Source organism: Vipera berus (genome assembly GCF_964194415.1).
Source record: "Vipera berus genome assembly, chromosome: Z".
NCBI lineage: Eukaryota > Metazoa > Chordata > Lepidosauria > Squamata > Viperidae > Vipera > Vipera berus.
Genome location: NC_138205.1, coordinates 17103151 through 17175239, shown reverse-complemented (window position 1 = coordinate 17175239; position 72089 = coordinate 17103151). Strand labels below are relative to the sequence as shown.

Sequence of the window (72089 nt, the reverse complement as noted above, 5' to 3'; positions counted from 1 at the left end):
GATCCCAGTTGAGCAGATCCAGCATGGGAAGACTGCTGAAGTCTCCTATAGGCATGACCCTAATCACTACAGAGGTGACAAAATAGCTGCCATCACAGGGATGCCAAAAGGTGGGTACGTATGCAAGATAGTGTGGACTACTTACTGTCAATTCTTCCACCATGGTCTTGGCAGATATTCAGAAATTCCCTCTACAAATACCACCTAGTGAAATATCTGGTGGGGCTGTGAGGCTGGGACCAGTTGCCACTGGCTGTTTTTTTCTTTTGAAATGATTTCTACAGCAGTCATCTCCTTATCTTTGTAACATTTATGCAACATAACCTTCCAATTTTCGTCATTCCTCTCCCTTCCAGATGCCCAGGGGTAGGCAACCTTGGCTCTTTTGTGACTCGTGGACTTCAATCCCCAGAATTCCATGGCTGGCTCAGGAATTCTGGGGATTGAAGTCCACGAGTCATAAAAGAGCCAAGGTTGCCTAGCCCAATGTAACGGTCTTCTCAGTTGTCTATGGAGCTTCTCAATCATCCAAGTCATGGTTGTCCCCCAGGTGCTTTTCAAAAGGCAACCTGATTTTGTTTTTTTCTTTGAAATCTGAACAGAACAGAAGAAACTTCTTGGATGAGAAGCGAACTGTTTTCAAAGAAATCCTGTTACCTTTTGAAAAGCACCTTGGGGATGGCTCTCTCAGCTGTAGCACCGATATCATGCAGTGGCTGTTCCAGGGAAACTTGCCTGTTCCCAGCTCTTACTAAATTTTAACGACAACCTTATTAACTCTTCTTATGCTGAAGTTTATTTATTCTTGCATTTGATGATTCTTTTTCTTTGGATGATTAATTAGCCATTAGTCAATGTTGTTCTTATGTACTGTATCAGTGAAAGTGAAGGAGATGTATAGATTCTGTTCTGTATGACAGTTATTTTTAACTATAAGATGACTTTGGGTGCATCTTTACTTAAGCAGTTATTCATAGCTTTAGCATTTCTTCCAGTCCTTTTTCATTACATTGAACCCACCATTTGTAATTCCCCAACTCCCATCAGTCACAGTGAAATCCTGCTCTTTTGAATTATTTATAGCACGTTTAGGGTAGTCTAATTTATGAATTTTAGGGATTTATTGCTTGCTTTTCAAGAAAACTTAAAATGGCAGCAAAACCCTCCCCCAAAAATGCAATGTAGGACAGCCGCCCAAAAAAGATTGGCAGAAACAAATACAAAACAGCATAAAATCAATCAGCAGAGAAAATAAAACACCATCTGCTTTAAAAGTCTGGGAAAATTACAGAAGAAAAAAAAATGCTGGTATCAAAATTACATTAAAATATAGGTGCGATTTGGTCATTGACAACCAGTATAGGTGCAAAACCCTTGCTTTTCCTAATTTTGGAGCAAAAAGAAATTTGTGTGTACGGAAATTTCTTTGTAAAATCTACAAGAGAAGCTAAATCATGCTCTCTTTTTTTTTGCTTTCCCCCCCCCAAAAAAAGACACCAGGATATATGCAGATGCAAACTGCTCCACTCTTTTTCTCAAATGCAAGCTCTATTTTTTGTGTGTGTGTGTGTGTTCTCGTGGAATCATTCATCGGATCATCTATATTCAGATAGGGAAAGGCTTAGGACTATTTCGGGAAAAGTCCAAGTAGCCAGGTACCTTGATCAAAACTTCAGGATTTTCTAGATCTCTTGCAGATACGCCGAGCGAAACTTTTCTCTTTCCTATCCTTTCCCAGAGCAGAGACAAGGGGGAGTCGGGGGGGGGGTTGTAGGTGGAAGAGCTTGAAACGTGGATATATTGGGTCTTCTTTGACTGACAGCTATCCCTGTCCAATCCTAGGCTTTTACATCTCTCTTCCTTTGCCCCATCTTCTGCTGGATGTTCACCCGTTTTGTTAATGAATGCTCTTCCCACTCACCCTCTCCACTCCTTTGGGACTTGAATGCAGTTCAGAGGAAGACACGCAGGTTTGAGTGAGGGGCTGCGGTTCCCGTCGAGCGCATTTCCTTCGCCAATCAAAACACCTCGTTTGCCTGCCAACCGTCCAATGGAATTCCTCGGGCATCTTCTCTAATTCATCCCTTGCATTTCCTTTCCAGAGTGAAATTTCATTTTTTTTATATAGAAAGCACCGACTTTGGATTTTCTTTCTTCCCCCCCCCCCCTTTAAAGTAAATGCTTCCGTCTTGAAAGGTGGAGAGAGGAACATCTAAAATTTCTGGTGCTTCCTCTTGAAATCAAACAGCACTCAGGGGCTGCAGAGGAAAAAAAACAACAACCCCTACACCACAGGAGAAGTATTTTGTATGGGATTCTTTTTTTAACAGATCAAGGTAAGGTTTGGGTTGCTATTTCCTAAGTACCAGGCAGCAATATCTTTGATAACCTGGGTTGGGTGTTTTGGGTGTGTCAGAACAGTCTTAAGAGAAGGAGACTCCAGAAAGTTAGCTATAGAGAGGTAATGTTGGGATGGTGTTACATATCAAGCGTGCCTTCAGATCTGACAGTGTATGCTTGTATATGTCAAAGTTACAAGCAGGTGTTTCCCCCAGACTTATGTGAGAAAATGCTATTTTTTTGCCTTTGATTTTACTATCTTTCTGATAAGCAATGTATTTACACAATCAGAAGAATGCGCTCTCTCGCTCCCTCTTTTTAAAGAAGAGAGTTTGGGAAGAGGAAGAGGAGTTATTCGGTCTGTGCTAAAAAAACCCAATGAGCTGAATGTTGCTTTCGGTACCCATTCTGATGCAACTGCACCCCAGTTTGGTATATAAGGCAGAATCGGTTGTGGGGGAATTCGAATCAGAGCTGTGACAGTGCTGTTGGGATGGTGTGATAGGATGGGGTTGTCATGCAGGGGATGTTAGCTTTGCATAGGGTTGTATCAGTATGTGGGGATTTGAGAGGAGGCTGATTGTGAAATTGGTATTTTTCTATTCACTTGTTTGTATTTAATTCTCAGTCTGGCCTAATTGTGTATGTTTGTTCTGCTTTTTTAGTGCAGCTGATCTAGGTAGGTCAATTATTAATCACTGTATGTACAAATGTGTGAGAGGCTTTTTGTTGCTGTTTGGGGCTTTTGTAAGGTTTGTGTGTGTGTGTGTGTGTGTGTGTGTGTGTGTGTGTAAGAGAGCATGTTGTATTGCTGCAGTTCTGGGCATGTGCCAGTTCCTTTGTGTGGGTATGCATATCAAATCATAAACTGTGCATTACACTTCCTGCTGCTTTGTATCCGTGGCAGCTTGTGTGTGTGACAGGTTGTGAATGTGTTACTTTGTATACGTGTGTGTGCGTACATGTGTGCGTGTTTGTGTGTCTTCCTAGATATATTTGAGAGTGTGAGGCATTTTCAAAAGATCAATGCCTGTCCTTTTCACCCATGAGAATTCCTGATTATTGTACAAATCTTCGTTACGCACAGTCACACTCACTTTTTCTCACAAATATGCTGAACGATGATATAAGCTGCTCTTATATTTCACAGGCTGGCAAAGCCGGCACAAATTAACCACAGCATTACTGTTTTATTCCTGCCTCCTCACTTCCCCCCACTTTGCAACTATCCAGCAGAAAATGGGTGCTAGAGATGAATTTGAAAGGCACGCATGAAAGCAACCATTCATGGCTATTGCTTAATAAGCTTTCATCTACTGAAGCCTGTTTCTTGGGTCTCTATTTCAAAAGGGTTGACTCTGCATATCATAGATTTTGTGTGTGTGTGTGTGTGTGTGTGTGTGTAGGTAGATAGATAGATAGATAGATAGATAGATAGATAGATAGATAGATAGATAGATAGATAGATAGATAGACATGTGTGTATGTGTATGTCTGGGTATATTTGTTCTTGAGGCACTAAGATTCCTAGATAATTGCTGTGGGACTATGGGATGGATTGCACAGGTGGGCGTTCAGGCATGTGTGAGAGTACAATGCACATGGCAGAGGTTTGTGCCGATCTCAGTGTTCAAAATGTTTCTGGAAGCATAACGGTATACCTGAGGGAAAAATACCCTCTTGATTCTGCTTGTTGAAGTAAAACTATTCGTGCATCTGGCTAAAAGCAGCTTCGTTGTCTGCGGGTGAACAAAAGAGCTGAAGTTAACCCAGGTCCCAGAAGCAGTGACCGATAGCAAATACAGGCCAGCCTTGTTCACAAATCAGTACCAAAAGATGGAGGTGTGTTGTAAGGAAAAGTTGTCAGGCGCCCCCCAGGTAATCTCTGGGCAAGAGGTATAAGAAGATTAAGGGAGTGTGGAGAGGGAAGCCAAAATAAGACGTATGAGGCAGGAAGACAGTGAGATAAAGTGATAATACGAAACAGATTTTGAAGGAAATAACTATATTAGCTTCCAATAGCTATGAAAGAAGATTTGGGGTTGGAGGGGTACGGGAGGGGTATGGGAGGAAGCAGCCCATCAAGCGGATGGTTTTCCTATGCTTTCTCACGGGATAAATATATATTCACCCCTCCCTGCTTTTTAAAGAGTGATGCAGAAGCCTCCTGCCTTTTGAAGTTCCCCTAATGGATTTATGGAGGAAGAGATTGCTGGAATTGCGAAGAAAAGATGGTGATAAGAGGGAGGAGAGAAAATGGACTCTTGCAGTTTCCATGGCAATGTTGCCATGGAAACAGCAAGGCTGCCTGGATCAGCCTCTTAGATGAATGAGGACCACTTATTGGGGAGAAGTAGGGAAGAAAATGGGGTGGTAAAAGAAAAGAATGAGTTATCCAGCTTTTAGAAATTTCTACAGGGAATTTTGCAGTGAGCTTCTTGGATTTCTGAAGTTTGGATCTAATTTCTGAGGTTCCATTGGTTGGTAGTGGGCTTGAGTGTGTACTGATGGAGTCAAACTTTTGACATGTCGCATATTTGGATATTAGCTGCCTTGACACTGGTAAAATATGGGTGAAAATAAGAATCCTAACTGCAGAACGTCCATCTAGGCACCAGACCCTAGTGGGTCATATGCATAGTGACCATTATCAAGGACAGTTCTTGATTTTCTTAGTTTTGCTCTTGAATTTTCCTCTGTAAAGCAAAGTTATAGACATAAACAACTTTTTTTTAATCTTTATGAACCTCTCTCAGATTTGGCTTCTTTTCAGGTTTGCCCTTCCCCCCCCCCAAGAAAATATGGTCACTGTAGACATTTGCCCAATATGATGTACAGCATTAGAACAGTTTGCATATCAATAATATTTCCAATATTATCCAATAGGAAATATTTCTGACTTGTTCCTCAACTATTGCCAGTTTACTTAAAATCATACAATATAACAAGATAAAGTTTTCCCAAAATATGTTTGAACTACAATTCCTAGAATTCCCAAGTGTATTCACTGGGGAGTCTGGGGCTCATTGCTACTCCAATACAACATCTAAGGTATCAAGACTGCCTTGGCATCTATTTTGGAGTAGGCTTATGAATAACCTTCTATACAGTTGTACTGACTGAGCTTACAACAGAGCTGTATGAGTAACTTGTACATTACATTCTTTTTGGCAAGAAAGGCGGAAGCAAAGATTTCTGGAAATTGCTTGTTCTGATAATAAATCATTTCTCTTTTGTAGCCCTAGCAGAAATAAATAGCTGGAGGTGTTTAATATGCTAATTTGATATATGAGGCAACGAATCTCAGTTGGTTTGATCTGTAGCTTAACTAAAGGTTGCTTGATGAATAAATGATAGCCATTGATATTAATCAAGGCTATCATTTCAGAATGCATTTTCATATTTTTTAAAGCTATGTTGGTTCTGGTGGGTTTTTCTTTCTTTTTTAATAAAATAGAATGAAAAAAAACATTTTTAAAATAATCTTTCTTTCTTAGAAATGATCAATGTTTCTTTAGTTTGAGTCCTCTTTCTTCAATATCTAAAAGTAAAATTATATCAAAATGTTAGTATAAGATTATGAGTAAAATATGCTTATATTAAATATTGGCAGATTATAGAGTAATTCAATATTGTATGTTTATTATGGGAACAACATATTATTGTTTTAGAAGATATAAGTAGCAATATTTAATGAGAAGCTATGAATTCAAAATCTAGACAATAACTTGCTAGCCTGGTGCATTCCAGGAAAATATTTTCTTGTGCTATAAGCCATTTAATTGAAGGAGTATAGCTCTCTTTTTACCTCTATGAATTTTTATAGTATACAATTTGAAACAGCCATCAAAACAAAATTTGCATGTGTGTCTTAAATTAAATTCAGTGCTGTTGGTTTATATATTTCTATATACCCCAAAATCAGCTGTACAGTCACATGCTGTAGAAAGCCATAATATGGTTTATTTGGTTTTGTGTCAACATGCTGTGTGAACTCAGGCACTGTGATTTTTAAACCCTGATTTCTAACTGTTATGTCTTATTCCAAAAACCATAGACAAATCATGACTTAACCAGTTGTAAGCCCACCCATTAACATGGATCTGAAGACTTGGGCCATGTCAAGAGCAGATGTATTAGAACTGTATTGACTGGAATAGGATTGTTGTTAGGGACATAATATACTGCATTGCATATCCTAATTATTTAACATGAAATCCTTTATTCTCTTAGTCACTGTATGGTGCTCTAAATCCAAATTTTCACCCCTAACATTTTAAGGGAAATATATAGAAATAGTAAGGATTCCAGTCTGCAAACGGGGCAGAGAATGTAGAAATAGTGGTAGTTACTCTTAATTAATTAGCATGAAATACCAGAGTATGCTATTGTGTACTGATGTGTCTGGTGAGAATCATTATTCTAAGGCAGAGAGAACTGTTCTATAAATGTGAAGTAGATGTCTCCAACTTTCACAATGGGGAGAAGCATTGATTTGAAAGGATGGAAAGAAAAGACCTAAGATTTAAACCCCATGATTGCATTATATATAGGCCTAATAGCTCTGTTCTGCAGTAGGCATTTATATGACTTCTTTCTCAGTGGAGCAATTTATCTAACTGCATTGAGTTTGCGAAGCTTTTACTATTATCAAATGCAGTTTTTGGACAGTTGATATTTATTGCCTGGTGTGAAGTCTGACAGCTCCTCATTGTGCCTGTGAATTTTTCATTTCTCACATTGCACCTGGCTAATGTGCCTTGGAAGTTGGAAGTGAGAATTAAATGTACTTTCCATGTAATAGCCACAAAAGTCTACTATGCACATTTTAACTGGATGGTGATAATTCCTCGTTTGTAATATGCCCATATATATATATGGAAAGGAATATATATATATATATATATATATATATATATATATATATATATATATATATATATATATATATATATATATATATATATATATATATATATGCAAATTATTCAAATTGCACAAATAATGAGCTGTCATAGTTGACTATATCCTGTGGATAAGCCTTGAAGATAGGCCAAAACAGGAATGAAAGAGTTAATTAGCAAGGTGCTTTCAAAAAAGCCTTGACAAATATATATATATATAAATATATATATATATAAAAGGAAAGGGACATTCTCCCTCTGCTTTTTAAGTTCTCATTTGAATAACTCTGACTTTCGACCAGATGGAGGGGGAAAGAGGCACCTGCTCTATCAAAGAAAAAGCACACAGTGAACTGCACAAAGGCAGACACATATTTCCACACACACACATACACACACAACACACACTCATACACCACACAACACATGGCTACATAGGGAAGGAAGTAAGAAAGGAAGTTAAATAAAGATCACATCATACATTAGAATGGACAGAAGGCTGATATATAAGACTGAATAGAAATTGCTGCAATTAGAAACTCCGGCACATCTATATCATTATGTTGACTTTTTTAAAAATCAAAAGCTATGCATGTTTGCAGAAAAATACAGGACGATGTAATGCCATTTTTACTTGATATATGTAAAAAAATCAATGTAAAGTAAAACGTAAAGGCATATATACCATTCACAGAGTTATAACAAATGCCCATTTTGTTTTCCTTCTTAAATGCCTACCAGAGTACAGATAAAAAAGAATATTTGTAGCTCAGAACTGTGTTGAATTGTGGGTCCTTGGTGCTCTCTGAGCTTGGTAGTTTTCTTGCAGACATTTCATTACCAAACTAGATAACATCATCAGTTCTCCCACTTCTATGAATACCATATATGGGCATCAAAGGCTTTAGAAAGCACAAAATGGGACAATAGATGATGTTACCCAGTTTGGTAATGAAATGTCTGCAAGAAAGCCACCAAGCTCAGAGAGCACCAAGGACCCACAGTCCACCAGAGTTTTACCCTCACAATCATTGAATAGGCCATTATAAACAGTCTCAGCTCTATGATTTGGAAATCAGTACTGCTATGCTCACACTGCAGAGACAAAATGCCAGCAACTGGGGGCAGAGGAATTAGTTATTTTAGCCAGAAACCTGAGAACACTGTGTTTTAAATCCCCATAATTGAAAGGGAAATAATCCAAATACTGTAAGAAGAGAATTCTTCTGTAGAAATTGGACTGAAGCTGATGCAAGATATACTGTATCTGTATGAAGAAACTATGTATTATATCCAAAAATGATCCAAAATGTTGGGCACCCTTATTTATGAATCTCTTAATGAATGAGAAATCGATGTTGGGCAGGATAAATAATTTTTAAAAAATATTCAATAGAAATCTCACTCTGAATAATTTAATTTAATTGTTTTATTTGTTTTAATTTTTTGTATTCATGGTTTTAACTGCCCTGTAAACCACCCTGAGTCCTACGGGAATAGGGCGGTATACAAATCCAATAAAATAAATAAATAAATAAATAATATCGCCACCCTTGTACTTATAGTTTTTGCGTTTCAAACCAAAGTACTACAAGAGCTTTACCTTAAATGTTACAACCTGCCCCTTCGTACAGTGTCACAAATGTGAGAATGAGATTCATTGTGAATAAATTTAAATAACAGAATTCAGCTTCGCAACATACATTCAAAACTACCGTGTTTTCTTTATTTTTAAGGACAACAGCAGTCACATTCTTGCTCATACAATACCTAGCAATGTTGATCTGACCTTAGTCACGCATGAAATCCATTAAGCATCAAAGTACATATTAGATCTAAGGGCCAACTGAGGAAAGATATGTCTTTACTTTTGCCTGGTGGAATCTTATTAAGAAAAGAATAATAAAAAATAGCAATAGAGCTTTGCTGCAGTAGATCTATGCCTCATACGTTAACATCTCCAAACAGGACTAAGAAAATCTGTTCAGCTCTAATTGAAATCTTGCAATTCCACAGCTAGTGTTGTTACCTAGGGTAGACTGACCAAGAATACGACTTGCTGTAAGATAAATTCTTATGTTCATACATGTGCTTGATGTTACTGGGTGTGCTTGATTCGAAAGTCACTGGGGTGAAATTACGATCTTTGGAACTATTGACACTCCACTAGACATAAGAATACAAAACTGCAAAAGTTTTTATTCCTTTTCTCCCTTATCAACATTATGCTAGGTTTAAGCTACAAATCCTGTTAGGTGTAAGCTCCATTAAAATGGTAGGATGTACTGCTCGGTAAACATAGAACAGAATATGGTCAGCTGATCAACCCATGTACAGGTAGTCCTTGACTTACAACAGTTCATTTAGTGACTGATCAAAGTTACAATCACACTGTAAAATGTGACTTAGGACCATTTTTCACAGTTACAACCTTCGTAGCATCCCCATGATCATGTGATCGAAATTCAGGCACTGGGCAACTGGTTCATATTTCTGACCGCTGCTGTGTCCCAAGGTCAAGTGATCACCTTTTGTGACTTTCTGACAAGCAAAGTCAGTGGGGAAACCAGAATTCACTTAACTATTGGGTTACTAACTTATCAACTTATCACTTAACAACTGTGGGAAGAAAAGTCATAAAATGGAGCAAATCTCACTTAACAAATGTCTCACTTAACAACAGAAATTTGGGGCTCTTTTGTGGATTGTAAGTCGAGGATTACCTGTACCAGGTTTACGCTGCAATCCTGTCAAGTGTAAGCTCCATTAAAATGGTAAGGCTTACTGCTCACATATACAATAAACATTAAACATATACAGTATATGTGATTAGCTGATCAACCTCGTAGACCGCATAGGTTTACTGAGCAGTAATAATAATTTGACCTACTCAAAGCATTTTGTGTTGTACCTAAGAGGTTATGATTATTTTTAGAGAAAACGTTTTTCATTTATTGACTACTTCAGCATTGCAGGAATGGGGGGAACATTAGGGGAGAAAGATGAGGTATGGGTAATGAAGTTGATCTGCTGGAGAGATAAACTACAATCAGTTATTGACTACATTTTGCTTTCCCCTGTTCATGCAGTAAAGGAGTGGATACATTATTGGAGAAAGTCTTCATGTGAGGTTGCCTTCATGTGAAGTCCAAACAGTCCAGTAGCATTCAAAATGGATGATGGGTTGGAGTTTCTAATCAAGGTGTGGGCAACTTTGGTCCCTTTATCAACTGTGGACTTCAACTTCCAGAATTCCTGAGTCAGCACAGCTGGTTCAGAAATTCTGGCTGGCTGAGGAATTCTGGGAGTTGAAATCCAAGATGGTAAAGGGACCACAGTTGCCCACCCCTGTTCTAATCCCTGAGGTATTAAACAATCTGTTCTGTTTGAAACAAATCAACAACCTAATATAGTATCACTGGGTATTCAGCTTCAGCAGACTATTTTTTAAAAAAAATGGAATGGATTTTTAGTTGACATTTGAGGTAGACTTCTTAAGAAAGGCTTGGTGCCCGCTTGACCTTCAAATGAATTACGTGTAAATCAAGCTAAAGATAGCAGGCCTTTGCAGGTGTTAAAATACAAACATGACCACATATATGTAAAGGAAGACTTATTTTAGAGGTTATAGCAGAAAACATCTTAACACTGCTCTTGTTAATCAAAACCAGAAAGTTATCACATATTCCACTGTCTCTGTCCACCCTCAATTCACACACACACACACACACACACACACCTCAGCTTCCTGAGTTTAAGAGTGTGAGAACATGATTCTTTTATCTGCTGGGTAGCCATTCTATAAGAGAAGAATTTCCACAAAGGATACTCTCCTTCAAGTTCCCACTCCTCACACCTCCCAGGGAATAGAAATTACCAGCAACTCTGCAGGCATGCCTTGGGTAAACCAATTCCGTTTGAAGTAAGCTGTCAGGCGCAAAAGACCAAGCCTACATGTGAAGGTCTAATTGAACTCATTTATTTCTAATCATGCCTGTGCACAGGAATCTTCTTAACTAATAATGAGCAGCATCTGTTTGGAGTTAGGTAAGGGTCAACAAAATTCAAGGGAGGTTGGTTCACTTGTGGCTATGTTGGGATTCTAGGCTGATTCCTGTTTTAACTCCATCCCCAAGTTCTCCTACATAAGTTATCTCAAAGGTAGCCAAGCCCCAACAGGTGATTGATTGCTGGTTTCTTGGACTGTACTCAGAATGCATATGTAACAAACCAAAGTGTTCCCCAGTGAACCTCTTAAGACTGCATCTGGGATTGCTTGGCACATTCAGTACTGATCATTTCAAAATTATATCCCAGCAATTATTACTGGCTGGTGCTGGACAGCCCTGAAATATCCTGAATCATGTCTCTGACAGATGTGGGTCTCTAAAAGCAGGAGATGGTGCTGCATCTATTCCCATCACCCACCCCCCTTGCACACACACAAACACACACACACACACACACACACACACACACACACACACACACACAGGCCAGAGGCCCTTCACAAGCCTGTTTCCTTGATAAAGGCAGTAAGACCACATGAGCTAGCTTTACTGCTGAGGAGTCACGTGGGAAGCTATATCAAGGAAGCTCCAGGGCTCAATAACGCTAGAGATGTTCATTGTGAAATGCAAGCTTGTGATGTCATAGAATGGAATGTGAGACTATCACTCCCTGGTCTTTTGTGCCAGTGGGATGGGGTTAAGTCAAACCTTGTAAGCATTGTTGTTGTTTTTCCCATTTTGATCCAGGATTTTTTTTTTTACTGAAACTCTGGGAAGATTGCTGCAAGATTTCTGTTCCCTCCATAAAAACCTGACCTTTTCTATAACGCCTTTGGCACAATCCTTTGGTTTTCAGCAGCTGCATCTAGAAGACAGTGTACAATGCTGGGTGCCTCATCTTGAAAAATGTATTGCAAAACTAGAAGAGGGGCAAACAAGGACAAAACCCGTCAAAACCAGGGGGGTGGGGATGGGGGTGGGGGAGAGCATGTTTCTGTTGAGGAAAGGTTGAAATATACAAGATTTTCTGGTGGAAATACGTATGTGCATCTTTGATGTAATTTTAGAAATTATTCCCGTGTGTTGCTGGTGTGACAAACCATGGGGCTCTTTTTTCCCCTTTGTTTGTTTGCTGTGGTGGAAAATATATTCTGAAAAACTGGTTTCTCTGATTTCACTGAGTAGGATGGGTGTAATACATTTAGGACGAATATATTACAACTTCGCATTTCATAGCTGCAGACTTTTAAGAGGTGGGAGCAGTCAAACTAAATTTGATTGAAATTCCCTTACATCTCAGTCTGATTAAAATTAAATACCATCAATAGTAACCACCACTTGGAACTGTAATTAATAATTTCCCCCTTCCATCACATTAAAATTCACAACTGCTTAACTTGGGAGTTTCATCTATTTTTTTTTATGGCCACATGTGGTTGTGATCCTCTGGGAATGTCCCTGTGCCAGAGATGTTCATTGTACAATGCAAGATTGTGATGGCATAAAATGAAACGCGAGATTATCACTCCTGAGTCTTTTATGAGAGTGGGATGGGGGTAGGTCAAACCGTATAACCACTGTATTAGCACTAACCCAGGGATAGGCAACCTTGGCTCTTTTATGACTCGTGGACTTCAACTCCCAGAATTCCTGAGCCAGCATGGCTCAGCTTGGAAACCTCTCCCTTTCCCCTCAGTATGGCTGGCTCAGGAATTATGGGAGTTGAAGTCCACGACTCATAAAAGAGCCAGGGTTGCCTACCCCTGCACTAACCGATAGCCAGAAATAGGTGACCCAGGGGAGAATAAAAGGACTACTACTTGCATGTGCTCTGTGTAAGCTGCTGATGAAAAAAAAACCCTCTCCTTTATAAGCAAACTTGAAAATACTGTTGACCGCCACCATCATGGAGGGGAAAAAAGGAGAACCAGTTTGGTGTAGTAATTAAGGCACTAGACTAGAAAGCAGGGGACTGTGAGCTCTAGTCCCGCCTTAGGCATTAAAGCCAACTGGGTGACTTTGGGTCAGTCACCAAGAGACCTGAGTTCTAGAATCATAGGTTGGAAGGGACCTTGGAGGTCTACTAGTCCAACTCCCCTCACCTATACCATCCCAGTCAAATGGTTGACCAGCCTAGTCTTGAAAACCTCCAGTGATGGAGCACCCACAACCCCAGCAGGCAAACTGTTCCACTGATTAATTGCTCTTATTGTCAGAAAATTTCTCCTTCTAAGTTGGATCTCTCTGTGACGAACGTCCACTCATTGCTTCTTGTCCTGCCCTCTGGTGCCTTAGAGAATAAGTCAATCTTTTCTTCCTTGTGACAGCCCCTCAAGTACAGCCTCCAGGCACTTTGTCATCTTTGTTGTTCATTCTAGTCCCACCTTAGTCATGAAAGCCAGCTGGGGCCCTTTGGACTAGTCCAGGGGTAGGCAACCTTGGCTCTTTTATGACTCATGGACTTCAACTCCCAGAATTCCTGAGCCAGCATGGCTCAGCTTGGAAACCTCTCCCTTTCCCCTCAGCATGGCTGGCTCAGGCATTCTGGGAGTTGAAGTCCACGAGTCATAAAAGAGCCAAGGTTGCCTACCCCTGGCTAGTCACTCCCTCTCAGCCCAACTTACCTCACAAGGTTATTATTGTGGGGAACATAGAAGGAGGAAGGGAGGAGTATTAGATATGTTCACCACCTTGAGTTATTTGTAAAAATAATAAAGGTGGAATACAAATAAATAAATAAATAAAGATTTTGCAGCTTCCATCTTTTTTGGGGGGGAGAGTCAGTTACTATACTTATGACCACCCTCACAAATGCTAAATGAGCCAGGCACAAAACATCCCTTTGCCTTGAAAACTTGAAAAAATGTCCCACTGAAGAGGATACTCAGAGGTGCAAACTTCCTTTGTAACACAGATGCTTTCCCTTTTGAAAATTAATATTTATTTTTGCTTATTTGATTTTTTTTAGGTCACCAATCTCAAACATATGATTCTGGGTCCCTAACAGAGGATTAAAAAATATATTAAAAAATAAGTATTTTAAAATGATAAGTATCAGTTCTGTGTGCAGCTTGGTGGAGCCAAGGAAAAATTGGTATCTCCACATTTGGGGATCTCAGATTTTTTTTTGCAATTCTTCTGACAACCTACTTTTTGGAAAAGCAGTCATTTGAGGCAAGTAACTTGCTCTTTTTGGTTGGTAGGCTGCCTGTGAAGAAGAGAGTTCCCATTTTCCTTAGCCATAAAAAAACTAAACTTAATCAGTTGGCAGCACAATCCCCAAACATCCCGAACACCAGTTGAACACCACCAGCATTGACCAAATCAATTGCAAAAGGCAGCTTTACTTGGAACAGCTTACATCCAGCAAACATATCTGTAACATCATAAAATAACAACATCTACCTATCCTAGGTTCTTGAAAAGGACTTGATATGTGGACAAAAATGCCATATCCAGTCTAAACAACTTAAAAATTCTTAACTGTTGTCGGGGAGTAATCAGTTTGAGAAAAGAGCTTGAGCAGCCTTTCCTTTGAAGAAAGGAATGATATTAGGAAATTTTTGTGCTGGGGGGGAGGGAAAGGGGGCAAGTTAAGAATCAGCATTTTAGCAATGTGAGTATCACTATTGGAGACAGTGTTCAATGGAAATCAGATACACATAGATGTCAAGATTTTTATAAGTTTTTATGGTAGTGTATCTAGAGGGCATCAAGCTGGGGAAAGGCAGATTGTGACAGGATTAGCTATTGGATATAAGCATTCACCTAGATATTCAATTGCTGAAACCAATGAAAATAGTACATTGTCATTTACAAAGCTAGCAGCCTATATTGGCTGTTATATAACACACACACACACACACACACACACACATATGTATGCATCATGTAAAATTAATATGTGTGTGTGTTTATGTATATGTATATATATACGTATATATACAGTATATATGTATATATATATATATATATATATATATATATATATATATATATATATATATATAATGTTAAATGTTTGTTAAGCATTCAGAATACACTTGCTTAGTCCCAGACACGGGACAAATCTTATTTCCTGTTTCAGCCTAGCCCAAGGCCATCCACAGGCAGTAGCCACAGCAGTGGCAGCTCATATTAGTGTAAATTTTTTTGGCTTGCTAACAAAGAATAAAGGGAGACCGATATGATCATTTCAAACTTATTTGTTCTCATCTCTCATACATATATACAGATACACATGTTTGTATATACACATTTGTATGCAACAAATACTTTCCAGCAACATTTTCGAAATTGGCACCTGTTCAGCAAACAGTGTGCTTATTTTTGCGTGGGTACAACTGAGATTGGATGTGTGTGTTAAATTTAACATCAGAGATAGATTATGCTTGCCAATTGCGCAACTGTTTACTAACAGGAGGTTGAAAGAAGATCGTTTTGGAGTTAATAGAGGGATTTCTGCAGACATTCCTTTGCTGTGGCACTGTCAGTTTGGGGCTTGCTTTCATACTGTACCAAGTATGAGTTGCTGAAGGCCACAGGGGAAGTCAGCAATTGCTTTTCAGTCCTACCTACTCTATGGACTTCTTGGAGGTGGTTGACTATTGCCCTCTGTAAGAAATTGATAGGATAGTTTTGAGTAGGTTGTTCCCTCCTTTATGGCTTTGTTAGTTACTGATAGGTAAAATAGCTACAAACATTTGGATGACTTTTAGGTGGTCACAAAGTGGTCAAGAAAACTACTTCTTATGGCCATTTAATGGTCATCCTGATTGTTGCTGTCCAATGTGAGAAACCCTAGTCTTTTCCATGTGTTATTGATATGCTTGGCCAGAAAGAAGTAAAATAACCTTTCCTTTTGTGACATCTAAACTGTGGAAGTCCATGACTTTTCCTTTGATATTATGATGTGCCCCAAAACATTTTCTATTTTGGCAGCTTATACTGCTGAATAACCAACTTTTCTGGTCTTTGATATTAACCCCAGCTCTTTCCCTTTAACTGATTTGAATCTGCGATTTCTGTCATTTCATTTCATTATTTCATTTCATTTCATTTCATCTTGCTTTTCTGCTCAACCAAGTATTCCAGAGGCCTAATGAAGCTTAAGATTCAAAATATAGAATAAAAAAGGAAGGAGGAAACAATTAAAATTAGTAATAATAATTCAGAAATCTCGGATGGTCTCCTAAAAGTTAACCACATGTAATATATTTGCATGGTATACCTTATACAATAAACCCCATAAGGTTTTTATTTATTTATTTATTTTTAAAAAATCTGATATAAAATACCATAAAACCAATAATTTATGAAAAATAAGTTTAGTTTAAAAAGCGGGGAAAGCATTAGAACAAACATTCAAAATCTGCTCCCCAAATAGATGCTCTCTGACAGATTTTAGAAGAAGCATCTTCACTTTTCTCGCTACTTTAAAGGAAATTCCCCTTTTCAACAGGAATTTACACCTTAAATTTTAATAAGCCCTTGCTTAAAACAATCTGTGGTGCTGTTTTTATAACTATTTGATTTTAATAAAGTGTGCTGATCAATGAGAGGTATCTTCCTAGCTGATCATTTTAAAAGAATAGTAGCTCCAGAGTACAATTTACTTTAATTAAAATAACAAATAGTTTAAATGATTTTCTCCAGATTAAAGTGGATGCACACATCCTGTTAACATCACAGGTACATGGAAAGCTGCCATATCAAGTTTGACCATTAATGCACCAAGTTCAATATTGTTTGTAAATTATCTGATGCAATGGATGTATGGATGTGAAAATAACATCTCAATTATAAAGATAGCTGTGTTTGTCAGAGGAATGAACAATAAAAAAAATGCAAGGACTAATCCAGGCAGTTGCCAGGAATTAAGCTATCTGACTAAAAGGTACACCCCCAAACAGCTTTTTTTTATGTCTTTATTGAAGATAGGGAAATGGATTGAGAATTATTAAATATGCCTATGTTGGTAGGACAATCATGGTAGTGTTAATCTATTGCAAGGAATGCATGTCAGAAGATGCAAAAAAAAAGATTGCCTGTACGTGTGTGTTTCTGTTCATTTTGTTATATATAGTAACAGTTGAGTATATAAAAGTAAGTTGAATGCATGGGGTAATGGGATAATTACGAAACACGTATGGCATAACAAGAAGGAATAGAGAAGAATGAATGGGTGATAAATAAATGTGAACTGAATACAAAAGTGAATGGCCATTATGAAAAAAAGTACTTTTGAGTTTTTCATATTGCAAAGAGAATGAATGGAAGATCAAGTTGCAAAGCAAACACATGAATGGGTGGAGAGCAATGAGAAGATAAAGGGATGGGTTCGTGAGACCTTCAGAAAGAACAAGGAGTTTAGAGAATAAAAGGCAATGTAAAGTATGTGGTAGATGAACATAGTAGAAATAAGCATTGCTTTTCAAGGATAGAAAAGTGTGTGTGTGTGTGTGTGTGTGTGTGTGTGTGCTTGCGTGTGTGCTTGCGTGTGCATGCATGTGCATGTGTGGGTGTGTTTAATTCTTCTATACTGCCCAGAGTTACCTGGGTGAGATGGGCAGCTACTTAAGATGTATAACGAAAAAAATTAATAAAATAAAAAGTAATGAATGCTGTTGGTGTAAACTCCTTCCTTCCTTCCTTCCTTCCTTCCTTCCTTCCTTCCTTCCTTCCTTCCTTCCTTCCTTCCTTCCTTCCTTCCTTCCCTCCCTCCCTCCCTCCCTCCCTCCCTCCAAAGGAACAGTGTGATGCTATTTATGTGATTAGAAATTGCACTTTTTCTATTCTTTTTTTACCCGTCAGGAGATGGAGGGGTACTTTCATTTACGTATAAAGCTGGACTGACAATTATGGGAGCTGAAGTTCTACCAAGTTCTGAATACTCTACCATAAAAAACAATCTACTCATTAATTCCTGATATCATTCCTGATATCTTGATCTCCAGGAAGATGTTCATGAAGAGTGTCCAAGCACTCAGGAATATTTTTCCCCCTCAACAGTAGCAATTGTCAAAGCCCCTTAGATAAAGGAGAACCTCTAAAAGTACAGTTCATTTGAGAGGATCATGTTAATCAGTATTTTTCATTCATGGCAGTATGAAATACAGCAGGTAAACACCCAATCAAGAATTACTTTGGATGTATCCAAACACTTCTGGCCTTTGATTTCGGTGAAGAACAAAGAAAAAAAATATGGACGGAATATTACATTAATATAAGCTAGGATAGTGTCTCTCAACCTTGGCCACTTTAAAGACGTGTGCACTTCAGCTCTCAGAATTCCTCAGCCAACATGCTGGCTGGGGAGTTCTGGGAGATGAAGTCCACACTTTCTTAAAATGGCTGAAGTTGAGAAACACGGGGCTAGGGTGAGGGGAAAAAATGAGAATGGGGTGGGCTCCAATAGATCTGCTGCCATAGATATCTTGAAGATATAAATGGGTCCTATTTAAAAGCCAGGAAAGTGGGTGTAAGGGAGATATAAGAGAAACTCCGGGGAAAAATGGAAATGTAGTCCTTTGGCTGGAGGGGGAAAAAAATGAGATGCTAGCAAGATTCCAATTCTGATCCTAATCCCTAACTACATTGCTAAGATTCCACTTTGCTGCCCGATGCAGTATTTCTTTATTTGCAGCAGTCTGTCTCCTCAGTTAAAAGCCAGGAAACCATTTATGCTTTCAGCTAAAGTTATATTTGATAACCATAATGACCAATGACAAGCTGGTTTCCAATTGCAGCTCAAAAAAAAAAGCACCTTAGACATGACTGGGCATGTAAAATGTCAGACTATGTAACGTTAGTTCAGTATTTCTGTGGCACCTACAGTATTGTGCACCCATTTCTTTACTTATTCGAAAGGCCAGCACATTTGTGGTTCAGTGAATAAATGGATGTGTTTCATTTCTGCACATAATTCCCCTTTCTCTCTCTCTCTCTCTCTCTTGGGGCTTATATTATGGAGCAAATTGCTGATGGCGTTCAAGTAGACTCTTTGCTCAATAAAGGTTGGGGATTTTATATATTTGTGTGCCTTTTTTCACCAGACAATATAAAAAAGATGCTGCAATTCTAGAAAGAGTGCAGAAAAGAGCAACAAAGATGATTAGGGGACTGGAGGTTAAAACATATGAAGAATGGTTGCAGGAATTGGGTATGTCTAGTTCACAGGTCTGCAACCTGTGGCTCCGGAGCCGCATGCGGCTCTTTCAGCCGTCTCCTGCGGCTCCCAGTCCTCTGCCATGTGCAGTCCAAAAAAAAAAGTGGGACTAAAAAAGTTCAACCAATCAATTCAAATATGCAGCATAGGTGCATATCTCGCCTTGGCTCCACTCTTCAGTCAAACCCTGTTCTGCGCATGTACGCGCATGCACATTTTTTGCGGCTCCCAGTTTTTCCTTTTGTGAGGGAACTGGTTCCGATTGGCTCTTTCACTGTTTCAGGTTGCTGACCCCTGGTCTAGTTTAACGAAGAGAAGGACTAGGGGTGACATGATAGCAGTGTTCCAATATCTCAGGGGCTGCCACAAAGAAGAGGGAGTCAAGCTATTCTCCAAAGCACCCGAAGGCAGGACAAGAAGCAACGGGTGGAAACTAGTCAAGGAGAGAAGCAACCTAGAACTAAGGAGAAATTTCCTGACAGAACAATTAATCAGTGGAACGGCTTGCCTCCAGAAGTTGTGGATACTCCATCACTGGAGGTTTTTAAGAAGAGAGTGGAGGCTTCTAAGGCCCCTTCCCACTTTGTTATTCTGTTAGATTAGAATGTTATACCTATTATGATGCTGGGGTTTGGTTTCAAGTTATTTCATTCTGTTTTATAACTCCCTTGGAGTCATCGGTAGTGAGACCATAAAACTGCAAAGTTGAGATGTGTTTGAATATTAGTCGCTCGGGTTGGTTGTTGGGCTGTTGGTTTGATCTCCGAACTTGGCGATTTGGCTGCAGACGTTTCATCTCCATTCGTGGGGGGGGGACACATTTTCAATGCACTTTGATGTCTAAACTGGATATATTAAGAGATGGGATCCTTGGTTGGTCTTTGAGCTTGCAGTTTTCTTGCAGATATTTCATTACCTGTTTCCCCTTAGCTCAGACATGTCAAACGGCCCCCACTTCCTTGGCCCTGGCCCAGAGACCCTCCTTCTGCCAGAGACCCTCAGATCTGTCCCACTCCTGCCCAGGCCCCCATAGGCACCCTTGATGTGAACGATGTAGAGCTGGCCACGCCCACCCAGTAGGCCATACACACTCTAGCCATGCCCACCCAGTAGGCCACGCCCACCCAGTAGGCCACGCCCACCCAGACCATACCCACCCGGCCCCCTGAGGGCAACCACAATGCTGATGCGGCCCTCAATGAAATTGAGTTTGACACCCCTGCCTTAGCTTGTTTGTCTGATTCATTGATTAGGGTAAACAACAGCCTAATCAAGGAATCACTGAGGCCACTCCCACCAACACTGGCAGGGAGAGCCACCTGTATATAAACAGAGACCAAGCCCCACTCCCTTGTAGCACTGATGATGTTACTTATTTGGGTAATTAAAGGTCTGCAAGAAAACAGCCAAGCTCAGTGAATCATATCAGGAACCCAGGGGCTTCCAAACAGCAAATGAAGCACCGGCCCGGCAGACCTTTGACAGTTGACAGCTGTCAAATGGCTGCCAGAAGCAACTGCGCACGCGCGCCGCCCCGCCGGCCGCCATTCCCGATGACAGCTGTCAAACGGGCTGCCGAGACCAAACACGCACGCGCCGGATTTGACAGTTCCCGGAACTGTCAAATCGGCAGTTCACAATCTGGTCCTCCGAACCGAGCCAAGCGCTCAGCTGAGAGGAATTCCCCGACAGCCGCCGAGCTGTCAGAGTGCCGCCCGTTGATTGGCTGTTGTCCGAGCGGCGGGAAAAATACTGTTATCTGATTGGTTATGATGTTTGACAGTTCCCTATAAAAGCCGGGATTGTTTTGACAGTGAGCTGCCCGGAGCTGAACCGAATAAACTTATGAATCTTTGCCTTCGGTCTCGCTCTTGTCTTTGTAAAGACATTTCACCTGGCGACGAGGATGGGATACGGGTACTATAGAGCTGCCTGCTGAGCTAAGTCACACCGCGAAGGAGTTCCGATCCCTCTCGCTGACAAGTCACTGCTGAAGCCACTTTTTGAGGGCAAAGGAACCCTTCTGCAGCTTGAACAGTACTGTGGACCCAGACCATGGCAAACTTAGGTCACGTCAGAGAATTCGACGTCCGCCATCCCGAGGGATGGGAGTCGCACTGGGGGCAAATTGAAGGCTACCTCGTTGTCAACAAGATAACGGAGGACCGCCACAAAGCTGCAGCCCTTCTGTGTCTCAGCGGGCCCGCCGTCTACGACATCGCTGTAGGGCTCTGCAGCCCGGACCCAGTCGCGACCGTCCCATACGCTGTGTTGACCGACCGCCTCAGCAAGCACTTCATGCCCCATCGGTCTGAGCTGTACTGGCGCCTCCACTTCGCCCACCGCCGCCAGCAACCTGGCAAAACAACCACAGCCTTCATCACTGGGGTACGTCACGCCACCCGCAAGTGCCAATTTCCTGACCTGGAAGACCGCATCAGAGACCAGGTTATCGCCGGTCTCTCTAACGAGCGGCTCCAGCGGAAATTGGTAGCCAAGCCCACGTTGGACCTCGCTCAACTCATATTAGAGATCATGGCCTACGAAGACAGCCACCGTGAGGGCTCCCCTGCGTTCAGAAGCAGTCCGGCCGGGTCAGTCCACCACGCCTGGGAACCGGACAACGAGCAACCGGAGACCTACACCGGCGTCGACGACATCATGTCCTGCTTCAACAAAATGAGCACCGACCACGGAAGGAACCGTAGGCCATTCAAACCAGCCGGTCCAGGCCAAAGACCCACCTCCACCGGCCCCAGACCGAAGTGTGCCAGCTGCGGCGGGGCTCACGCCAGAGCCACATGCCGTTTTAGAAATGCCAAATGCCACGGATGCGGGAAGACTGGGCACATTCGCTCCGCGTGCCGCAGCCTGAACCGGGAAACCCTCCACGAGCTTGAGGAAATTCCAGCAGGTAGGACCAAAATCCTTCCCCCTGCCAAAGAAATCCCCCAGCCCTCAGTATTGTCCATTCGGGCCAAACAAAAAATCTCGACCATCCACCATTTACAACCCAAAATTAAGATTTGGGTCAAGATTCAAGGGGTGCCCTGCGAAATGGAGGTCGACTCCGGGTCCTCTGTTTCAATAATGTCCTGGGACACTCTCAAAAAAATCGGCTTTAAAAGCAGACGCCGTATCTCCCTACAGCCCTCCAAAATACTCCTCACAGACTTCCAGGGGGCTGCTATCCAATTAAAGGGACAAGCACAATTAAAAGTAGACTACAAAAAATTCCTGGGGCACTTAACAGTCCAGATCACAGAGGCACCCAGAACCAGCCTCATCGGGTTAGACTGGTTCGAGGGTCTGGGCATCCGCCTGGAGGGGACCAACCGCATACAATCCCAAACCCTAGAACAGGTCTGCCAAGCGTTCGCGGATGTTTTCGACGGAACGCTTGGCAAATATACCGGCACCCCTATCGACCTCAAACTAAAACCTGAGGTGGGTCCCATCCGCATCAAGGCAAGAAGGGTTCCCTTCGCGCTGAAACAAAAAATCGAGGCCAAATTAGATCGTTTAGTCAGCCTCGGGGTCCTAGAACCAACAGATGGAGGAACCTGGGAAACACCCATCGTGACACCAGTTAAACCAAATGGGGACGTGAGAATATGCACAGATTATAAAGCAACTCTAAACCGCGCACTAAATCCCCATGCATACCCAGTTCCCGCAGTTAGGGACGTACTCTCTGAAATAGGTTCTGGCTCAATATTTGCCAAACTCGACCTGGCGCATGCTTTTCTTCAGTTACCTGTCACCCAAGAAACAGCTGAGGCCCAAACCATTGTCACACACCGCGGCGCCTTTAAGGTAAACCGCCTACAATTCGGTATTTCAGTGGCTCCTGGTATCTTCCAGGAAGTCATGGAAAAAACCTTAAAAGGAATCCCAGGGGTCTGCCCCTATTTCGATGACGTGCTCATCGCAGGGGAATCTGAAAACAACTTAGCAACCAGACTGCAAGAGGTACTATCCAGATTTCGGAAAGCGGGGTTAAAACTCAAAAAAGAAAAATGTTCCATAGGCGTCCCATCCGCAGATTTTTTGGGCTACAAAATTGATTCGCAAGGAATCCACCCCACCAACTCAAAAATCCTTGCAATCAAAGCCGCCCCCACACCCAAAAATAAAACAGAGCTCCAGGCCTTCCTCGGGCTTTTGAATTTTTATCACGCCTTCCTACCTGGAAAGGCAACAATCGCAGAACCACTCCACAGGTTGCTCGATAAAGGAGCAGCCTGGCAGTGGACAACAGTCCATGACAACAGTTTCAAATCACTCAAACAAATGCTATCCAGCAACGCCACCATCTCCCACTATAAAGAGGACAAACCTCTCTGCATAGCCTGCGACGCATCTCCATACGGGATCGGAGCAGTTTTAAGCCATTTAGATAGCGACGGCACTCAAGCCCCGGTGGCCTATTATTCCAGGACTCTTTCCAAAACGGAAAGAAATTATGCCCAGATAGATAAGGAAGCCCTGGCAATAGTGGCGGGAATAAAAAAATTTCACGACTACCTTTACGGCCGCCCCTTTGTGATTTACACAGATCACAAGCCATTGTTAGGATTGTTCACCTGGGACCGCCAAACCCCCCAAATCTTGTCTCCCAGGATGCTGCGCTGGACAACATTCCTCGCAGCATATTCCTACCAACTAGTATACAAGCCGGGACACCAAATGTGTCACGCTGACGGCCTCAGCAGACTGCCCCTACCCCACACGGAACCAGACCCTGCCCCAGCGAGCAACATCTTGGCTATTCAGGAACTCCAAGAATGCCCATTGACAGCGAACGATATCGCTGCCGCAACATCCCAGGACAAAACGCTTAGCAGAGTGTTAGCGTGGGTACATACTGGCTGGCAATCCTCCTGTCCAGGCACAGAATTCCAGCCATACTTTTCCAGGCAAAATGAATTAACCTCTCACCTGGGATGCATACTCTGGGGGTGCAGGGTAATCGTGCCACCCAAACACAGACCCAAGGTACTGCACACGTTACACGAGGGTCACCCTGGCATCGTAAAAACAAAAGCCTTGGCCCGCAGCTACGTTTGGTGGCCGGGAATAGACCAAGACATAGAAAAATACATAGCTGGCTGCTATTTGTGCCAGGAATCCCGCCCGCTCCAACCCAGAGCTCCGATTCACAAATGGGAACTCACAAAAAACCCCTGGTCCCGCATCCACATTGATTATGCGGGACCTTTCCAAGGGCAGGTTTTCCTCATAGTCGTGGACAGTTATTCCAAGTGGCTGGAGGTTCTCCCGGTTCACAGCACGACATCCACCGCAACCATCCAAGCCCTCAGGGGAATCTTCGCAACACACGGTCTCCCCGACGTAATAATATCAGACAATGGCCCTCAATTTACTTCTCATGACTTTCAGATCTTCACGAGGAGCAATTGTATTAGGCACTCAACGTCGGCTCCCTTCCACCCATCGTCCAACGGCCTTGCGGAAGTTATGGTAAGGGCCACCAAAGACGCCCTCAAGAGAATCATCACGGGGAACTGGCACCGTCGCCTGGCACAATTTCTTTTAGCCCACCACGCTACGCCCTGCTCCTCCACCGGCAAAAGTCCTGCCGAACTACGATGGGGCCGCCGCCTGGTGACAAGGCTCGACAGACTCCACCCGGACAGACCTGCAGCCGAAATAAACCCCAACGCCCAGCCAAAAACATTCTCCAGGGGACAAAATGTCTGGTCTCGGGATTATGGGGGAAGGGATAAGTGGGTTCAGGGGGTTATCCTGGACCAAACAGGACCGTTGTCATACACAGTGGACACGGGGACAGGACTTGCACAACGCAGACACGCAGATCAGCTCCGACCCAGGTCACCCCCCAACCCCACGCTGCCACCGACTCTGGAGGAGCCTGCGCTATCCGACACCCCCGGACCCATCGAACCTCCCCTCCCCCAGGACCTACAACCGCCTGCCGAAATCCCTCCAGAAACAACTCCACCGGCAACACAACCCGAAGAAAGCACCCCCTGCCTCCGACGGTCCAGCCGAGTCAGAAGACCCCCCGCATACCTCGCGGACTTTGAATGGAAGGGAAACCCTCCGACGGACAAAAACCCCGTTAACAATACTTGTTTTAAAAGTTCAACTGTTGTTACAAATAACGTACCAGTTCATGGGGGGGGGAAAGGGGGTGAATCATATCAGGAACCCAGGGGCTTCCAAACAGCAAATGAAGCACCGGCCTGGCAGACCTTTGACAGTTGACAGCTGTCAAATGGCTGCCAGAAGCAACTGCGCACGCGCGCCGCCCCGCCGGCCGCCATTCCCGATGACAGCTGTCAAACGGGCTGCCGAGACCAAACACGCATGCGCCGGATTTGACAGTTCCCGGAACTGTCAAATCGGCAGTTCACAATCTGGTCCTCCGAACCGAGCCAAGCGCTCAGCTGAGAGGAATTCCCCGACAGCCGCCGACAGCTGTCAGAGTGCCGCCCGTTGATTGGCTGTTGTCCGAGCGGCGGGAAAAATACTGTTATCTGATTGGTTATGATGTTTGACAGTTCCCTATAAAAACCGGGATTGTTTTGACAGTCAGCTGCCCGGAGCTGAACCGAATAAACTTATGAATCTTTGCCTTCGGTCTCGCTCTTGTCTTTGTAAAGACATTTCACTCAGAGAGCACCGAGGACTCCATATTCTGTGAACTGCTAGAGAGGGGCCATCTTAATCTACTTCCTGCTTACCAGACACTCCAGGCTTCGCTGCCTCTTTGACCTCTGGGAAGCAGCCCCTCCCTCCAGACTACCTTCTGCCACAGATTGCAATGATAGAGTGGAGATGTCATTTGATTACCTGACTCCAGAAAAACATCCTCCTTTTATCTGAGACACAGCCAATGTTTGCCCAAGCATCCTGCTTAATGGAAGAGAGTCTATATGTACAGTTGCGTTTATCAGGCTGGTGAAATGAAAAGAATTGGAGAGCAGGAATCAAAATTTACTTCTCCAGCTGGTAGAAAATGTCAAGGAGACTCCACTGATTCATATTTTCTTCTTGAATGAAAGAGAGTGAGAAAGCAGGGAAATTTATAATGTCTTGGAATGGTCAGTCTGAACAGGAACTACAGGGATATTATCTTGAATCTTCTCTTGGCCACTTAGGCTTGATTTGATACATATTTCGGTTATTAGTTGATGTATGAGGGCAATTCGGAAATAATAATAATAATAATAATAATAATAATAATAATAATAATAATAATAATAATAATAATAATAATAATAATAATAATAATAATAATAATAATAATAATTTTATTTATATACCACCCTTCTCCCGAAGGACTCAGGGCGGTGAACAGGGCAAACATATAAAAATACAAAAATACAAAAGTTAAAAAAGAATTAAATACAATGCCCATGCTAAAACAATAAATAGATATATTAAAAAACAACAGTAAAAACCCAACCCATCCCCCATCAGGCCAGGCCGGCTTGTTCGAATAAGTGGGTCTTCAGATCGCGTCGGATGGAGCGAAGGTTGGGCGCCATCCGGAGCTCAACCGGCAACCGATTCCATAAATCCGGAGCGCCCACAGAGAAGGACCTCCCCCTGGGGGCCACCAGACGACATTCTCTGACCGGTGGCACCCTGAGGAGGCCCTCTCTGTGGGAACGCACAGGGCGGAGGGAAGTTGATAAGCCTCCGTTTGGTTATCAGTGACAGACACTTGCAGATATAGAAACATTATTATATGCATTAGAAAACTACAACATGACATTACTTTGCGACATAATCACCATTCAAATTGAGGCACTTTTCATAACGTCTTACAAGTTTTGAAATTCCTTAGTAGCAGTTGCTTGGCGCCAAATCTGGGCCATGGGGGTGGTGGTGATCAAAAACATCCCAATGGAACTGCTTCAAAAGTTCTTGGGTGCATCTAGTGGTGTGCGGACATTATCATGAACCAACACCACACCGGAAGTGGTGCCATAGAAAATCCCACCAAATGTGAAGATGCTAAAGGAGTACTGCTAGTGAAGTTCATGGAGCGTGGTTTGACCATCAATTCAGATGTCCGCTGTGAAATGTTACGAAAACTCAGATGAACCATCCATAACAAGCGTCAGGGCACGCTGACTTCCGGTGTGGTGTTGGTTCACGATAAGGCACATCTGCATACTGCTAGGTGCACCCAAGAACTTTTGAAGCAGTTCTGTTGGGATGTTTTTGATCACACACACACCCATGGCCCATATTTGGCACCGGACAACTGCTACTAAGGATTTTCAAAACTTGTAAGATGTTATGACAAGTGCCTCAGTTTAAATTTATGTCGAAAAGTAATGTAATGTTGTAGTTTTCTAATATGTATAATAAAAGTTCTGTATCTGCAAGTGTCTGTCATTGATAACCAAACGGAGGTTTATTTCCCGAGTTGCCCTCGTATATCAAATCAAAGCAACTGAATATATGGCTTGAAAAGAGGTTGGCAAAATCTATCCAACATTAGCAGTGTTGAAAACAAATTGGATTATATGTATATTTGTCTAGTAAGTGAAATATTGGAAAAATAAGAATTCCCTTGCTTTCCTTCTTCCCCCGCCAAATATTTTCAGGATTATTTTTCAGAAGCTCAAATATACATAATTTAAGAAGGCTACAAATGCTTTCTTAGAAAAGGAAGGAAAATCACAATATATTGCTTCTTACTATTCAGAATGGATAAAACGTAGTGATTTTGAGATATATGTATATGTTGTGTGTTTGTATACAGTATATATAAATAAAGGTTTGAAATGATTGAGCTGACTTTCTGCTAAAATAAAGAAAGCCACTTTCATCAAGGCATTTATGAAATAACATCTAGTTATAATCAAATTATTTTTAAAGATGGGTAATGGTTTAGCTTTTTTATTTTTGAAAATGAATTCTGATTTGTTATCTTTTTTAACAAAAATGGCTTTATTGAGGTGATTTTATTTAAATTATTAATAAATATTATTTACTTATTTAAAATATCCTGGGATTCTCTGAGAGCAAGAATGGCATGGAAACATTTAATTTAAAAATTACACTGTTTTATTGTGGTGAGCACGCTTATTTCTCTCTTATTGAAAAGTTTGAATTTGAATTGTATTATATTCATTATAGCTTTATTGACCAGCTTGAGAGCTATTTTAAGTGGGAAGATAGCAAGAGAAATTAATACATTCCACTCCTATCTAATAGAATCTACCAATGAAATAGACACTAGAAGATTCAGATGCTGTTCAGAAACCCAAATAATTACATTCCTGCTTCATGCTGTATGAGTTTTTAAAAACAGTGATTTGCTGAATAAGGCCCAGTAGCTTGATTCACCTTGATTCATGCTGGCTCAGGAATTCTGGGAGTTGAAGTCCACAAGTTATCAAAGGGCCATGGTTCCCCAACCCTGATCTATGCCATAAACCAGGGGTCGGCAACCTTGGCTCTTTTATGACTCGTAGAATTCAACTCCCAGAATTCCTGAGCCAGCATGGTTGGCTCAGGAATTTTGGGAGTTGAAGTCCATGTGTCATAAAAGAGCCAAGGTTGCCTACCCCTGCCATAAACCATAGCAAATGAATCCAGACATCACGCTAAGACTGTAGCAGATAAACCATGTCATGCAAAGCTCTAAAACATGAAATGCTGTATCATTCAATTATTATGGAATTTGCTGCTGAGAGCTGTTATCCTGGCTGTGAGCTGAGATCAGCCATTCCGAAATGATGCCATTTAGGTTTGTTAAACCAGAGTTCTCATCCTGGGTGATCTCAGGTTGAGGGAACCTAGCAAACATTTTAAGAGAGATGTTGATTTGGGAAACTTCATGAGGGAGAAGCACATCATCAGCAGTTGCTCCTGATGGCTCTATCATAGCTTTCTCCAACCTGATGTCCTCTGACATGCCCTTTGAGGAGGTTGAGTTTTTGGAAGACACTAGAGCAGGGGTCTTCAAACTTGGCCCTTTTATGACTTATGGACTTCAACTCCCAGAATTCCTCAGCCAGGCATGCTGGCTGAGGAATTCTGGGAGTTGAAGTCCATGAGTCATAAAAGGGCCGAGTTTGAAGACAACTGCACTAGAGAAGGCTAACCTGTGCTGTTGGTACAGGTAGTCCTCGACTTACAAGAGTTTGTTTAGTGACTGTTGAAAGTTACAACAGCACTGAAAATGTGTCTTATGGACGTTTTTCACAGTTATGACCTTTCCAGCATCCCCATGATCATGTGATCAAAATTCAAACACTTGGGAACTGGCTCATATTTATGACCATTGCTGTGTCCCAAGATCATGTGATCACCTTTTGTGACCTTCTGACAAGCAAAGTCAATGGGGAAACCAGATTCAATTAACAACTGGGTTACTAACTTACCAACTGCAGTGATTCACTTAACGGCTGTAGCAAGAAAGGTAGCAAAATGGAGCAAAACTCACTTATCATATGTCTCGCTTAACAACATAAATTTTGGGCTCAATTGTTGTCATAAGTCGAGACTACCTCTATCAAATTGAGGAGCATTTTGCATTCACTCCACCAGGGCTTTTCTTAACACTCATTTCTTTATCTTTTTAGGGTTTTGCTTCCTTGATCTCTTTTATACAGTTTCTAAAAGGCCCACCACATTGGCCAGTCTGGCTTGAGCTTCTCAGCCCCATACCATCCGCCATCATGCATCAGTTGCTGACGGTCATGCTCTACGCATCCCTGGAAGCCTTGGCTGGGCACACGGCCTTAGCTGTAGTTCAGGCACCACATTATACAAACCAGAGTTGGGGACTGCCCAGCCTCCTAGCCCATCTGAAGCGCTTGACAGCACCAAATTCTAACTCAACCACTAGCACAATCAGCAGAGTCCGGCCCTCTGAAACATGCCAAAGCTACTACGATGTCATGGGGCAATACGATGCGGCCTTCAACTGTACCACGGGGGGTTACCGGTTCTGCTGCGGCACCTGCCAGTACCGCTTCTGCTGTGACGATCGATCCAGGAGACTGGAGCAAGGGAAGTGCCGTGACAGCCCCCAGTGGTTCGCAACCACCATTGCTGGCACAGCCACGAATGGGCCTGATGTACCCAATGGCAGCAAGCAGCAGAGCAATAGCACCGTGTATGTCATCTGTGGCGTCATCAGCTTCACCTTTGCTGTGGGAGTCGGGATCAAGTTCTTTTTCAGCAAAGCCTCCAGGAGACCCCATGGGAGAGAACTCAATGTGCCCAGGTAAGGATAAGGGCTGCAGAGGGGGACCCAGAACTATTCTGATCCATTGATCGTTGCTTCCAAATCTAAAGGGTCTCCAGATTTGGGTTCAATTGGATATATTTTCACTTGCTGCTAAATCTAGATGCAACTAGAAGAAAATCAGCCTATTGCAAGACAGCCTGTTTTCCTAAACTAGGCAGACCAATATTTCCCACTTGCATTAGCAGCAGCCTTGCAAGATGTAAGAAAGTGTCTCTCTTTCATCGCATATTCAATTTCTTGGACTTGAGAGAGTTGGCCTTCAACATTGTGCTCTGTCTCAAAGCTGTAGTCTCTTCCGCAAACCAAGGATTCGTGATGGGCTGTGAGAATAACCTTGAGGAACAGGTGGAAGAGCTGCAGCCCAGGCAACAGTCAGATAAAAGAAATCTTAGTCCAAAGCGGGAATGGAATTTGAGGAAATATTTCAAAGTTGACCCTCCTGGTTTTTTGCGGGGGTAGAGGCAAGGAAGGTGGAAGTAAATTCAGAGTTGCAAGATTCTCTTACCATGAAACCTATAAAAAACTGGTTTTAGTATTCCCAACTGTGATGTCCGTCAGGTCTACTTTGAAGGGCTGAATCAATCTTGCAACTCTTGCCTTTATCCTGAAACGCGGGTGCCCAATCTTGGCAACAGTTAAGACTTGTAGACTTCAGATTCCAGAATTCTTTAGCCAGCATGGGGAATTCTGGAAGTTGAAGTCCATACGTCTTAAAGTTCCCAAGGTTGGACACCCCTGTCCTAAAGAGAATTGGGAAGGGTTAAGTCTGGAATGCTTTCTCAAATTCCATTCTGACTCTCCTTTGGGCTGAGATATCTCTTTCCTGACCACTGCCTTGTCTGTAGCTCTTCTTCCTCTTCCTCAAGGCTGTTCTCACCGTCCATTACAGTATTTGAGTTACCTATTCCTGGCTGCATTTTGTTTTCGTGTCCTATGAGTAAAACTAAAGCATGCCTCTTTCAGAGTTGTGGAAGCCTATCACTTAATATTAAAACAATTACAATGGAGAGCGCTGATTCTTCTCTCACCAAAATAAAAATCTTTCAGCAGAGATTTGCTTCCAATGTGCAGCAAGCTTGGGTAGGTGAATTATAGATTGGGTGCCTCATATTATATTGTGCTCCACCTGCCTTCATTTATATGGAAATGTTGAGTGAGATCCATAGATTACTTCCTGTATCTCCCAGTGATTTCTTCACGTGAACAGGGAATACTTGTGTAAAATTCCAGTTATATTACTATATTGGCTGTGATTCTGTCATATATCAACACTGATTTTTAAAATATATCACATCAAGTAGATGAAGAGCAAAACCAGAATCATCCTAAAGCGGTTTTTTCAACTTCCAGAACTTTAACCCATGCAGACTTCAACTTCCAGAATTCCCCTAGCATGTTGGCTGGGGGAATTCTGGGAGGTGAAGTCTGCATGGCTAAAAGTTCCTGAGATTGAGAAACACTGTCCTAGAGTAAGGCTGGCTGGGTTCACAGAGCATGCTTAAACTGATTATTGAATTAACCCATTTTCTGGGTTGCCACAATAAATTGAATCACAACCTAAAAAAGAATGGATAGGTTTGCATAACATGTTAAACCATGAAAAATCAGAAACAAACCCCAATCAAAGTTAAAATAGCTGAGCAAAAGTTCTGGAAATGCAGTTGCTGGTGAGAGAGATTGAATGAATTTGCCAGGCTGGGTTCCCATCAACACCAAGGTCTATCAATAATCTATAGTATTGATTCTCAATCTAGGCAGCTTTAAGACATGTGGGCTTCCGCTTCCAGAATTCCCCAGCTGGTTTCAAGTTGGCTGGAGAATCCTGGGAGTTGAAGTCTGCATGTCTTAAAGTTGCCATGATTGAGAGATACTGATCTAAAGGCTCAAAGAAGCAGGGTTGAAAGTACTGGCATGTTCTAGAGCAAAAACTGAATATTGGATTACAAATGCTATCATCCCACATTGCTGTAAGTGAAGTTGCACCAGAACATATCTATATGGCAGAGAATTGAGGAATATATATATATATAGTAAAGGTAAAGGTTCCCCCGCACATGCGTGCTAGTCGTTTCCGACTCTAGGGGCCGGTGCTCATCTCCGTTTCAAAGCCGAAGAGCCAGCGCTTGTCCGAGGACGTCTCCGTGGTCATGTGGCCGGCATGACTAGACGCCAAAGGCGCACGGAACGCTGTTACCTTCCCACCGTAATGGTCCCTATTTTTCTACTTGCATTTTTATGTGCTTTCGAACTGCTAGGTTGGCAGAAGCTGGGACGAGTAACAGGCGCTCACTCTGTTATGTGGCACTCGGGATTCGACCCGCCAAACTGCCAACCTTCTGATCGACAAGCTCAGCGTCTTAACCCACTGAGCCACCGCGTCCCTTATATATATATATATATATATATATATATATATATATATATATATATATATATATATATATATATATATATATATATGTGTGTGTGTGTGTGTGTGTGTGTGTGTGTGTGTATGTATATGTATATGTATATGTATATATGTATATATGTAAAGAGCCTTGGTGGAGCAGTGGGCTAATGCCTCCTTAAGTAACACCAGCTGCCTGCAATTAGTGCAGTTTCGCATCCCACCAGGCTCAAGGTTGACTCAGCCTTCCATCCTTCCGAGGTAGGTAAAATGAGGACCCAGATTGTTGGGGGCAATTAAGCTGACTTTGTAATAATGCCGCTTGGGGGTGTGTGTGAAAGCCCCAATAAGCAGGCATATACATAGAATGAAGGCTACTGCTAAGCTTGTAAGCCGCCCTGAGTCTTCGGAGAAGGGCGGGATATAAATGGAATTAAAATAAAAAATAAAATAAATGTATATATATATATATATATATATATATATATATATATATATATATATATATATATATATATACACACACACACACACACACACACACTCTAATGGTTAAACTTCATAGTTGGTGATAACAAAGCCAAATTATTATTATATTTTGCAAACTGAATGGGTTTGCTAGAAAACAGGCATAAAATCAAGATCACGCGATCAAATCATAATCAATTTTCTCTACCACATTTTCAGTTTCTATCATTTTTGCTTCCAGTCTAATATCATTTTGAGTAAGATCTTCCACTCTTTCGTCCAAATTCTCAATGCATTTAACCATGCCTTGCATTGCAGATATAATATCTGCTCTCAGTTCTGTTAATTTCTCTGTAATCTTTTCATCCATAACCTTAGCTAGTTTTTCTGTTAACTTCTCCTCCAACTTTTTATCCATTATCTCAGCAAATTGTTGCATTTGCTTTTCCATAGTCTCTTGCAGCAGATTCTGCAAATCTTTTACTGTAAAAGCTGATGCAGATACAGATGCAGGGGACCAAATTATTATTATATTTTGCAAACTGAATGGGTTTGCTAGAAAACAGGCATAAAATCAAGATCACGCAAAGTATTAGTATTGCTTTATAAAGCCCTAATAAGAGCACACCTCGAATACTGCAGCCAATTTTGGTCACCATATCACAAAAAAGATGTTGAGAGTTTGGAAAACAAAATTCAGAGAAGAGCAACTAAGATGATCAAAGGCCTGGAGACCAAAACATATGAAGAACGGCTGCAGGACTTGGGTCTGGCTAGTCTAAAGAAAAGAAGAAATAGGGGTGACATGATAGCAGTATTCCAGTATCTGAGGGGCTGCCACAAGGCAGAGGGGGTCAGGTTGTTTACAAGAGCACCAGAGGAAAGGAGGAGAAACAATGGTTGGAAACTGATCAAAGAGAGAAGCAACCTGAAATTAAGGAGAAACTTCCTGACAGTGAGGACAATCAACCAGTGAAACAGCTTGCCTCCAGAAATCATGGGTGCTTCATCACTGAAAATTTTCAAGAATTGACTGGACAGTCACTTGTCTGAGATGGTATAGGTTCTCCTGCTTGAGCAGGGGGCTGGACTAGAAGAATCCAAGGTCTATTCTATTCTATTCTATTCTATTCTATTCTATTCTATTCTATTCTATTCTATTCTATTCTATTCTATTCTATTCTATTCTATTCTATTCTATTCTATTCTATTCTATTCTATTCTATTCTATTCTATTCTATTCTATGCTAAAAAATTCCCCAGAATCTTGTGCAAGGTGTCCAAAGTTCTGTGTTACAACATAAAGTGTCATGGAAGTGTCAAGTATCAAGAATTAAATAGGTAACTATTGTTCTGAATAATAGACAAGCAGGTCTATGCTACAATGGGATTGGATAAATTTATTTACATTCATTCAAAATTTTCCAGAGGGTAGAGAACAAGTTGCTATCTCCTTCTGTGGGACAGTGTTAAGGAATTGTGCAGCAGGTGTCCAAATGAAGTCAGAGACGCTGACATAAACGTGTAGTTTTATAGAAATAAATATATTTTATATCAATGTATACAGCAAACTAGATAGTCAGGCACATCACTATATCATGAGGTAAATCGTCAGATAAATCACAGAACAGCCTACAGAGAATAAAAAGACGGGGGTGGGGGGAGGGAAACTCCCCCTTTACACCCAGCAACCAATCATAATGTAGATTGCCTCATGTAGGAGCCCACCAATCTGGCCCATTATCCACTTTACTGTTCCAGCTATTAAATTATCTTAACAGACTGTTCTTCACGTTTGAAGCCTGTTCACTTGCCTTCATCATCTTTTGTCCTCCAGATGAAATATACTAGCTTCCAGAAGCTGTCTTCTATATCACTGACCAAAAGCGTTGCCATTCTTTGAAGCTTTTCAAGTCTGTCTATTGCAGGGGTCTTCAAACTGGGCCCTTTTATGACTCATGGACTTTAAGTTGAAGTCCATGAGTCATAAAAGGGCCGAGTTTGAAGACCCCTGGTCTATCGCCTTTTTCATAGGGTGCTTAGGACTGGATACAGCACTAGACACAGAAGGGCCTAGAAGACCTTGAACTTGTTTCCATTTAAAATTGCCTTTAACATGTATTTTTGATACAGCACCATCTTGCTTCTCCCCTTCCACAACTTAGTGCTACTAATTATATTTAACTACACGATTCTGCGCTGCATCCCAATTCAGAGTGGGAATATGAAACTGTGTTTGGAGAGTTTGGGTCAAACAATTTCCCCATCAACATGCAGATGGTTAAATGCGTGTTCTAGGTTCCTCAACAGAACCCATGTGTATACTTTATGATTTTCCTTCCGTGAACATTTGTCTTCTTTTTCTGGCCAGGGCTTTGGTTGACATTCTCAGGCATCAAGCAGGCACCACCTCATGTTCTGAGCGCAACAACAGCCTTGTGATGAACTCAAACTTCCAAGACAATGGTTCAGCTCGTCCTCCGAAGAATCTGTACAATGCAGTGAAACCTTCCAAAAGTAGTCATGGTAAGAGAAGGAGATGTGGGGCTACTGGGTAAGAGAATTTATGCCTTTATCAGATGCTCACCTTTTCCAAAGGCAATTTTACAGTGGGACACATTGATCTATTCTTTACTTTGTTGACCTCAGCAGACCAGTGATTTGATACGGTCACTGGTGCGTGTCGGTCATTTTAAATTTTGGGGAAGGGGGCTTACTGACTTCTAAGCAGCAGAAATAATGCCATAACAAATATCTTGCTTTTTCTATTTGCAAAAAGACCCCAAAACCAAAACATGCTATGAAATTCCAGTGGTATGACCTAAGAGTGAAGATGCAATAAAGCGGTGTTTCTCAACCTTGGCAATTTGAAGATATGTGGAATTCAAGTCCCAGCAAAGCTGGCTGGGGAATTATGGGGAGTTGAAGTTCACCCATCTTCAACTTGTCAAGATGCAATAAGGGATCTCAAGCTCAGGAATAGTAAGTTAAACATCTTGGCTTTTGTTAGTTGGAAATCATTTCCAAATTCTTGATTAGGCTGCAAAAGTTCTGATAAAAATAGTTTGCATCAGGAATAGTGTGAGTGATATATCTCAGTTCCTAAACTGAGTATAAGCTTTGAACTGGCCAATGATCAAAAAGATTTTCCCCCCCTTTTTACAACCCTGTAATCCACTTGGCGATAACACGAAACCATGGTATGTACAAACTGAGAAATATAATGAGTAGGTCATGATATTTGAACCAACCCCATCTTGCAAATCATGGGAACAGCGATGAAATCAAGACAGAAGACACAGGTTTTCAAGAAACATTCTCCTCAGTGTTGGTTCACTGTTGAATCAGACATACTCAAAGAAGTCAAACAAGGTAAAAGTTTCATAACATTGTTTGTAGGTCTGGCACTTCCATGTTTTGGAGTCTAAATTCTGGTGAGAACAAACATTGGATATTAAGATCCAAATGGAAGATCTTTTCAAACCTCTTTGGAAAAAAAGTGTTGGATAAATGTTACTGAGAACACAAACAACAATATATCTACACAATGCAGTACACTTTCCTAGAATCACTGAGATAACTTTTTGCCAACTACCAGCATCCTCCTACCCCCATGTTTTGTCTCCATCCTATCTCCAGGTCCTTCCCCTCTGCAATTTCCCCCTAGGAGTATCTCATGCTAACTTCTGCAAGTTGGAGGTTGCAGCGTTTAAATTATATATGTATCAGCAGCAGGAACTAAGCTGCAAAAAACTCAGGGGGAAACAGCCTGTTTGCCATGACAACCAATTCTAGCTGTCTGGCTGTCTTTGTGCTGGCTCAAACATTAATATTAGGGTAGTGAGGAGGGGGAGAGAACTGCATTCAGATACAAAACTGCTCCTTTTCCAGGTGAAAAGAAAAGAAAGTGGGGTTTTCTGTTCAAGGACATTGCACTTTCTTCCCAGAGATGTTAAGAGTCCAGCCAGGGAATCTTGACCATAATCATTCAAAGAGGAAACTCAGGTGGTGAATGCAGTCAAGACAGTAGCCCAAACAGTGTAACAAACAAATAATAGGAAGGCCATCAGCATGCACAGGAGAACCCAAGCTTTGTAGGAGATGGGAGTGGGCAAATGTCAAATCTGCTGTCCAAATGCTGAAAAGCAACCTGTTCCTTGTTTTCTGTGTCTTTGTCTTCTCTTTGTCTAACCTATTTGAAAAATCACAGTACTGTAAGAGGAAAGGGGAGACGGAATGCTAGCACCAAACAAAACCTGGGAATTATAGAAATTTGCCCCTTTCTCCCCCCCCTCCACCGAGCTGCATACCTATTACTGCTCTGTAAACAGTAGTGTTCAGCTCTCTATGGCGAAAAGAATTCCCCAGTGATTTCTGCAGATCACATTCCTCCAGCACGTGCAAGCTATAAAAAAAAAAAACAAGTTTCAAAAGGAGACCTAATAAGACCATTTCCCTTTGCAGTGAGCGTTCTGAGCACTGCCATGTTTGGACACAGACCAAAAGCTGCAAAGAGGAGGGCCAAATGCCTCTGGGTCCTCTCTGATTTAAAGCAGCGGGATTGGTACCCATATTCCAGAGCTGGTGCTTGGGAAAACCTGAATGAGATGACCTCTAGTGGCCGCCTGCAAGAACGTGCAGCGCGGCCCCATGCATGCTTCTCTTTTTTTGCCTTGCAGATAACATGCATCACAATTACATCCATTTGAACGTGAACAGCCCTAAGCACCACACAGCCACTCTGGGTAAGTGTCCAGTGGTGTCTGATCCCTAGCTAGCGACTGATATAAACAGAAATGTCAAAAGTGTTGGGAGAGTCCCATCAAATCACTGATTCATTATATACCTTTTCATACATTTATCATTCATTTACACCCAGAGCTGTATTTGTATGTAATTGTGCCTATATATACTTTTCAGTTGAAAAGTTCCCTAAAATGATATACAACCTACACAGTCTTTTACAATGTCACCCTCACCCCAATAGTATATTTAGGAGTCCTCAATTTTCTGCAATTTATTGGAAGAATAGGAAATTATTGTTGGCTATGGCTATCCAGAAAGAATTTACCATAAGGCAGTGCTTCCCAAAGCTGGGTAAATTACCCCAAACTGTAAAATTGGGTTGTGTTTTTTTTTTTGGATAACAGCACATGAACCCATTACTGATCATAACAGGGACATTTAAATCAAGTTCAAAATTGTCACATGTACTAAAATATATTCAGCAATCTCCCTAAGTATCCCACATTATGATGAAAAATCAGGGAAGTTACCAATGGTAATTAAGTGAAATGACATAAAGATAATTCAGTGGTGTTGGTTTTATAATTCAGGTAGTCCTTGAGTTACGACCATTCGTTTGGCAACCGCTCAAATTTTGATGGTGCCGAAGGGAGGGACTTACCAGAATACTTGAAGTTCAATAAGACTTTCTGATAACTGGTGTGGGGTAATGAAGGAAAAAATTTGGGAGATGTTACCATAAGGAGAGTTTATATGCTGGATTTCTGATCTCGTATGCTGTTTTGTTAAGAAAAAACCCAAGAGGCTTAAGAACCACCCTGGATCAAAAGATGATTCTGAGATAGGCAGTTTAATCCTCTTCCCTTTGTATTGGGGCTGGGTCACCAAATAAAGTAGACAGAGCTGAATATGGATGTTGAGAATAGAAGTCTGGCACAAACTGCAATGAAGAAAAGAATGACAAAATTGCAATGTCATGATCTAAATCTTGGCCTTTTCTATTTCTGACTCAGTGACAGATGCAAGTACTGTGTATAAGCCAAGGGATTTTACGTTGTGACCATGATGATCCTTGTTTGTCATTTCCCCTCTTTCCATCCTCACAGGCACCTATGATTTGAAGCAGAAAGTTAAAGCAGTTATCCAGTTTTGAGGGTTGCCATCAAAAAAGTTTTGAGGAGTTGAACTTAACTCTTGGAGACTTAGACGGACATGTCCATGTTGTTTTAACATGAGCAGAGCCTTGTTGGATCAGAGCCCTGGCCCACTGTGTCCTGCAGTTGGTTCTCACACTGGCTAACCAACTGCACAAGGAAGTCCACTAGTTAGTAGCAGATGGCCTTCAGAGGCAGTTCTACTGTCAACAAGGTGTTTGATCCCCATGACTTCCATGAATCGGCCTAACCATTTTTAAAGGCTAGTAGGCTGCACCATATCTTGTGGTAGCAAATTCCAAAGTTGAATTGTACGCAGTGAGAAAACAAAACAGGGCACCTTTTCAGGAGGACAGAGGAATGAAGTGTATGGTTTTATACATTTAAATTAAATTACAATTATTTTAAAATTTCTTAATAATGAAATCAAATCAGCTCAAGGCTGCAACTAACATGCCCTTGGGTATAAAGACATACCATTGGGCTTCACAAAACTGTCCACTTCCTTTTGCTCTAAATTATTTTATTAAAACGTCAAGCAAATTCTCATTAACAGAAGCCACCACAAAAACAGAAGAAAACATTGACCGTTTTAATAACGATCTTCCCCAAAATGCCCAGTGTTTAGTGAGTGCCCCTACAACTACAAAAGGAAGGGAAAAAAAGTTAAGGGTGTGTGTGTGTGTGTGTGTGTGTGTGTCTCCCTTCCTTCATTCTGACAAATTCCTATTCAGACAGACACACACCCTATTATACACTCACACATAGACACCCACACATGGCTGCATCATAAAATAAGCTAAGCCAACACACATTGGGAGACAGGAAAAATGAGACAAGGAATATGCAAATTCCTTGGAAGTTGTCTGTCTTCATTGACATCCATTCCTGAGAGTTGAGGCCTGATCAATTTCACATTATTGATCTGGTCTGGATGTGGACATCCAGAGGACTAAGCTCGGTCTGCCTCTGCTGCTACTGCCTTATCTAAACCAAGCCATGTTTTAAGAAAGGAAACACCATGGAACAACACTGCAGTGAAATTTAATATGGTTTAAAATACAAAGAACCCTTAGCGACCCACTCCGCCAGGGGAAAAATATCCCTACCCATTGGCATTGCTGCCAAAAAATGTTAAGCTGATCCTGACCACCCAAGAGCAGCCAAAATCTGTTATGGAGAGGCCAGTCTTGTGTCACTGCAGCAGTGTTTTCTCAATCTTGGCAGCTTTAACACCTATGGACTTCAACTCCCAGAATTCCCTAGCCAGCCCTGCTGGGAGTTGGGAGTTGAAGTCCACACATCTTGAAGTTGCCAAAGTTGAGAAAACACTGCATTGGAGGTTATGTTCACACAGAAGACCAAGTAAAGGCTAGCACAAAATGAAAGGGGCGGAGTTGTGTGCAAACAGGGATCACATAATTTATCTCCTGCCTGCTACTCATGATGGTCACAGAGAATGTGACATGAACATTTTTAAATTCTGCTTTCGAAGAACTGGGAGTTGAACTATGATGGAGAAATGCAGAACAAGTATTGCAATCAAACAGATAGCAATGGATGTAAGAGCCTTGGTGGAGCAGTGGGCTAATGCCTCCTTAAGTAACACCAGCTGCCTGCAATTAGTGCAGGTTCGCATCCCACCAGGCTCAAGGTTGACTCAGCCTTCCATCCTTCCGAGGTAGGTAAAATGAGGACCCAGATTGTTGGGGGCAATTAAGCTGACTTTGTAATAATGCCGCTTGGGGTGTGTGTGAAAGCCCTAATAAGCAGGCATATACATAGAATGAAGGCTACTGCTAAGCTTGTAAGCCGCCCTGAGTCTTCGGAGAAGGGTGGGATATAAATGGAATTTTTTAAAAAAATGTACTATGTAGGTCCAAAACTGCAGAGCACCATTTTCAATATTACAATAGCTTAGCTCCTATTTGAACTCTGAATCAGGATTTCCTACAAATGGCAACTGGTGAGAAAGGAAAATTTTGGGTAGGAAATGGGTTTCAGGAATGGTTAAACCCTCCTCCTATCCCTGTAGTCCAGGTTTGTATCAAGGCTTCCTATCTCATGCCTTCTTTTTCATTGAAAAAGGGTGTGATGAATGCCAAACTTGGACACAAAAAATTTTCTACTCCCTCCTTGTGCATAAGCCTGGAACGATAGGACTACACAATCCTATATGTGTTTTCTCAGGATTAAGCCTCCCTGAGTTGAATATTCCAAGCTACATAAGTATGATAATAGAGCAGGGACCCACAATGTCACTATTCTTTTCAGGAATAATATCTTGACTTTATTGAATAATAAAATTGATGTCTTGACTCGTTTCCATTTTAAGATGCTCTCACCATGTTGAAGCATCCTGCTATCAGGACATAGAATTATTTTGATTTTGATTTGATTATTTCTCAGAAGTAGATAATTTGTGGTCTTTCACATCTTAGCTCCTAGCACCATTCTTCACGGCTGATGATTCTGACCGAGGCTACTGTGAGCTTTAATTTAGCTACATATGGAAGCTGACTCATCTGGTGTAAAAAAGTGAGCTAGGTTTGAAGTAAAGAGATGGAGGAAGAAACAACCAAATCAGAAATTACAGTGGCCCTCAGAGGAAAGATGAGGTGGCAGGAACAAACAGAGAAGTTGGCTTGATAGAATGATCATTCCTTCATAGAAGTTGGATTGGAGCTCAGGGACAGAAATTAAAATCCCAGGATTTAAAAACAATAACAACAATAATATTGGAAGGGACCTTGGAGGTCTTCTAGAATCATTGATCCTGGCACCAAGTTGCTTTGGCAGAAGGGAAAATGAATCTGTACTTCAGTTAGCCAAATGCCAAGACTGGAGGTTTCCTTTGTTCAAACAAAGCTTGTTTCGCAGCAGTGGTTTGTACTTGCTAAGCAAGGCAAGAAAACTTAACCAGTTTGCTGCCTGACCTTTATGCCATATGGAGCTCAGCCTTGCACAGCTTGTAGGAACTGAGAGCCTCACGCTGAGATGGCCTGGGGGGTTGTGATGCTCAGCACTGTCTATTCCTGGAAGGAATAGACTTCCTCTCTTGCAGTTGAGGCAGTGATTCAGTGATGGCGCTGGATGAGACCCAGGGCTGGATTTTGCCAATGCCTCAAGGTGCTTTTGGGAGGATTTGAGTTTTGGTATAGAACTTATTTTGGTTAGTCTTTTTAAAACAAAATTGGGTAGGCCAGCCTTTAGATGATACAGGTAGCCCTCCACATATGACCACAATTGAGCCCAAAATTTATGCTGTTAAGTGAGACATGTGTTAAGTGACTTTTGCCCCATTTTACGATTTTCCTTGCCACCTTTGTTAAGTGAATCACTTCAGTTGTTAAGTTAGTAAACCCAGTTGTTAAGTGAATTCTGGTTTCCCCATTGACTTTGCTTGTCAGAAGGTTGCATAATGTGATCACATGACCTTGGGACACAGCAACGGTCATAAATATGAACCAGTTGCCAAGCATCTGAATTTTGACCACATGATCAGGTTGTCACTGTGAAAAATGGTCATAAGTCACATTTTTCAATGCCATTGTAATTTTGAACTGTCACTAAATGAACTGTTATAAGTCAAAGATTACCTGTATTTTATTTTTTAACAAAGACTAGTGGGTTATAATTCAGTAGATCTATACTGTCTTCCCAAATCTGAGGTATGTTCAGCATCAACTTTCCAAATCTCCAGCTAAAATTTCTAAGCAACGTTCACCTATGTTATGGTCATTGTCTTATTTTCCTATCACCTGGTGAAATATTTTTTTTATTGAAAAGTTTTTCAATACATTTTATCTTTAACAATCCCTCCCCCCCACCCCCCACCCAACCCTTCCTAGCCCTCCCTAACCCTCCCCCCACCCCTTCCCCCCTCCCCCCTCCCCGACTTCCCAGAGCTAAATACAAGGTATAAAAATAAAAACAATCATAAACAACCATATGCTAACAACAATAAGCTATTAAGTCTATCGCACTCTAGCTCATATGAAATGACTACAAGCAATACTAATATCACATCAAAACTTATACAAATGCTAAATGAAACTTTTTAGTCCCATATTTGTTCTGGATGTACTCAATCCACTTTTTCCACTCCATAATATAACGTTCTTGCGAATGATCTTTCAAATAAGCCGAGATCTTTGCCATTTCCGCCAGGTCAGAAACTTTTAAAGTCCATTCTTCTATAGTCGGCAGTTCCTCCTTCTTCCAATATTGACCTACTAAAAGTCTTGCTGCCGTAATTAAGTTCAACATCAACTTAGTGTCCACAACAGTAGTATCCGTAATTATGCCCAATAAAAACAATTGCGGACAAAACTTTATCCTTTGCTTAAATATCTTCTGCATATCCCACCAGATTTTAATCCAAAAAGCTTTAAACTTTTTACAGGTCCACCATATATGAAAGTACGTTGCGTCTTCGCCACCACACCTCCAACATTTAGGTTGATAGTTCGGATACATACTTGCAAGCTTTTTAGGATCTAAATGCCACCTATAACTGGTGAAATATTTAAAGCATAGACAAACAAGCAAATATCTTCCATACATTCTAGGCTCAGCTCCTGGGATATGCATTAGCCCCATGAAGGAAACTTGGTGTGTCTCTTTTTTGTCTCTACTTTCTATCAGAAACGTTTTGAATTTGTGCTGCTGTGCTGTTTGTGTCCTTCCTATAACCTGCTGCTGTTTGATGTGGCTTTTGTTCACTTTGTTTGTTTTAAATTGTTGTCATTTTGAAGATTTTTGTCTGAGGGTTTCTAATGTACAGTAAATAAATGAGTTTCAGACAAACCCTAACAAGATCACAAACATTGTACTTACAATTCACATACAGGTAGTCCTTGACTTATGACGATTTGCTCAGTGAAGGTTCAAAGTTATGACAGCCTGGGAAAAAGTGATTTACGACTCTTTCTGGAAGTTATGATGATTGCACCAAACCCCACAGGAATGGGATTGCAATTTGGGTGAATGGCAACCTAATCACATTTATGATGGTTGTATCATCTTGAGGTCACATGATTGCAAATTGTCAGCCAGATTCCAACAAACAATCCACTGGGGAAATCTGATATTCTTAGCGATCATGTGGTTAATTTAGTGACCTCGATATTTGCTTAATGACCAAAGTAAAAATGGTTGTAAATTCAGATCCAGTCACATGATGACTCACTTAATCACTGAGATTCCAGTTCCAGTTGTGGCCAGAAGTTGAGGACTATCTGTATACAAATCTTCAGCGGTTTTCCACAAATTAGCCCCACCTTTTGCCTGTTTATTCAAAAGGCTTGCTGTGTTCAGTGGGGCATATGGGATCAAAGCCTTAATGAGTCATTTGCTCTATTTCTTGATAGCAAACTGATAATTTTTTTTAAACACCGTTATAATAAAAATGAAATGAAATGAACGGAAAGATAAGGTGGGATCACAATACATATTGAAAGATAATTTCAGTAGTGCTGAGCTTGTATTCAAAAGCATTTCAAAACAAAAGGAGGCTACAAGCTTTTAAACAAAGCTCTGTTGCTTTTCCCCCCCGGTTTCCTTCTCCAAAAGAAATCCTTGCTATTGTCAATAGTGCTGCCAAAATCCAACAAAATCATTAGACTTATGATATCACCGGTTTCATCCATGCAGTCATGTTCTTAATTGGGTCACAAATGAGATAAACATTTCCGCTAGTTGACGGTGGATTGTCCTTGACTTAGCACATTTGTTTAGTGACCATTCACTAAACTCGAATTGTCAACTTAACTAGAGTACCCCATGATAAGAAACATACTAAATTAGTAAAAAGAGAATTAAAGCACTTAAAAATTTTGTGCTCACCTAGCCAGGAATATGCTCGACCCAAGTGGCTGAAATAGATACTGCCCTGAAGAATGTCAAAGCTGGAAAATCTCCTGGTTTTGATGGAGTAATGCCTGAATTTATCATCCACTCTGGGCCTTGCACAAGAGAATGGCTGGCAAAATTCTACACAGATATCTTAACTTCCAGTGAGCTCCCTTCAGAATTTAAGAGAACTAAGGTAATCGGCATATTAAAACCTGGGAAAGAAAGCAACAAGCCAGAAAATTATCGTCCCATTGCTCTGTTAAGTGTTTGTTATAAACTACCTGAAAGGCTGATACTTAACAGAATTGGACAGGCTGGGTTTAGATCTTATCGGAGCTGTGCCGATCAAGTCCTTAGTCTTACTAGCCACATTGAAAGTAGTTACCAGAATAAATTGAAAACATCTGTTGTGTTTGTGGATCTCACAGCAGCATACAATAGTGTAGAGGGATGGACTATTAAGCAAATTCCTCCATGCTGTTCCTTGTAGAACCATGGGCCGTCTAATAAATAACATGCTCTCAGCAAGGACCTTTCAAGTCATTATGGGTGATAAAATTAGTAAGCAAAGACACCTGAATAATGGACTCCCTCAGGGCTTTGTACTGGCCCCATCTTTATTCAACTTATATATTTCCGATATACCATCTACGCTATCAACAAAGTTCTCTTATGCTGATGACCTGGCATTAGCATATAGCCACAAGGACATTGAAGTTACAGAAGGTGTACTTACAGCCGACCTTACAACTCTGAGCACATACTTCCACCAATGGAGGCTAATCTCAAGCGTAAGCAAAACAGTTACATCATGTTTCCACCTTAATAATAAATTAGCAAAAAGAGAACTCAATATATACCTAAATAATAAATTGCTCCCATATGTGGCTACACCAAAATATCTGGGGGTCACCCTAGACAGGACTCTGTCTTTTAAAAAACATATTCAGAATTTGGCTGCCAAGGTTAACAGCAGAAACAACATTCTGCAAAAACTATGCGGAACAACTTGGGGAGCTTCAGCTCCAACTCTTCGATGCGCAGCCCTTGGGCTTTGCTACTCTGTAGCAGAATATTGCGCACCTGTATGGATAAACAGCCCACATACAAGACTTGTCGATGTTCAACTTAATTATACGATGAGATTAATTACTGGGTGCATAAAATCTACACCTATTCACTGGCTACCAGTTCTTAGCCATATACTCCCCCGCACTTACGACGACAAGAAGCTCTTATTCGGGAGTATAGTAAGATCCTGCCAAACTCCTCTCTACCCATTCATGGTTATACCTCTGTTCTTTTAAGAGGTCGACTAAAGTCAAGAAACCCACCACTCCCTACAGCGCTTAAGCTGCTGGCCGAACATCAGAGCACCACACAAAAGTGGACGGAAGCATGGAATAGCTATACCTCCCAAGATATTTTCGAGCATATTAATCCTAATAATATACCTCCAGGGTTCAATTTACCCCGACACATATGGGTGACTTACAATAGAATTAGAACGACTCATGGGGTGTGTGCCGATTCTTTGTATAAATGGGGGAAGACATCTTCAGCGCAATGTGATTGCGGGGCTCCCCGACAGACTATCCAACATATAGCGAGGGAATGCATTAATAGAAAATACCCAGGAGATTTCAAGGACTTCCTCTGCGTAACAACGGCAGCTACTGACTGGATTTCCAAACTCGGCATCAAACTCTGAAATGTTATTTCTGGTTTCCTCTTAGGTTTTATGACTGCTTCTTTTTAATTGTTTTAACTGTTTTAACTTGTAAATATGAAATGTTTTTAATATTGTGTGTGACCAGCCATACGCTAAATAAATAAATAACTGACCATTCAAAGTTACAGTAGCACTGAAAAAAGTGATTTATGACGGTTTTTCACTCTTCGGACCCACTGCAGCATCCCTATGGTCACATGATTAAAATTTGGATCCTTGGCAACTGGCATGTATTTATGACAGCTGCAGCGTCCCCGGGTCATGCGATCACCCTTTGCGATCTTCTGACGAGCAAAATCAACAACTGTGTTACTAACTTAAGAATTGCAGTGATGCGCTTAATAATTGTGACAAGAACGATTGTAAAATGGAGCAAGACTCAGTTAAAACCTGCCTTGCTTAGCAATGGAAATTTTGGACTCGGTTGCGGTCCAGTCTCTTATTTTTGCATGGTCCCTATCCAAGTACGAACCAGATTTAAAAAATGGCATCTAACTACAGGCATTCTAAAATGATTATTTAGTGTCTAGCCCAACTGCTAATTGTATGAATAATGTCACAGCACTTTTGTATTTAGGAGCTGAAGAACTGAACAAATCTCCCTTTCTCTGTCCCCCAAACCTATCCTTTCCTATGAGAGGTGGACTCCATTTGTATCTACCTACAGGCTACTTCTGTGTAATGGCCAGAATTGGGAACAAGGTGGAGAGTAAATGAGTAAAAAAGTGGATAAGGTCTGGGGAGAAAGAAAGGTGGATTTGTTCATTTATTGGAAGGGTATATGGCCGTGGTGGCGAACCTATGGCATGCGTGCCACAGGTGGCACGCAGAGCCCTGTCTATGGGGCACGCGCGCCATTGCCCCAGTCCTAGGCCTTCAGCTGGGTTTTATAAAACCTTTTCGCTTTAGGCCTCTGCCTTCGTGTGCAAAAATAAAAAAAAGTTTCAATCAATCATTTTAAACTTCTCATGGGAAAAAAAGAGATCTCGCAAAGTAGGAATTGATTGATTGAACTCTTTAGTCCTACCCAGTCTGCCGTTACCACTGCAGCCACGCCCACCCAATGGGCTATGCCCAGCCAATTGGCCACACCCACCCAATGGGCCACGCCCACCCAGCACCCGACGATACGTAAGTGGGTTTGGGGTAGCAGTTTGGGCACTTGGTCTCTAAAAGGTTCGCCATCACTGGTATACTGTATGGTCTTTGAGGCTGTTGAGGTTGTGCCCTGGAACAGGTGGAGGGGAATACGCACAAAGGAAGTGGTTCTGAAGGACTAATGCAGGCTTGCTCATCCTAACAGAAATATGTTGAGTGGTAAATAAAGTATTTTAATGTGGCTGCTGAGATATTTGTAACAAATCATAGAGTTGCAATCATAAATGAAGACCAGTCAGTAATGAAAGGGGAGAAGCAATTTCTCAGACTAAAAAAAATTAAATGAGTTACTAGAGAAACTGCCAGAGGGGAAAAGAAAATAGGTAATTAAAAACCAGTTGGTAATGCTGAATTGAGTAAGAAAACAGCCGATTTAAAAGGAAAGCTTCTCAACTCGTGCTGAAGAGACCCTGGCACTCTCCACCCTTTGCTAATTTCCCTGGTGGCAAAAGTTATATTGAGTTTTGATTCAAAGCTACCCTTGACAGGCTTGTGAATCAAAGCTCTCCTTTGGATCAAACTGTCAAATTAGCTTATTGAGCCAAATTAGTTCATCGGGCCAAATTGAGCTGGTGTTTTTGAATCAATTCAAAGCAATGCAGGATTCATGCTATTGCACGTTCACTTTTATTAAAGGGAACAATCAAACAATCAGTTTGCTGATTTCAATTGCCCAGTCAACTCACCTCTTTGAATCAAATTGCACGTTGGAATGAAGAGCATTCGGAAGCTACAGCTGGTGCAGAGTGCATCAGCAATTTGGGAGGTGGGGGGCTAGAATGACCCCAATAACACTACTGCTCCGTGAGCTGCATTAGTTACCGGTTTGCTTCTGGGTGCAATTCACGACATGGGTCCAGGTTACTTATGGGACCGTCTCACCGCACTGGGATTGGCCTGTCCCACAGAGCAGAGTGAATGAATGATTTACCATCCCAGACTCAATGGCAAGTGTGAAAGCAAGTAAAGTAAAATGCAGCAGAAATCAAGTCTACATAAACTAACAGATTTTTCTCTCATTTCTCTGCTCCCTTAAAAGACTGGCACATGAATGATACCCCAAGCCATTCCTCAACCAAATACAACACCCTCAGCTGCTCTCGTTCATTTCACAACCTCTCCCATCTGCCTCCATCCTACGAGTCAGCCATCAAGTCAGAACTCAACCGTTACTCCTCACTCAAGCGATTGGGTAAGCTGAATTATTTACGAAAGGAACTGAGGTGTTGGGTTTTTGTTTTTGTTTTTAAAGAAAAAGGTGACAAACCATCTTACAAGACTGTTCCTTGGGATCAGTAGCTCTTAATAAGTGATGTAGCATATTTCTTCTCACCTTGTTTCAAAATCTCAGTCTTTGACTTCTATTCCTTAGGTCCCATCTCCCCACAGTTTAAGAATTTTAGCACCCAAGCCTTAAATTGCCACACTGAGATTTTCCAGAGATAGTTGTGTGTGATTTTGCTGAGCCTTTTATGTAGAAGAGGAGCATAATTTATCATGACAGAGGGCATTTGACCAATATACATCTCATAAATTGTCCCATTCAGATATAAGTGAAAGGGTGTGTGTGTGTGTAAGGTGGCTGTCGTGTTCCTTTTTTCATAACAAAAGAACTATAAATGAGAAATACGCACGCACACCAATTATATTTCTTTGTGATCCATTGTTTTAAGCAATTTTCTCCTCATTCTCCCTGTGGTAGTGATGGAACCCAGAAAAATGAACTGAGCAAGGAAAATAGTTTTGTGCCTTTGACTTTTCAGCAAGAGCTGAATTTGAGTAGATCTTGGCCTCTTACTTCAGACATCCTGGTCACTGTTTTAACTTTTTACGGTGCCCTGTAAAAACCTACATTTGGGATTTTTCCAAAGAGAGCACTGAACTGCCACCAGTTAACTCACAGCTGCCGACCTATATGAGAATGAGTCGACTGGAGGAACAGGACATTCAATAAGTCCTAATCCTTATATATGAATGGAACAATCCAGTAGATAAATATGTACTGCTTTCCAATCACATTTAATGTACCAGTATGATTCCTTTTAGACCTAAGCTGTATGGCATTGGAATACAATCCAAGGCTCCAGAACTGCAAGTCATTCCAGAAAATTTAGATGCACTTCCCCGACATCTCCAGCAACTGTTATCAAATTGCAATAAATAAGACAGAAAATAGAAATTATGAAATGATTTCATTTTAATTTTGTTTTACTATAAAATGAAATCAAATCCACATTTGATCTAACCACTGCTTTTTGCATTATAGTTTCTGGCACAGCATGTAAAAGCCAAGTGGGACTTTCAGCCCAGAAGTCATTGCAGATTCCTGCTCCCTAAGGGGATCTATACCTTTGGGATTGTTCCTTCTGAAAGAAGACAATCTCAGTATAATTGGAGAAGAATAGAAACCCTGAAAGAACATAGCCATTGACAGGATGTTGTGTTGTGTTTATGCTCCTTAAAATGGAGGACATGGCAGTTCTGCACTAAACATTGAGCGCAAAGCCACGTGGGCCCATCCATCCATGTCTCTAACGTTCCTTTCTCCTGTTTTTTAATCTCATCTGTCCGTCTCCCCATCATCCACTGACATCTCACTTTTTTCCCATGTTTCTCAGCAGCGGAGAAGGACTTGGATGAATTCTATGCCAAGCGGAGGCACCTTGCTGAGTTAACTCGAGGGACGCTGCCCTTACATGCCATGAAAATGAACTATGATATGGATAGCTACTCTGAGAAGTCACATAATCCGCGACGGGTCATGTCACAAGAACACATCCTTTCAGACGGTGGAAGTGGAGGGGGAAGCTACCGCCCGTCACATTACGACTACACCATTCCAAGAGAGCGTGTCATATCTCACGAGCGCCTTCTCTCCCGGGAAAACTTGCATTCTCAGGAGCACTTGCTTTCTCCAGAGCGTCTCCATCAACACACGGGTCCCTTCCAGGAAATGCACCTAGGCCATCAGAAGGCTCTTTCTCAGACCAATGTCTGTGCCAGCAGCACCCCCATGCTTGACCACCATCACATGATGATGAAAAACTCTCATCCCGCTTCCAACAATTCCCCCAAGGCAACTGCTCCTTGGGAGACTAGTAGTAGTAGTAGTAGTAATCAGGCAGCTGCCAGGCGCCAAGGCTTTGCTTCCAAGAGGCAAAGCACCATTGATCAAGTTCAGTTCATCCCGGGGCACCATCCAACCCAACACCTTCCTACTGGTAGCAAGAATGAGGTCACGGTGTGAGTTGTCCCTATTCCCCAACTCAGGTTGATCGGACTTTCCAAGGCCATATTTTTCTCCCTTTTTCTGATCCACCCCACCCTTTATTTGGTGCTTACTATCTTTTATTGGGGTTTTCCCTCTTATTTTAGTCTTGTGGCCTCCATCTCGGTTGATGTCAAGTCCTAGCCTGGTCTTTGCTAATGGCACTATCACAGTCTTCACTGACTTTTGATTGGGTCCATTTGACCTGCCAGGTCCTGACAATCTTTGATGATGATATTGACTGCTGATATTTAATAATATCAGCATTACAGCTCATGATAAGATGTGAGTATATCAAGGCCTGCTTGGTTCATAGAAGGCACCAATTATGCAGTATTAGTCAATTTCTGAAGATGTCCAAATTAATTGGGTTCATACAATTAATGCTGCTACTATCTCTTTCTGTGTCTGTTGACATTATTGCTAGCCAGGTTTGGTGACATCAAGGCTGAATTGATTTTTAGTGATCAGGCCTATGGATCCTTCCAAAGCCGTGAAGATAGCTTTGCATAAGATCAGTTACTAGGCCCCATCAACCTTTGATTACAATACTAGTTTTGTCCATCAACATTTGATGACATCATTGCTCTGGGCCTTGTCTCAGATTTTTGAAGACTGAAGACATCACTTGTGGATTTATGAGGTTGGCACCCTTTGCCTCTTATAACTCTAAGCGCTGTGAACATTGCCAATCTTAGTGGATGCTCCATTGACCAAGTGACACCATCGACACCATCAATGGTATCAACACTGTGGATTCTGTCAGCTACAGTTCATATAAGCGCTGTGGGTCTTGTTGACCTTTGATGCCCTCACCATCACTCTCTGATGGTATCAACACTGTGGACTTTTGATGACATCAACACTGTCTGACTTGTCAGTGGTAGAAGTTGTTAATGGAGAAAGAGGTTTGTTAGTGCACTGGTCATGATTGAATACTGTAGGGTGTCACATGGACTGATGGTCAGTTACAGTATGTGGGTCCTGTATGGTGATGGGCAAAATCAGTCATGTTGATGTTGGAAGAGGCCATGTCAACATTTCATGATAGTACTGCCAATCTTGATAACTAAGAATGCTATCAAGGTTCCTGTGCCTGTCACATTTTGATGATTTCAGCACAATGGACTCAGCCAATAGCTACAGATTTCAAAGTAGCCAGAAATTGGCAACGATGTTGACTTTTGGTGATTTCATCACTATACACCTCACTCATCATTGACATCACTGACTGTTTTCAGCTCATCCACTTTGCATGAAGCCATCTCAATGGGGCTTCATCCTTTGGGGCTGGTTAACAACTTGGACCTGGTTCATATCAGCACTTTTGTTGGAGACGCCTGCTGCCCTTAGTGGTGTACAGACAAAGGTTATTATGATCTTCTGATGATCTAACTATCCCTTTGCTCATACAGTGGTAAAGTGAATAGATGAGATCCCTCCCACCTCTTCCTCTTCCTTCCAGATGCGCCGCAAGAAGCGAATGGTGGCCATCTTATCCTGTTGCCTCCAGTAACAAGTCTGGTCAGTGCTGAGGTTGGAGGAACTGGAGTATCACACAATACACAGCCCTTTGCCACTCTCACGCTATCCTAATGGGTCCATAATTCTGACGATAAAAATCTAGGGCACAATCAAGTCCACCCATTCTGCTGTACATATCTTTATATATTGCTTGCATTCCATCAATTTTTCTAGTGCTTTTTATTTAGCTTCCCATTATAGGGGATATCCATCCATATTGAATTTGTGAGTGCAGTTTTTTTAAAAAAAACACTGATATTTCAAATGCGATCATTACAAGTAAACTTCATCCTAACCCTACCTGCTTTCTCTCCAACTGTGCATCATCTATGATGCTCGGGATGCTTAAAAAATATCCTTTCTACATTACATTTTTTGAATGGTCTGTTCTTTCCTAAGCATACAAAGACATAAAACGTATGGCAAACTTCCATTGGGTCATGGTGTTTCTTTAAAAGTAAGAACATGGAAGATAAAAATGATTTCTAAAATAAAATCCTCCCCTGACCTTAAAATTAGCCCTTTGGAATATATATTTTATTTTGTGGATAATTTTGATAAAAGAACGCTTGCTTGGTTGAAATTTTGCTTTCAGCCACTACTACTTTCACTAGTTTAAACATTTATATTCAGGCTTTTCTTAAGCAGATCTTGGGCAGACACTGAGATCTCAATTTTAAATAATAGTTTAATCATCGTACTTCTCATATGTATTTCCAATGCAGGAGAAAGATACACAAGGATTTGTAGGTTGATTACTGTCCAGTGTTGGGAAATACTCTTTTCCATATTGAAAACACCAGCTACTTCAGATGTAACATTAAACCATATTTCAACAATATGAGCCTACATGGCTCTATAATTTTCAACCTCTCTTCAATCCCACTCATTCCTTTCAGGACAGCTGGTATAATAATCCCAGACCTGTTTGCTTCTCTTTTAGATTAACCATAATTTGTCATATTTTCAAAGCAGACTTGACAAACTGTGGTTTCTACTGAGTTTGTTGCAAACAACCTAACTTCAGATCATAGTTTATTTGCATTTTCATTCACTGGAGTTTAATGCTTAGGTGGCATACTAAATTACAGTGGTTGAATTCAACTTAATTGTTAACTATGTTAATGGCATAGATCACATCTAAATCAAGAGTGGCCAAACTAGATAATTATGTACAAAGCAGAGAAACTACATAATTCGCTTTGCCAAAGGAAGAGAAATATAGAAAGAATGGAACAGATGAGAGAACATTACTTGTCTTTTCCTTATAATGCTACATGTTGCTGTAATGCTATGGTGTATGCAACCATCATTTAAAATCTTCTCATTTCCCCACCTTTGTGAAAGGAATGAGTGCGCAGTACAAACATGGCTTTAAAATCTTGGAAAATATTTTTAAGTGTATAAGTCTAGTATGAGGGAGAATGATTTTTTATGTATTTTCCCCCACCCCCAAACCACTACAGGTAGTCCTTGACTTACAACTATTAGTTTAGTGACCCTTTGAAATTACAATGGCATTAAAAAAATGACTTATGACCAGTTTTCACACCTCTGATATTTGCAGCCTCCCAGGGTCATGGGATCAAATTGGGGTCTTGGCAACTGGCATTTATTTATGACTGCTGCACTGTCTCAGGATCATGTGATCACCAGTTGTAACCTTCCCAGCAGACTTCTGACAGGCAAAGTTGCTTAACAACCTCATGATTCATTTAAAAGCTGCAGTGATTCGCTTAACAACTGTGACAACAAGGTTGTAAAATGGGGCAGAACTCACTTAACAACTGCTTTGCCTAGCAACTGAAAGCTTGGACTCAGTTGTGGTCATAAGTCAAGGACTACCTGTACTTTTCTTAGTCTTGATTAAGATTGTCAGACCAAGAGGGGGAGATCATTGCATTAGAGGAAACCAACTTTGATATATTGAATGTATATATTTACTCGTGTGCTCCCCTAAACCGTTGACATTGTAGTTTTGATGGAAAAATAATTTTGCTGAAAAAAAAGTGTCCAAAATAAGTCCAAAACCTTGTCAGGATTTGAAGCAAAGGCTATCTAGAAGGCCTGGAAAACATCATTATTTCATAGTCCATTCATTTCTTATACATGTGGATTTTGTTTATCTGTTCCAAGGCTTTATTTTTTTTTATCACTTTATGATCTGCACCAACGTATCTTCAATTTTTGATAGTATTTTAATGCTGTTTCTTGTAACTTGTAAAGGTTACGGAACCGTGTCCATTTTGGAATAATCTACACTGGTGATCCCTATTTTCCCACCCACCAACCTCCTTCCCTGATGGGATCAGCCTATAATATGGGGTGCTTTAATTTACCTTCTCTTTTTCAGAGGAACCAGATTATGAGGTTGCTATCGTCTAAAGCAGAGGTGAGGGACGATGGCCCCTTTATGACTTGTGGACTTCAGCTCCCAGATTTCCTGAGCCAGCATGGCTGGCTCACAAATTCTGGGAGTTGAAGTCCACACATCATAAAAGGGCCATCATTCGCCACCTCTGGTCTACAGGCCTCTAGGCTCATTCCTGCCTCATACTTTCCTTCCCTGCCTTGCGTTCCTCCTTTCCTCTTCCCAAACTCAAATCAAGGGCTAATGACCCCCATTTTCACCCCCTTTTTTGGGGGGGGGTGTGCTGGCGGGTTATTACATTTTTCATTTCTGAACTTCGTAATGCAAAACCTTGAGGGAGCAATCGAGGATCTAATTTGCTAAAAGAAACAGAGAAGTTTTCAAACTTGACTTTGGGGATTCTGAAATAATGCTTTAGACAGATATGCAGAACTCCTTTCATCCTTGGGCCAATTTGCATGACTTTTCAATATTAAGAGGGGAGCAGAATTAAAAGAATCTTAAGTATTTAGCAAAGTGCTATGTTATCATTGGCCAAGGTTCTTCTTTACTCAAGAAAGTTTTGAGACGGAGAGATACTCATTAATGTCAATTAAAACTTCCTTGTTTAACTTCAGTCTGTCTTATTGCTTCCTGATAAATGCTGTGAAGGGATCAGGAATGAATAGTCCATTAATTTCATCTTGAATAGCTTATCTTAATAGCTCATTACTAATTACTTTCTGTATTTGTCCAGTGCATGTCTGAAGGGGGAAAAATGCCTTTAATTATAGATTCCTTGTCATCATTTTTGGATTGAACTGCCTGTATTTCTCTTTCTTTAAAAAAAAATTCCAGATAATAATGAGAGGAAAACAGTATTTAAAACCTCATATAAATATCTGATGAATCCTAGTTTCAAAACCATTGATTCACATCTTCAGATCTGTCTCTATTTCTTGTTTAAATCTGTTTATCTGTCCTGTAAGCTGAACTGGTGGGGTTGTCATTTGATGTGTCATAGAAACCCACCCCTCTGGAATGATTCATGGGCTAGCGTGTTGTGAACACAGCTTAAACTGTTTAGGATGAAACTTGGACCTACCAGTATAAAAAAAGTAATTAAAATGTTGAATTAGGATTGGACAGGACCAGGTTCCGATGCCCAGTCAGTCATGTAACTCACTAAGTAACCTTGAGCTAGTCACTGTTGCTTAGCCTAACCTACCTCTTTAGTTTTTGTGAAGCTAAAATGATGATGAGGAAAGATTATTCAAGCTTCCTTGGTTTGGGTTAGTTTAATTTGGGCAGAGGCTGAAAGTTGTGATTTCTGTCTTCGTGAGTAAGAACAGTCCACACAGGCTTGGTTTATCATTCATTGCAATCTGGTATTCTCACGCCTTCTCTTGCAATCTGACAGCAGCTCACTGAAAGCAACCCCAATCTCTGATTGACACAAAGGAATACTTCTATTTTATTTTCAGAGGGATGCATATTTGCATTCTGATCTCTTGCCTGTGTTTTTCTGGTGTAGACTGACCTCTGCCAACCTACCACCTCCTCAGAATATGGATTGCAAGCCTAGGATAGATGTGAGATAGATGTGTAAGTTGGTTGGGTTGTATGGAAGGGTTCGATGTCTACTGAAGATGCTTCCCAAAAATATCTTTGAAGTTTTCTAGTCTTATGTGTCCAAGAACAGAATTGATATATTACTGGCTCAGTCATAGTCTATCGGAGAATTTTGTTTTCTGGAACAGCTATGGATCTGTACAATTTTAGTGGTCCTTTCTCACATTGATAGGAATTCAAATCATCCCATCTGATGGCTTCTTTCTCTTCTCTTACAGAGCTTTAGACACCTTAATGCTGTTCTCAGTGTGTTGGGTAGATAGAACGGAAAATTATCTTCAGGTTAGCTTCAGACCAAGACAAAGCACTAGAAGTTAGCACGATAAAATTTTCATGAGGAATGGCTTTAGTAGTGAGGTGTCAGGCAGTCGTATCTGGAGAGCTTAAACCATGGAAATTCCCTTTCGCCTATTGATGAGGGCATGTGGGAGCATTTGCCATTTTTAGTTTAAGAAGCCATTTTCTGTGTCTCGCCAATAAAAGCTCAACTTTTTCCTCCTTCCAGAAGAAAGAGGACGGAACAGGAGGCGTAATAGGTTATGTACGAGAGAATAAGATAGCAGTTTTAAATGAACATATGTATGAGTCAACTGGATTTCAGCATCCCAAAAGTTCTTAAATCAAACTTTTTGCAATGTTTCCACAGTTTATTAAAAAATCTTTCAAAATTTCTCATGCATCACTAGGGCATTTGAATGACTGATTCAAATCATATTTTAATGTCTTCTTTCTGATAATCCCAAAGGTGCTTTTTCAAGAGGCAACTGGGCTTTCTTTATTTTTCCTTGAAGACATTTCGTTTCTCATCCAAGAAGCTTTTTCAGTTCTGAAGAAGCTTCTTGGATGCAAAGCGAAACGTCTTCAGGGAAAAACAAAGGAAGTCCAGTTGCCTCTTGAAAAAGCACCTTTGGAAGAACCATGATCTGGATGACTGAGGAACTCCATAGACACTCCTTTCTAACAGGATCTCTATTTAAATCCATCCTCTGAATTCAAGCTCTGTTTGGATACCGATATTCTGTTAAGAGGCCATTTGCAGAATTGCACTTCCAAAAAAATAACATGGAAGAGACAAATAAGGTGGGGGGGGGAGTGGAATCTTGTATGTGAGAAATAATGTGGGATTTAGTTAGTCTGTTGGACAGAAGTTATCATCAGAAAAAAAATGTGAAAGGAGGCTGACTTTGTTATGGAAATGTATAGAAAAAAGTTGTTTTTTTCTCTTTAAGGAACACGTGAGGGAAATTTGCAAAAGAGGACATGTTGTATTTTCTGTTACTGAGAAGAAAGGAATGACTAAATATGATTTCCTTTGATGTTGTTTGTATGAAGCAAGGATTGCCTTGTCCCCAAAACTAAACCTCTGTCTCACTCTTTCCATGGCATCTAGCATTATTTCATGATTTGGGATGAAAGTCGAAAATATATTCTAAAGAACAACCACTGCAGTTGGGATTACACGCTGAGAAGTCTGTTATCCTTTTGAGACTGCTCCATTAAAGGCATTTTTTTCCCCTTCAGAGTTCCCCTTACATTTCTTTTAAAGATGAATTACTGAATTGGTTCCTCTTCTGAGCTTTCTGCAAAATGGGTTGGAAATTTTATATTTGTAGAGACTTGTTGATTTTTGCATGTATATTGTATAACAAGAATTTTGATCCTTCCTCCTTCTAGAAATGAGTCCAGTGATAAAATTGGGATGGCATTTTAATTTCATTCTTCGGTATATGGGTGCTTCCTCCCACTAGAATAGATTTGGGCAACTGAGAACCAGTATTGGGTAGTAGCTAAGATGCTGGGATACGAAATGGGAAGCAATGAGTTCTAGTCCTCTCTTAGGTAGAAAAGTTTGCTGGGTGACATAGTCTTTTTCAGCCTACTTCACCTCACAGGGTTCTGATTTTAGAGAAAACAGAGACGTAAGCATTAGATAGGCACGTTACCTTGAGTTCAGCAAAGAATAAAGGCAGGATAAAAATCTAATGAACTTTTTCGAAAGTTACATCTACTGTATGTAACAGCCCCTCGTGGGTTGCCTTTCTTCTCTTCCAACTATTTTCAGTGGCAGTTTCAGGAGAGTAAAAAAAATTCCAAAAAATGCTGGCATGCATCTTCATCAATAGCTGTCATTTTGATTACATTTATTTTTATTAGGGTTGGGGGTTTTTTATAGATAAAAAAGAAGAACCATGTAATATATATATATATATATGGATCTTTGGTCATTCGGGTTTTTCCCCGCGTAGAATTAAAGGTGTAGGAGCAACGTTTCGACGGAATCCCATCCGTCATCATCAGGCTGGTGGCTTCAGCTTCCTTCTTCTGGGAGAAGCTTCTCCCAGAAGGCTGAAGCCACCAGCCTGATGATGACGGATGGGATTCCGTCGAAACGTTGCTCCTACACCTTTAATTCTACGCGGGGAAAAACCCGAATGACCAAAGATCCACCTACAAACACCCACGAAAACCTCAGAAAACATATATATATATATATATATATATATATATATATATATATATATATATATATATATATATATTAGCCATTTGCATGATCATAGCAGTAAACCAGGCAGGAGCTCAGGTGAAGTAGACGTGACCATAGAGGTCGCTGGGAGGTGTCGGTGAATCCCGTAAGCTTGTGATTCCATAGATGGATGGTACTACTTTTTTAGCACTTTCTCCAACTCCCAAATTCTAAAATCAGGAATAGGGTTATTCTCCACTTTACCTTTTGCCTTCCTGAAGGTCATGTCTGTCCAGGATAGTTGAGATGATAATAAGGGGTGAATAAGGACATATGCAGGGGCTGCTCAAATCAGTATATTCAGCGTGCTAATAATTTCTGTTGTGTTTCTAACAATACTGCATAGAGATTATCTTATCCGAGGTAAATAGTGATTATAGAGAAATGAGCTCACAGTGATTTTTTACAACAACAATAAAAGGGCATTGTCACATTGTCATCTGTTAACTTCAAAACCTTTGGCAGATGAGAAGAACACTTCCAGATGGACAATTCCAAGTGCTACTAGGCAAAAAATGTTAGGCAGCTCTTCCATCTATTCCTATTAGATGAAAGCGGGTGTGAGCTTGTAGCATGCGTAGGTGTATGTGCATAAAGAAGAAAAACTGGAAGAAGCAGTAACAAAAGATGGGGAAATGCTGTCTACTAAGGTTCCAGTGGACTACCATGAATGGAGCAGGGCAAAATGAATGTTCAAAGCCTACAAGTATCTCAGTTCTGCAAAGCTATTCAGCATGGACATATAACATTAGAATAGGTTGTCTTCAGAACAATATGGTGTCTTAAAGGCTAGCCGATTGGCTAGGAGGCTGTCCATGTGCTTGGAGAAGATACTCTTTAATCTGTTTTCACAATATTTACTCCAAGTTCTTAACATTTGAATATTTCCCTTTGAATTTTCAGTTTTCCTTTGGCTAATATCTCCTTGTCCCCTGCTATGCACAAACTTTATTTTGCAGCATTTTCACTGGAAAATATTTTTTAGTGATGCATGGGAACCCTACTGCTGTATCCACCTGAGTTAGGCACCATCCTGCTTGCTCCTCGAGAAGGTTTGGATGGTAACCATAGTAACTTGTGGGGACAGAAACAAAATTATGTGTGATCCAGCCTCATTTGGTTAAATAATGTTTCATGAGTTCTTCTCAGATTTTAAATGGAATATATCCCCAAAACACTAAAATCCCAATCTTCTTTGGCTACATTTCATTGAAAATAGATTGTTGGCATAAGACCACTGCTACCCCTTTTCCTCCTGCCATTGGTTCAGGGGTGCATTAAAAAAAGTTTTGATCATGGCAGGGCCGCCATTTTGATCTTGTTTATTTCCCCTCATAAACATCCCTAGTTTTGTTTATTCAAAAGGCCCTCAGTTGCCTTCTCCATCCTGGGAGGAAAAAAAATGAGATTCCTTCACTGGAAAGTAAAGGGGTATGTATAGAAAGACAGTTTTGGAAAAGAAAAACAAGGACAACATGAAACAGCTTCTTCCCACAATCACACCCTGTAAGCCTGCTTGGCATTGAACCAAACAAAAGGAGGAAGAATCACAGAACTGCCTACCCCATGCCAATTGCGTAGATTCACACTTAGCTGAGGTCTAGCCATCCCCGTACACTCCTCAGCTGAAAATGTGTGGCACACAACATTCTGGGTCCTGATTATAGTGCAATTCTATACACATTTCATTCAGAAATAATTCTCACAAGGTTTGGTGGACTCTTGGCGGACTGCAAATAGAGGTCCACAACCATAACTGGGGAACACTCAATGCTTTTAAAAGCAAACCAATGTAGAAATGAATACAAAAATTGAATGGAATCAGCTGTTGGAGCTGCAAGGGATACCCCTTAATATCTGGGTTATTTTCCTGGGGGCCCAAAAGTTGATGTTGTTTAAGGACTAGATCCATTTGTTATCGAGTTCCTCTTGAATTGGTGTGATTTTGTTTTCAATAAACTAATGTTTCCAGCTACTTGTTGTGGAATTTTTCCCCCCGGGTGGTCAACACTGCTAATTTGGATTAGTAATTAAAGATGACTTATATAATGGATTGTTGTTCATAATCCTCAGTTTGTCTTGCATTAAGAGCTGTATTTCTATATTGCTATAACACACACAGGGTTCTGTTATGAAGGAGAGATTTTTGAGACAGCATTAAAGACCAGGAAATTGATAATCGATACATTCATACACGTTTAAGAGTGATCTATGTTTGCATCTTTGCTTTTAAACTTAAAGCATAATTTTAGTCTTTTGATTATGAAAAAGAATAACTGATAATTTGCTTTTTACATAGGCCATGAACAGATGCATGGTGATGGAATCATGGATTGATATACATTATCATTTATAGTGCAACTAGGTAATTTTATATCTTGTCTTAATGACCTGGTTTTAGAAAGGAACCTTTGAGATTATTGTATATTTTCATTGGGAATAAAAACTATTTTTTTCTGAAAAGCATAATAGTTTCAATAATAATGAGGAGGAGGAATAGATAAGTACAGATCTTTGACTTACAGTCATTCATTTAGCAAACATTCAAAGTTACAATGGCACTGAAAAAAGTTACTTACAACTAGTCCTTGCACTTACAACCATTGCACCATCTCCACGGTCACATGATCAATATTTGGGCACTTGGCAACTGACATGTATTTACAACAGTTGCAGTATCCTAGGCTCATGGGATCACCATTTGTGACTTTCCCATATGGTTTCTGATAAACAATGGGGTTAACAACCACATGATTTATTTAACAACTGCATTGATTCAGTTAACAACCATGGCAAAAAAAAGATTGTAAAACTGAACACGACACATTTAACAACCTTTAGCAATGGAAATTCTAGTTCCAATTGTGGACACAGAGTAAGTTGAGGACTACCTGAAGACTTATCAATAGGCAAACAGCATGATAAATACAAGTATCTCTTTAAGTATCCCAGAATTCTTATCCAAGGTCATGGTTAGCCCAGACCATCTGCAAACTACACAGATCAGTCAGAACTTTGAAAATTCTTCCAACTGACAAAGCAATTTCCCCAAGACCTTTCTAGAAACAATTCAGCTTTGTCAGGGACCTGAGAAGGCTTTCTTAACTGTTCCATCATCCTGTAGAAATCCAGAGATAAGAGACATTCCAAAATTAGCCAGGCAGTTCTCTCTCTACATTTAACTTCTTCATCTTCTGTGTAGTAAGCAATTACATAGCTTACACCGGGCATTAAAATTAAATGTTTTGCAGAACTTGGCAATGGCAATTGGTAAAAACTCAATTTTGTAATCCTCCTGCAATGTTACTCCAAGTCTTTCTAATTTATAAAGTAAATACTTCAGAGTTCAGATTATATTAGAACAGTTATATTTCTTCTCCACAGAGACTTTAAAATGACAAGACAGAAAAAATTCAAAAGCGACATTTTTATTATTCATCTCTCCCATGAACCCAATAAGTGTTGGATGGCTGCTAGTTACAGAATTTTCTGACTACATCATATATTGTAATGTAAAGATTTAGGCATAAAAATGAAAATGTAGATGCCGTATTTATGCTTCAGGCTGTATTTATTGCACAGGTTCAAGGAAAAAGGGTAAAAACTTAGTTTTTTTTTTTCATAGAGGTATTCCATGTTAATAGATATTGACACCCATATAATACACTGGGTAATCGTGGCTGATAGGGCACATTTTTCTCTCTACATCAGTCATCGTTCAAAGGGGGGGGGGAAGTCACAGATGATAAAATAGCCCTCATCAGACCAGGTATATTCAGCTCAGGCAAATGACTGGATCTTTATGAAATATTCATATTTGAGATGATCTCTTTTTTAATTCGAATAGGGCAGGCTCTACTAATACCCATCTCCATTTCTCATTAACATGCATGATTATCTCTCTGTGCCAGCAATTTGCATCCATCATTTTATTAATTTTCTTCAGCAGTTTGCCTCAGTTGGGGCTGCACTTGAGATTCCCCTCCTCCCTGCTAACCTCTTCTTTAATTCATTAATATTCAAGCTCCCTTTTAGCGAGCTGTCAAATGTAAAACCCTAGGGGTCTGATTAAGTCCCTCAGGATTTCTTGCGCAGCCTCTGGCACCTTTTGATATTCCATCTGATGCAGTCATTTACAGAATCAGAAGCCGCCGAGCAAAGGAATGGTTGGCAGAGAATGGCTGATACATCTGATTCTTTCCCCCCTCAATTGTGCTTAATGACTATTAAGTAGAGCCTGCATCTTGAACAGAAAAACTTGCTGAAGACATCAGCCATAACTGAGCATGTACCAATAACTGAGATCTTAATTACTGCTCAGTTTTCCCCGTACCCCATCTCTCTCTCACTGCTTCCAAGTGTGCACCAGAACTGTTCTCTGTACATTTGTAGTCCACACATTTGACAACACCCAGGTAAGTACCAAGGTTTTTCCAGGAGTAGGTGGTCCAGATTGATCTACCCCTTTCACTAACAGCCTCTAGATGTGATTGATTTGTCAGAGAGAAACTGCAGAAAGAGAATTGGAAGGAGAAATGGTAGTGAATTAAGGTGGAATTCCATAAAAAAAAGCCTTGTTTGTAAGCATAAAGTGATAGTGCTGGTTAAGTTGATCGACCGCAGCTAATAAATATATTTGTGACTAGGCACAATTGTTCCAATTGGGTCTGGTGTTGTCTGTCCTACTTTTGAGGAGGTTAAGCATAGCCCTCTTCTGTAAAGTCCTGGTAAAGTTACTTTTCATAGCACCAACTAGCAATATTGAGTGGGAAGTCTAGCCAAGTTTTCCATTTCCCATAATGTCCAAGAAATGATAAATTAGGAGCATTGTGGAAAATTAGAAAGGGTAAAATACAGGTAGTCCTTGAGTTACAACCACATTTGAGTCCAAAATTTATGTTGCTAAGTAAGACAGTTAAGTAAATTCTCAATATATGAAATCATTCTTTCAGCTTGTGATGAAATAAGATGCTACAGAAAAGAAAAAGATGTCAGCCTAGATATACGAACTCAAATTTTGACTACAACTAAAGAATCAATTACACAAAACATAAAAAAAGAAGTGGAACAATTAAATACTACGACAGAGGATTCAACTGACCAACAAATACAGTCAATGGAAAGTCCAGAAAAGGGACTGAGAACATTGAAAATGGAAAAGACTTTCTATATAAACCAGAAGAAACTTGAAGAGCAAGAAGAAGAACAGACCAAAGGGAAGATAAACATACCAGGACAATTATGGGGATCTGGAATAATAGACGATTTATTAGCTCTTCCAAAAAACATGGCGACTGGATGGTCTCTTTTATTTCAAATACCGGTAATATATATAATAACAGAGGGAGATCTATTTGATGACCTAAAAGTATTGACATGGAGGGCGAGATGGCAAAGGAAGAAAACTAGAATAAGGCTGAAGAAAATTGGGGTTTTGATTTATCAGCGAGGATTTTATATTACTAATTAAAATAGAATATACTTAAATAGACAAGATGTGTACTTTGAATACCAGATTTTATTATGAAAACTTTGGTCATTTAAAACTTGGAAGTATAAATATTAAAAGTTGAATTTGAATATTGATGGGAAATTAAACATTGGGAAAAACAAATAAATAGGATATTGATTGTTTATAAAGATTGAATGTAAAAGTAATTAAGATATGTAATAAGCTAAAAAATTATTGATAAATGTAATAAATATGTTTTTATTTAATTGTGATAATAAGAGCTGTATTAGCTTAAATATGAGATAGTAGATATCAAGAGAAAAAGAGAGGAAATATTTGATGTTGAAATAGGGGAAATTTTGGTCATTAAATGTAAGACATTAGGAAACTAGTTGAAAATAAGAAATGTTATATTGTATTATTAATTAGATGATGTAAGATGGTGGGAAATAGAATATACTCAAATAGATAAAATGTGTATTTTGAATATTAGACTTTGTTAAGAATTGTGATAAAGGAAACTTTGGTTACCAAAAATTTGGAAATTATAAATATCAAATGTTAAATCTAAATATTGACCGGAAACTAAAAATTGGGAAAAACTAACTACAGGACATTGACTGTTTATAAAGATTGAATGTTAAAGTAACTAGGATATGTATAAGCTAAAAATTAATTGATAAATGTAACAATGCTATCTTTACTTAATGAACATAATAAGAATTGTATTAGTTTAAATATGAGACAGTAGATATTAAGGGAAAAGCAGAGGAAATATTTGACATGATAGTTTGAGATTTGTACTAAAGATTTTTGTATGTTTTTGAATTATTGATTAACCCAGCCTCCACGTTGCTTTTTAAATACTTAAATGTAAAATTAGAAAATCAATAAAATATTACCAAAAAAAGACAGTTAAGTAAATTCTGCCCCATTGTAAGACCTTTCTTGTCACAGTTGTTAGGTGAATCATTTCAGTTGTTAAGTTAGTAACATGGTTGTTAAGTGAATCTGGTTTACCCATTGATTTGCTTGTGACCCCAGGACACTGCAACCATCATAAATATGAGTCGGTTGCCAAGCATCTGAATTTTGATCATGTGACTATAGGGATGCTGCAGCAGTCGTAAGTGTGAAAAATGGTAATAAGTCACTTTTTTCATCGCTATTGTAATTTCAAATGGTCATTAAATGAAGTGTTGTAAGTTCAGGATTACTTGTATTCAGTTCTTTCTCTCCTTTTCTCTAAATTCAGCAAGGTAAAAGAGTGACTAAGTGAGTAACCAACCATGATACTAGCCTAGCTGATCTTATGTTTATGACAAAGGTGCCATTAGCAGATGACCGGGTCAATGGTTTAAACCAGGGGCAGGCAACCTTGGCTCTTTTATGACTCATGGATATTCTGTTCCAGCCTACGACTGGCCCTGTTTGTGTGTCAGGGACAACCCCTTTTTCCTTTTTACAGTCAATAGGCTGGAAAAACCCAACCCAAATTTATTTACAGTTCAAACAAAAAAGCAACAGAATATGTCCTTCAATAAATGGATCAAAATATCAAACAAGAGTCAACAAACAAGAGTTAATCAGAAGTATCCAGAACAGACCAGGATTCCCTTAGAATGTCTCCAAACGTTTGCTTTCAGCAACCAGCCCCGCTCACACCTTCCCCTTTTATTATCAGTCTCAAGGCGTGGCTTATCACTGCCTACTCCTACTCTCACTGAGTTGCCTCATTGATTTTCTCTGCTCTGCTCTGCTGGATTGCCTTCTGCTTCTAGCATCTCTGAACAGATTCAGCTGTGACTCTTTTGAGTCCGACACCTCGTACTCACACAGCTGAACCTCATGAGGAACATGACTGGAGGGGCCAGGCTGAGAGTCCTGTAGTGCATCAGAGCCTCCTTCTGACACCAAAGGCTCTCCAAACCCTTCCTCCTCCTCCTCAGATTCATCGGACTCAGCTGCTGGGAGCACAGGCTGACACTGAATCACAACAATATTACACTTATAACTTGGGGATGTTTCTGAATCCTTCTGTGACAATAGAGGTACAATTGGCCTTGGTGGACCTTTCACTATCTTTGGATGTTACCCCACTATGGCTCTACTTGGAGAGCCTTGCAACAATATTTCCAGAAAATATTACTCTGGTATGCTATATGTGGCCCTGCTCTTGAAGTCAGTTCAGAAATTTAAAAAAAAATAAATGCTGTTTTTAAGAGTAGTTGAGCTTGCTTGTTTTCTTGCAGATGTTTTATTACCAAACTAGGTAACATCATCAGTGTTAGTAGGGAGTTAGGGTTGCTCTCAATTCATAACATATTCTTGTGGCTTGCCCTATTAGTGTTAGTGGGAGTGGTCTTGTTCTTTGGTTGGCTGTTTATTGTTTGCTTTTTTGGCAGTTCCTGGATTGGGGGTATTGTTTGCTTTGTTATTGTTAGTCTAATGTTAATTTTAGTGTTAATCTCTGCCCATCTGGATGTTGATTGCTAGTCAGGAGGTATTTAGGTCTTTTTGTTCCCCTTTTGGCTTGTTGATTGTCTCTTTTGAATGGTGTGCAGATGTTGTTTATGTCGATGTGCTTGTTAATGGCTGATTTGATAGAATGCCAAGCTTCTGGCATTTTGGACTTGGCTTCATCTGAGGATGGTCACAAATTCTCAACATCTGACTGCTAATGGATGTTCATGGATGTGCAAATTTCTCATTTGCCTGATCCTTCCCACTACCAGCACAATTTTGTCGCTTTTGATGTGCAGAAGAGCAAACAGCTTACTTTCTTGCAATCCCTTCCTCTCCAATCTGTCTGCTTTGCAAGTAGGGAAGAAAAGAAGAAGAAGAAGAAAAACAAATTAGGCACAGGACAACATACATTAACTGTTAATGGTAATTGTGTGACTGGGGGATGCTGCAAAGATCATATATAGTCAAAAAATGACCATGAAGTTATTTTGTCAGCACCATTATAATTTTGAACATTCGTTGAATGAATGGTTGGTAAACAAGTACTAACTGTACAAGAAAAGAAAGCCTGAAGCTGTCTATGGAGATTCTCAGTCATCCAGGTCATAGTTGACCCAAAGATGCTTTTTCCCCAGGCAACTGGACTATCTTGCTTTTCTTTGAAGACATTTTGCTTCTTATCCAAGAAGCTGCAAAAAATATACTGGGAATATGGAATGTAAGAAGAATGATCAGGGAAATCTCAATACAGAGGAAGCTTAAATGAAAAAATTGTAGACATTTTAGACATCAACAAATTGAGATGACTGAGATTGAACACTTTCAGTCAAAGATCACAGCTGTTTATTAGCACATGATAAATAAACAATGAACAGCATTGCTTTTATACTGTACATAAAAGGTAAAGGTTCCCCCGCACATGCGTGCTAGTCGTTTCCAACTCTAGGGGCCAGTGCTCATCTCCGTTTCAAAGCCGAAGAGCCAACGCTTGTCCGAGGACGTCTCCGTGGTCATGTGGCTGGCATGACTAGACGCCAAAGGTGCACGGAACGCTGTTACCTTCCCACCGTAGTGGTCCCTATTTTTCTACTTGCATTTTTACGTGCTTTCGAACTGCTAGGTTGGCGGAAGCTGGGATGAGTAACAGGCGCTCACTCTGTTACGCAGCATAGGAAAGGTATAAAAAGAACAGTACTTGGCTACAATACAATCTGTGATTGAATAATAACAGTTAGACTTTGGGGACAACCCTTTACTATGAGTATCATTCATGTTTTTTTTTAAATTCTTTTATCCAGCATGTTTAGCTGTGATGACTATTTTAAAAACTCAGCTCTATATTCTATTGTCTGATTCTATATTAGGAAGGCATGAATATGCCTTATACTAGGATTATGTGATATTGGTCACAAAAATCTAGATTACATCTGAACTCAGCAAAGAGATACAGAAAGTGTGCCATCTGGTAATCATCCTGATTTTTGCAACCAGGACTTGGTAGATCTAATGAACATTTTTTAAAAAGTCACCCTTTTGGAAGCATTTTTGGGTAGAAATCAATATGGAGATTTTACATAATGACACCAGCTAATGTTAATATTTGCTTTGCCCCTTATATTGCAATCTATTAATCCATTCACTCTGTTGAATTCAATATGAAATTCACTTTCACAAGACACCATCAGACAGATTTTTGCAATTTCTGCATCCAAAACTCATTCAGAAAGCTGCAATTTGTTTAAATTATTCCAAGAGTGATAAATTATGAATTCTATACTTATTAGAATAACTTAAATAATATAGTGTTGGAAGGAAGTCTTCATCATGGTTCAATCCAAGCTGGGAATAAACATGGCAACTGTTTTAGAAACAAGGTTGCAGTTTATTCCCAGCTTGGACTGAACCATGATGAAGACTTCCTTCCAACAATTTAGCACCCCAGATGGGACTCCAAGCTAACCTTTCCAATGGACTGAGACTGGTAAGCCCCATCTTGCCGGCAGCAGACCCCTTGTGTCTGTGAATGGGTTCCCAGGCCCTGCCCATGTGGAGTCAGGGTAGAAAAGGGAGTTTTGGGTTTGAGCTCAAGGGCTGCTTTAATAATAATAATAATAATAATAATAATAATAATAATAATAATAATAATAATAATAATAATAATAATAATAATAATAATAATAATAGTAGTAATAATAAGTTGGAAGGGACCTTGGAGGTCATCTAGTCCAACCCCCTGCTCAGGCAGGAAACCCTATACCATTTCAGGCAAATGGCTGTCCAGTCTCTTCTTGAAAACTTCCAGTGTTGGAGCATTCACCACTTCTGGAGGCAGGTTGTTCCACTGGTTAATTGTTCTAACTGTCAGGAAGTTTCTCCTTAGTTCTAGGTTGCTTCTCTCCTTGACTAGTTTCCATCCGTTGCTTCTTGTCCTGCTTTCAGGTGCTTTGGAGAATAGCTTGACTCCCTCTTCTTTGTGGCAGCCCCTGAGATATTGGAACACTGCTATCATGTCACCCCTCACCCTTCTCTTCGTTAAACTACACATACCCAATTCCAGCAACCGTTCCCTATATGTTTTAGCCTCCAGTCCCCCAATCATCTTTGTTGCTCTTCTCTGTACCCTTTCTGGAGTCTCGACATCTTTTTTACATTGTGGTGACCAAAACTGGATGCAGTATTCCAGGTGTGTCCTTACCAAAGCATTGTAAAGTGGTATTAGTACTTCACTTGATCTTGATTCTATCCCTCTGTTAATGCAGCCTAGCACTGTGTTGGCTTTTTTGGCAGCTGCAGCACACTGCTGGCTCATATTGAAGTGATTGTCTACTAGGACTCCTGCCTAAATGTAGAACCTTACTTTTTTCACCATTGAAATTTATTTTGTTAGATAGTGCCCAGTGTTCAAGTCTGTCCAGATCCTCCTGTATTCTAAGCCTATCTTCTGGAGTATTGGCTATTCCTGCCAGCTTGGTGTCGTCTGCAAATTTGATGAGTTCCCCATCTATCCCCTTATCCAAATCGTTAATGAAGATGTTGAAGAGCACTGGGCCCAGAACAGAGCCCTGGGGCACCCCACTACACACTTCCCTCCATGTAGATGCAGTTCCATTGAGGACCACACGCTGAGTACGGCCTGTCAGCCAGCTACGAATCCATCTGGTGGTGATGCTATCTAACCCACATTTTTCTATCTTATCAAGTAGTAGGTTGTGATCTACTTTATCAAATGCCTTACTGAAGTCCAAGTAAATTATATCTACAGCATTCCTCTGGTCCACTAATTTTGTCACTTGGTCAAAGAATGTGATAAGATTTGTCTGGCATGATCTTTTTTTGACAAATCCATGTTGACTTTTAGTGATGACTTTGTTTGCATCTAGGTGTTCGATGATGTGAGGTGTTCTCACAATGAATCGTTAAAGGAGCTTCCAAGCAAAGGCATCACGCAGAGATGCAATCATATTAGCTTTATTCAATGATAGATCAAAGAGAAAGAAATACTTGGCATGAAAGCATTCATGCCTGCATGTGAGAGAGAAATAAAATAAAAGGAAATAAGCTAGTATTACATGACTAAAATAGAGGTTAGGAGTAGAGATAGAACTGGAACAAAGAAGCTAGAACAAAAAGCAGCCCCTCGTGCAGAGGTATTTATGGGGGGTCTTGGCCCCTCCTTGACCATAAAACACTCTCACCAATGGGGCTGTGGGTCCGAGACCCTTGGCTCATCAGTGGAAGCAAAGAAGCCTCTTTGCCTCCATCTGATGACCCTTTTGGGGAACTGCCAATGGCTGGCACTAATCATCTAACAGATGATTTGTTGTTTATCTTTTCCAGAATCTTCCCAGGTATTGAGGTCAGGCTGATAGGTCTGTAGTTTCCAGGATCTATTTTTTCCCTTTTTTGAAGATGGGAACTACATCAGCTCTCTTCCAGTCCTCTGGTAGTTCCCCAGTGCTCCAGGATCTTTGAAAAATATAGTTCAGTGGTTCTGAGATCATGTCTGCCAGTTCTTTGAGAACTTTGGGGTGTAATCCATCTGGTCCTGGTGATTTGAACTCGTCTAGGCTGGACAGGTGCTCACTTACCATTTTCTTGCCTATCTTAACTTGCGTTTCTATTCTGTTTTTTATGGCACTGGTTTTGGTAGGTTGGACTGTTTTTTTCCCTTTGTGTAAAGACAGATGCAAAGAACGAGTTAAATAGTTCTGCTTTCTCCCTATTGCTTGTCACCTTCTTTGGAAGGAAGGTGAAGGTGAGTACCTCTAAATTTTGACTTTGGAGCCCAGGGGAGCGAGAGAAAGGTGTGTATGTCTCTGTGTGTGAGTGAGAAGACCCTTTCCCCAATCACAGTTTGGATTTTGCTCCCTCTGGTCTTTCCTAACCGCAGAAAAGATCTGTTCAAATGGCAGACCTTGGAAAGCATGGGAGTTTGGCCAGAGCGCAGGACATTCTGTTAGGGAAAAGGGAGAGGTGTGTGCAAATGGAATGAGTGAAGGAAAGAATTGGATTTGGGAAACCAGCTGGTTAGGCCCTGTAAGCAAAGCTCATCTGTAGGAGGGGCTCATACTAGTGCACAAAGCACAGGTCCTCGCAGACTCCTCCTGAGTCTGAAAACTGAAGGCAGGGTGATAGAAGGAGACCGTGTACCTGTTGCGGCACATCCTCCTCGGACCCCTT

The 72089-nt window shown here is 40.6% G+C and overlaps 1 protein-coding gene across 1 annotated transcript; it reads left to right on the top strand.

Moving 5' to 3' along the window:
* Positions 1-30112: 30112 nt before the first annotated feature.
* Positions 30113-51437, top strand: LOC308676903 (protein shisa-7-like; the record flags this gene model as incomplete). Its single annotated transcript, XM_081342964.1, has 5 exons — positions 30113-30663; positions 35916-36070; positions 38224-38289; positions 49230-49382; positions 50809-51437. The coding sequence occupies 5 exons, from the start codon at positions 30113-30115 to the stop codon at positions 51435-51437; spliced, it is 1554 nt and encodes a 517-aa protein (XP_081199090.1).
* Positions 51438-72089: the final 20652 nt, after the last annotated feature.